Source organism: Arachis hypogaea, chromosome 3 (genome assembly GCF_003086295.3).
Source record: "Arachis hypogaea cultivar Tifrunner chromosome 3, arahy.Tifrunner.gnm2.J5K5, whole genome shotgun sequence".
In the NCBI taxonomy this organism is placed as follows: Eukaryota; Viridiplantae; Streptophyta; class Magnoliopsida; order Fabales; family Fabaceae; genus Arachis; species Arachis hypogaea.
The window spans coordinates 8,858,712-8,930,800 of record NC_092038.1 but is presented as its reverse complement, the minus strand read 5'-3'; the positions used below and the strand labels follow the sequence as shown (position 1 = coordinate 8,930,800).

At 34.7% G+C, this 72,089-nt stretch overlaps 5 protein-coding genes across 6 annotated transcripts; 3 read left to right on the top strand and 2 right to left on the bottom strand.

The window, feature by feature from the left end:
* Positions 1 to 27,722: 27,722 nt before the first annotated feature.
* LOC112789318 (probable calcium-binding protein CML18) lies at positions 27,723 to 28,679 on the bottom strand. Its single transcript, XM_025831163.3, has one exon. The coding sequence runs from the start codon at positions 28,495 to 28,497 to the stop codon at positions 28,063 to 28,065; it is 435 nt and encodes a 144-aa protein (XP_025686948.1). The 5' UTR covers positions 28,498 to 28,679; the 3' UTR covers positions 27,723 to 28,062.
* A 6,601-nt stretch (positions 28,680 to 35,280) lies between these two features.
* LOC112789316 (heat stress transcription factor A-1b) lies at positions 35,281 to 38,753 on the top strand. 2 transcript variants are annotated; one of them, XM_025831158.3, is made up of 3 exons: positions 35,281 to 35,747; positions 36,586 to 37,887; positions 38,434 to 38,753. In XM_025831158.3, exons 1-2 carry the CDS (start codon positions 35,538 to 35,540, stop codon positions 37,855 to 37,857), a joined length of 1,482 nt encoding a protein of 493 aa, XP_025686943.1. In that variant the 5' UTR covers positions 35,281 to 35,537; the 3' UTR covers positions 37,858 to 37,887; positions 38,434 to 38,753. The 2 variants fall into 2 exon arrangements, with proteins under 2 accessions (XP_025686943.1, XP_025686944.1); XM_025831159.2 differs by having other exon boundaries at positions 35,290 to 35,747; positions 37,974 to 38,747.
* An 835-nt stretch (positions 38,754 to 39,588) lies between these two features.
* On the top strand, positions 39,589 to 41,720 carry LOC112789317 (binding partner of ACD11 1). Its single transcript, XM_025831161.2, has 5 exons — positions 39,589 to 39,931; positions 40,117 to 40,220; positions 40,327 to 40,399; positions 40,672 to 40,758; positions 40,847 to 41,720. The coding sequence occupies exons 1-5, from the start codon at positions 39,926 to 39,928 to the stop codon at positions 41,480 to 41,482; spliced, it is 906 nt and encodes a 301-aa protein (XP_025686946.1). The 5' UTR covers positions 39,589 to 39,925; the 3' UTR covers positions 41,483 to 41,720.
* Positions 41,721 to 42,032: 312 nt separating this feature from the next.
* Positions 42,033 to 43,998, bottom strand: LOC112789315 (mitochondrial import inner membrane translocase subunit TIM22-4). Its single transcript, XM_025831157.3, has 5 exons — positions 43,832 to 43,998; positions 43,537 to 43,713; positions 43,082 to 43,266; positions 42,918 to 42,990; positions 42,033 to 42,344 (listed from the first exon to the last, which is right to left on the bottom strand). The coding sequence occupies exons 2-5, from the start codon at positions 43,697 to 43,699 to the stop codon at positions 42,259 to 42,261; spliced, it is 507 nt and encodes a 168-aa protein (XP_025686942.1). The 5' UTR covers positions 43,700 to 43,713; positions 43,832 to 43,998; the 3' UTR covers positions 42,033 to 42,258.
* A 1,350-nt stretch (positions 43,999 to 45,348) lies between these two features.
* LOC112789314 (TOM1-like protein 1) lies at positions 45,349 to 48,090 on the top strand. Its single transcript, XM_025831156.3, has 4 exons — positions 45,349 to 45,762; positions 45,850 to 46,390; positions 46,510 to 46,767; positions 47,581 to 48,090. The coding sequence occupies exons 2-4, from the start codon at positions 45,863 to 45,865 to the stop codon at positions 47,995 to 47,997; spliced, it is 1,203 nt and encodes a 400-aa protein (XP_025686941.1). The 5' UTR covers positions 45,349 to 45,762; positions 45,850 to 45,862; the 3' UTR covers positions 47,998 to 48,090.
* Positions 48,091 to 72,089: the final 23,999 nt, after the last annotated feature.

The window sequence follows — 72,089 nt, the reverse complement described above, 5'->3', positions numbered from 1 at the left end:
TGATTGCTACACTATACTCCTGCTGGTGGTTGGGAGGTTTGAAGGAATTGGAAAGGGAAGTATTAGTTAGACTGAAGAATCTTTAGTCAGATGCCCTTTATGGTTTAGCTTGTTTATAAGCTTTGATATTATCTGGAGGAAGTTCTAGGATTGCCTTTGGCTTTCCTCCATTATTATGTATTATATATGTGGAAGCTGTTACCATGCTGGGGACCTCTGGTTCTCACCCATGCGGATTTTGTGGTTTTCAGATGCAGGACGTACGGTTTCCCGCTGAGGCATGCTGGAGACTTCTAGAATTGCGAAGATTCCTTGTTCTTGGGGACTATGTTTTGGTTTATATGTTTTGCTTAGATACTTTTATCTCCATTAAATAATACAAACTGTGATGACTCCTCTTATGGGAGATTTTGGAGAATAGGTTTTATGTATTTGTGTCCCTTTGGGTTTCCTTTGGGGTTTCCTTATTTTATCATATGTATATATTGCTATGCTCGGACCGGTTATCTTCGCAGCCGGATCTTGAGTCTTGATATTCCTATTTTTGACACTTCTTTGTATATATATAATTCTCGCGTTGGTTTATCCTTATTCGTTACGTTGTCGATCGGAGTGTTGTGCTTTAGAGTTGCGATGGTTTTTGTTTACCCATTTTTCTACAAAGGCTCCTAGTTATAATCAATCATTCATACTACTATATGTACTAAATTTTTATTTTAGAGGTCGTAATACCTTGCCATCTCTGAATTATGACTTAAGCATAAGACTCTGTATGGTAGGGTGTTACATTATGGTATCAGAGCAGTTCATTCCTGTAGAGCCTGAGGGATGGACTGATTATGCTTCTGTGCATTCTCTGTGTGTGTGTGTGTGTTATGTGCTATTAGTATATCTGCTTGATATAATTGGCATAAACGTTCATGAGCATGCATTTGGGACTTTGAAGCACTAGACTTCCGATATTGAGACTGATCAACTTAATATCGATTGTTTGGTGTGTATAGGAACCAGATGGCGCCTCGTGGACGCGGTAGAGGTAGTGTGAGAGGTCGTACGAATGCTCGTGCGCCGAAGAATAACTCGAAAAAATCGGTAGACCTTATGGCGGCATTGGGGAACATGGCTGCGGCTATGTGGGCCACTGCAGAGGCTCTTGGACAACAGATGAGCAACTATGGCAACGACGGAAATGGAGCTCAGGGACCAATAGAGATCAGAACTTCCATTGTGTTGGTGAACAAGTGTGGAGTTGCTGAAGAGTATGTGAAGAAGGCAGCTGCTGAGAGAGGGAGTCACAAGGGATCATTCCCACGGAACCGAGAGAAGAGCTTTGCACCTAGAGGTCCGCCTTTCAAGCGGGGAGGCTCTTTTAGGAGGCCCAACAACAACAACTCCCAAGGAAAAAGGTTTGGGAAGCAGCCACAGAATGAGCAAGCTTGCGCTAGGTGTGGAAGTCACCATCCGGGAGTCCCGCGCATGGCCGGATGGGGTTTGTGCTACTTCTGTGGTAAGGCGGGACATAAGGTCCCAAACTGCCCGGAGAAGAAAAAACAAGGTGCAGGGAAAACACAGCAGACTGGTCGGGTGTTCACCACTTCAGCTATAGGAGCTGAGGGATCTGAGACACTTATTCGAGGTAACTGTGAAATGGCTGGACAAACTTTAAATGCTTTATTTGATTCGGGAGCATCACATTCATTCATTGCATTTAAGAAAGCCCATGAGTTAGGATTGAAGATTGTAACTTTAGGATATGATCTAAGAGTGTACAATGCTACCCATGAAGCCATGGTAACTAGGCTAGGATGCCCGGAAGTTTCCTTTAGGTTCAAGCAGCGTGATTTTGTTCATAATTTAATCTGCTTACCGATGATTGGTCTTGATCTTATCTTGGGATTGGACTGGTTATCTAAGAACCATGTTCTGCTAGATTGTTCTACAAAGTTGGTGTACTTTATGCCGGGAGATACGGAAGGGCCGGTCGTGGTGAATAATTATTACTTGAATTCGATGATGGTGAACTGTTCCGGAACCGAATGTCAGGGTATCCTGTTGTTAACCGCGGGTGTTTCGGGTGATGATCAAAGGTTGGAACAGATTCCAGTTGTGTGTGAGTTTCCGGAAGTATTTCCTGATGATATTGATGAGTTTCCACCTAACCGAGAGGTTGAGTTTGCTATTGAATTGGTGCCCGGGGCGGGAACAATCTCAAGTGCTCCTTATAGGATGTCACCGTTAGAGATGAACGAGCTAAAGTCTCAGTTAGAGGATTTGTTGGGAAAGGATTTTATACGACCAAGTGTCTCTCCGTGGAGTGCTCCAGTATTACTGGTAAAGAAGAAGGATGGGAGTATGCGACTCTGTGTGGATTACAGGCAACTGAACAAGGTTACAATAAAGAATAAGTACCCATTGCCGAGAATTGATGATCTCATGGATCAGTTACAAGGAGCTGGAGTTTTCTCCAAGATCGATTTGCGATCCGGTTATCACCAGATAAGGGTGAGGGGTGAGGATATCCCTAAGACCGCTTTTAGGACTCGTTATGGTCATTACGAGTACACTGTAATGTCTTTTGGGTTGACGAATGCTCCTGCAGTGTTTATGGATTACATGAATAGAGTTTTCCGTCCGTTTTTGGATAAATTCGTTGTTGTCTTCATTGATGACATACTGATTTATTCCAAGACTGAAGAAGAGCATGCGGAACACTTGAGGACCGTGTTACAGATTCTAAAAGAGAAGAAACTCTATGCAAAACTATCGAAGTGTGAGTTTTGGAAGAGTGAGGTGAATTTTTTGGGCCATGTGGTGAGTAAGAAGGGAATAGCCGTAGATCCAACTAAGGTGGAGGCTGTGATGGATTGGAAGCAACCAACCACCGTAACAGAGATAAGGAGTTTTCTGGGTTTAGCTGGCTATTACCGAAGGTTTATCAAGGGCTTCTCACAGATAGCTTTGCCAATGACAAAGTTAACCCGCAAAGACACTCCGTTTATTTGGACTCCTGAGTGCGAGGAGAGCTTTCAGACATTGAAGAAAAAGTTGACCACTGCACCTGTGTTAGTGTTACCTGAGCCGAATGAGCCATTTGAGGTGTATTGTGATGCCTCATTGAAGGGTCTAGGGTGCGTGCTGATGCAGCATCAAAATGTGGTGGCGTATGCCTCACGACAGTTGAGACCTCATGAAGTTAGTTACCCTACGCACGATTTGGAACTCGCTGCAGTTGTGTTTGCCTTGAAGGTGTGGAGGCATTACCTCTATGGGGTTAAGTTCCAAGTTTTCTCTGATCATAAGAGCTTGAAGTACCTCTTTGATCAGAAAGAGCTTAATATGAGACAGAGAAGGTGGATGGAATTGTTGAAGGACTACGACTTTGAGTTGCATTACCATCCGGGAAAGGCGAACGTAGTGGCGGATGCGTTAAGTCGGAAGTCGTTATATGCGGCTTGGATGATGCTTCAAGAGGAGAAGTTGCTCAAGGGATTTGAGAGTCTAAAAATTGGTACTCGAGAAGTATCCGGAATTTTGTGTTTGAGCCGATTAGAGATCTCAAGTGATTTTAAGTCCGAACTCCTAAAGGCTCATCAAAATGATGAAGCGTTATGGAAGGTGTTACCGGCTATTGAGCAAGGAAAACAATGGAGAGTGTCGGGAGAAAAAGATGGGTTATGGAGATTCAAGGGTAGGATCATTGTGCCGGATGTGGGCACTTTGAGGCAAGATATTTTAAAGGAGGAACACAAAAGCGGATTCTCCATTCACCCGGGAAGTACTAAGATGTACCATGATTTAAAGGCAATGTTCTGGTGGCCGGGTATGAAGAATGATGTGGCGGAATATGTTTCAAAGTGCTTAACTTGTCAAAAGGTAAAGATTGAACATCAAAGACCTTCCGGGATGTTGCAACCTTTAGAGATTCCACAATGAAAGTGGGAAAGTATTGCAATGGACTTTGTGTCGGGATTGCCAAGGACTAGGGCTGGTTTTGATGCTATTTGGGTGATTGTGGACCGACTGACGAAGTCAGCTCACTTTTTACCCATTCGTATGACTTACACCCTTGAGGAGCTAGCACGGTTATACATAAAGAAGATTGTGAGACTTCATGGTGTACCTGCTACTATAATCTCTGATAGAGATCCTCGTTTCACTTCAAGGTTTTGGGGTGCATTTCAGAAAGCTTTTGGAACCCGATTAAGCTTGAGCACGGCTTATCATCCTCAAACAGATGGTCAATCTGAGAGGACGATCCAAACACTAGAGGGTATGTTGAGAGCTTGTGTTTTGGACCAACCGGCGAGTTGGGATCAGTATATGCCATTAGTGGAGTTTGCATACAATAATAGTTATCATGCGAGCATCGGAATGGCTCCGTATGAGGCCTTGTATGGGAGAAAATGTCAATCTCCGCTATGTTGGTATGAAGCTGGAGAGAAAAGCTTGTTAGGGCCGGAAATGATAGCTGAGACTACTGAACAAGTCAAGAAAATCCGTGATAGGATGCTTACGGCGCAGAGTCGTCAAAAGAGTTACGCCGATCAGAGGCGAAAGCCCTTAGAGTTTGAGGAAGGAGACCATGTTCTCCTTAAGGTTACTCCGACTACGGGAGTAGGTAGGGCAATTAAGGCAAAGAAGTTGAATCCTCGATACATTGGTCCATTTCAAATCCTGGAGAGGATTGGACCGGTGGCGTATCGGATGGCTCTACCACCTCATCTTTCGAACCTGCACGACGTGTTTCACGTGTCGCAGCTTCGGAAGTACACTCCTGATGCTAGCCATGTGTTGGAACCTGAGTCGGTTCAGTTGAGGGAAGATTTGACGCTTCCAGTGGCTCCAGTCAGAATTGATGATACTAATATCAAACGGTTGCGTGGAAAAGAGGTTTCATTAGTCAAAGTGGCATGGAGTCGAGGCGGTGTTGAGGAACACACTTGGGAACTTGAGTCGGAGATGCGAACGGACTATCCGCATTTATTCTCAGGTAATTGCATTTGAATTTTGTGGGCAAAATTCCCAATTAGGTGGGTAGAATGTAAAACCCGGTTAATTAACGGCTAATTAACCCATAAATGAGAATTTATTCTAGAAAGCCCAAAATGTGATTTTTGTGGCTAAATATGATAGAGGAGATTGAGACGAGAATTTCGATACCAATTTTATAGAAATCGGACCAAGATTGGACCAAACGGGCCAAACTGGGCCAACCGGACCCAAAGTGGGCCCTTGGCCCAACTAAACTAAACCAAAACCCTAGTTTTCAGCACTCTCTCTCCTCACAACACACTCAAACACGCTGAAATGGTGGAGAGGAAGGGAAGAACTCTCTCTCAACTTCTTTCTCTCACTTGATCTTCAAACCACCATAACTTTTGATCTAGAGCTCCGATTGCCGCTCCGTTTGCGGTCACGCGTTCACCGCGGAGAGCTCTACAAAACCCATACAATCAATCTTGAGGTAAGCCACAAGTTTCTGTTCGAAATTCCAGCCCTTATTTTCGAGTTTCATGGGTGAAATGTTGAGATTTTGGGTTCTTTGATGTTATAGGACCCAACTCTCTTGAAGGAGAAGGTTAATCTTGTCTCCTTGGACCTTGGGTGTGGTAAGATTCTCAACCCTAGTGTATTTTGTTGTTTTATGATGTTTGGGTTTTGAGATGTTGTGTATGGGTATGATGGTTGTGGCTTAGGTTGTGTATGTGTGGATATTGGAGCTTGATTGGTGATTTTGAAAAGCTTGGAAAGGGTTTGGTGGTGAAAAATCTGTTCTTGGAGGTTTTGAGGCCTTGAGAGCTTGTGGATAAGTGGTTTGGAAGTGCTCCGGTGGAGCTTGGGAAAATCGGCTAAGGTATGGTTTCGGTTTCCCGTATCTAATATGTAATGTGGTAGGAAATACTTAGGCTAGAGGCCCTAAGATAGGCATTGAATGGTTGATGTTGTTGAATTATTGATATATATGATGTGGTCATATATGTAATGATGATTAATGATGCCTTGGTGGTATGAGGTATGAGAAATATGCATGTTGTGATATATGCTTGATGATTAGTTATGGTTGAATTGTGGGTTGAACCATGTTTATGGTGAGTATGATGTTGATTGTGTACAATGATGATCTATTGGAATTGGTGTTGTTGAGAATTGGCATGAGTAAGAGTATATGATATGTCAATATGTTTGAGTTTGAGCCACTTGGGTGAAGTGGGTAAAATGATGAGATAGTGATTCTGTAATTTGTGGTAAAGTGTCAATGTGTGAGTTGAGGAGGCTTGATGTTGAATTTGATATATTTTGATTGATTTCAAAGAAAAGGGATGAAATTGGCATGTTTTGATTGATTTTGAAAAGAGTTCAAAATGGCTTGTTTTGAAAATGGCATATTGTGGTTTTGTATGAAAATATGGTTTTTGGGCATACTTTGGTGGGACATAACTTGGACTACGGATCTTTGTTTTGTGTCAAACCTGTTTAGAAATGAAATTGGATCCGGGAAGTCCATGCCGTTCGAAGAACGGGTGAAAAACGATTTAAAATGAGGAAGTTATGTCCGTTGGAAGATTGGGGTTTAAATCTGTGAATTCTGCAGCTTTTAACTTAGAAAATTTTTAGCAGAATAACCCCTTGCGCGTAGGCGCACTTGGCGCGTATGCGCCGATCTTCCAGAGAGCGCCATCCACGCGTGCGCGTGATGTACGCGGGCGCGCCGATTGTGCTGCACCCAATGCCCAGCCATTTTCCAGAGAGTTATGCCATAACTGTGCCAGTGTTGTGCCTGGGGCACGAGAACACCCACGCGTACGCGTGGTTGACGCGTACGCGCCGATTGGCAAATTTTTAATCCACGCGTTAGCGTGCATGACGCTTGCGCGTCGATGAGTTTTTGAGGCCATCCACGCGTGCGCGTGGAGTGCGCGTACGCGTGGACCTGTTTTCATCCCAAAGTTGATTTTTGAGTTTTAAAAGTCAAATCTCATACTTCTAAGCCTCCGATCTCACCACTTATATCTTAAATCATTATGATATGTCTAGCTATGAGAAGAAAGGCTAGTGAATGTGGTAACTTGCGAGTGAAGCAAGGGAAAATGAATGATCAATGAGGATCATTGATGATTATGTGAGATGTGGAGGATGGTGGTGGAAGTGCTTGTATGCCATTGGCCGAAGGGCCGTAATTGTTTATGAATATTGGCTGGTTCTGGATTGAACCGTGAGCCGGAATAGCTGTGTATGCTATGAATATTGGCTGGTTATGGATTTAACCGTGAGCCGGATGGCTGATATGGATGTTGATCCATGGATGAGAATTCATGCATGTTTATGCTGAATTATTGATAATTGTGATTTGCACTTCCACTATCGGAGATACGAGTTTCCCTGGGTAGTAGCAGTGGCTAGCCACCACGTGCTCCAGGTTGAGACTCGAAGCTCTTTTGACCCTATGTCATAAGTGTGGCCGGGCACTGTGAAAGACCCGGATGAGCTCGCCCCCGTAAATATTCACCAGTGAAGGTGATGGATATAGATCATGATTATGATCAAGTTTATGACGAGTATAACTCGAGTTGGGGATGCGTGACAGAGGGACAGTCCAATGGTTAGCTACCAGGACTTGTCGGGTTGGCTCTATAACCGACAGATGATATCATCAGCCACTAGGGACAGGCATTCATCATATGCATACTATATGAATTGTTTGAGATTGCCTATTTGACTGCACATTACTTGCTAATTGTCTAAATGCTTTACTTGTTCCTATTTGTGTATTCCTTGTTTGATATAACTGTGATTGCTACACTATACTCCTGCTGGTGGTTGGGAGGTTTGAAGGAATTGGAAAGGGAAGTATTAGTTAGACTGAAGAATCTTTAGTCAGATGCCCTTTATGGTTTAGCTTGTTTATAAGCTTTGATATTATCTGGAGGAAGTTCTAGGATTGCCTTTGGCTTTCCTCCATTATTATGTATTATATATGTGGAAGCTGTTACCATGCTGGGGACCTCTGGTTCTCACCCATGCGGATTTTGTGGTTTTCAGATGCAGGACGTACGGTTTCCCGCTGAGGCATGCTGGAGACTTCTAGAATTGCGAAGATTCCTTGTTCTTGGGGACTATGTTTTGGTTTATATGTTTTGCTTAGATACTTTTATCTCCATTAAATAATACAAACTGTGATGACTCCTCTTATGGGAGATTTTGGAGAATAGGTTTTATGTATTTGTGTCCCTTTGGGTTTCCTTTGGGGTTTCCTTATTTTATCATATGTATATATTGCTATGCTTGGACCGGTTATCTTCGCAGCCGGATCTTGAGTTTTGATATTCCTATTTTTGACACTCCTTTGTATATATATAATTCTCGCGTTGGTTTATCCTTATTCGTTACGTTGTCGATCGGAGTGTTGTGCTTTAGAGTTGCGATGGTTTTTGTTTACCCCTTTTTCTACAAAGGCTCCTAGTTATAATCAATCATTCATACTACTATATGTACTAAATTTTTATTTTAGAGGTCGTAATACCTTGCCATCTCTGAATTATGACTTAAGCATAAGACTCTGTATGGTAGGGTGTTACATTATGGTATCAGAGCAGTTCGTTCCTGTAGAGCCTGAGGGATGGACTGATTATGCTTCTGTGCATTCTCTGTGTGTGTGTGTGTTATGTGCTATTAGTATATCTGCTTGATATAATTGGCATAAACGTTCATGAGCATGCATTTGGGACTTTGAAGCACTAGACTTCCGATATTGAGACTGATCAACTTAATATCGATTGTTTGGTGTGTATAGGAACCAGATGGCGCCTCGTGGACGCGGTAGAGGTAGTGTGAGAGGTCGTACGAATGCTCGTGCGCCGGAGAATAACTCGAAAAAACCGGTAGACCTTATGGCGGCATTGGGGAATTTATTGATGAATTTCTCGCTCAAAGCAATTAGTTATTGAATATTTATAATTTATATTGAAGGTCATATGACATGAATAAGATAAATTGAGAAAATAAATATGTATAAAATCGCAACATATATTGATTAATATATATTGTAAAAGTACAAAAGTTTAAAGTAGAAAGATATACCTTAAAAGTTGATAATTGTAGAGAAGAGAAGACAACATATGAATGTCATACATACCAAATATGAATTACTTAAATTTATTTGTTAATATTATAACTTTATTTCGCAAAATCTACATTAACTTATTAATAAAGCAATAAAATAATTAGTCATTTAATAATATAATAAATCTTGTTTAGCTATAAAGTATATTCTCTGTGCAAAAATAGCAAATTTGTATGTTTATAACTATTTTTTTCTTAACTTTCTGCATTAAACAAATAAAATCTAATAGCATAAAGTGAATAGTATAATAGTTATATACAATTGATTTTTGATGGAATCTAATTTTAAGATTTGAACTCCTCATTATTGTTATTTAATTGTATAAATGAAATCATCAAGTAATAATAAGATAATATATGATGAATAAAATATATAATTTTATTTGTGTAAGTAGAAAACTTTGAAAAAATTAGCAAAATTGATAGGCGAGTTTGTACTCGAATTGACTGAAAATCGAGTTTCTTTTTTTCTTAAATTGATTGAAAGTAAAATTTGTTCTCGAATTGGTTAAAACCCGAGTTTGTTCTCGGATCGGTTGAAAGCCGAGTTTGTTCTTGGATTGATTCATTGATCGATTATGATGTGTGAAATATTATGATACATAAAAGTGAAATAATTCGAATGTATACAGTACATACTTTATAAAAAGTTATGATAGATTAAAATTTGATAAAAGGTATTAAATAAAATCTTAAACAAGATTGTTGAAATTGGTTAAAAAATTTAAATATAAATCATGTTTTATGAACCTGGGGGAGTAGGAATTATTTTACTTGTCCCCACAGACGGCGCCAATTGTTCTTGCTGAGGTTGGCCGGTGTATAGCTCGTCCGTCGATGAATGTCTTCAAGATTCTCATCGAGAAGAGTTATACGTCAGCAAGGAGAGAACAAGGGGGTGGGTACCTGTAAAAGATATTCTGATGTATAGAATGTTAAATATGAAATAGAACTTATCATCTGTGTCCCTATAATAATTCTATCAATATAGAATGTAAGACATGAAATAGAACTTATCATGTGTTCTTGAGATTAGATATAAAATATTTCTTTTATATGCATAGAATTGATTAATGATATTCATCTTATGACCATTTGGTCATTAAGATGAAAATGATGATCATTAAGTCGTTAATGAAGGTGTCGGTTACAAGCAAAGAATGAATGATAATTAAAGTCGAGTTATGACTTATAATGCATAATAAAGACCAAATTATAAGGTGACGGATCAAATACTAACTATTGTCAATTTTGATGAGATATAATATAACTACGGGATTATCATATAGCACTACAATGTCCCCAAAGAGATGTGTAACAGTTGGACAGTAACAGATAGACTTGTAATTCGTTCTTTGAAATATTTAACTAATTAGGTAGTAAAAAAAGTAATGTCCATTTGGATCTTTTTTTTATACTCAAAGTGGCTAAATTCCTAAACAAAACAAAAACTAGCTAGCAATCAATCTAAACAATCTTATCCCTATACAATCAGCAAGAAGATGAGGCATTAGAATAGGCGGATGATGCATAAAACCAAAGAGACTAGCATCCTTTTCATGGCCAAGTTTGGCAAAGGCATTATCATAGTAGTTTGCCACTCTAAAAATATGTCTAATTTGAATTCTTCTCAATCATGTTAGCAATTCCTTAATTGGACGAACTAGAGAAGCTTTCAAATAAGACCCATGGCACAGGTAGGGTCTAATTCAATAATCAAGTTAGGGAATCTCCACCACGAGCTTAGTTCCCGCATAGAAGCCCCGCAACTCCTCCATAATAATCGTGCACGTTCCAATATTAATATAAAACCTAGAGATGAAGTTGCCCTCTGGGTCATGAATGATGCCGCTTCACACTTCCTTATCTCATGGCTGAATCATCACCCATCAACATTTACCTTAATCCTATTCTTCTAGAAGTCTCCATCCTATCAGCTCTTCTAGTAATTCTAAGAACTTTATTACTATGTGTTGGTCAAAAAATATTTCGATCGGAGTGAATTAGATCGAAATGCTGAAAAGTGCACGTGCAGGTATAAGTTGAGAGTTACTCGACACAAGCTCGATTTCGGACACATCATTAAATCGAGTGGGCATAGTTGAATGGATATTCGAAGGAAAAACTGAATGGACGCTCAAAATAAATGAATCGAACGGTTACATAAGTAGAGAAGTTGAGGGCTTTCACCACGTGAGGAATTAATGGGTAACGTTTCATTGGCAAAAGAGTGGGAACGGTTACCAGGGAGTGCGCACGCAAGACAACATTGTGTAATTAATGATCAGTTACAAAAAGAAATCTATAAATATTAGAAAGTTTTAGAAAATAAGGGTTGGAACTTTAACTCAGAAAACACTCAAGCACACTCACATCCCCTGCGAATTCCTAAGTCTGCGATCGATTTTTTTTCTGTAGGGTTCCTTCCATGTTTTATCTTTTCAGTTTATCTTTCTGTAAACTTTACTTTTCAAGTAAATTTATCTTTCAAGCATTTTTTAATTTCAATTTTCAATTTATATTTCAGCATCTTTAAGTTTCATGCCAAATCCCTTTTACTCTGTTGAAGGCATTTTATTGCTTTTCTTAAATTTCAATGCAATCTTTCCAATTTTTAGTCAATTTACTTTTCGAAAACTTTCCTTTTAATTTATTTTGTTTCTTTACAAATCATAATTCATTTTCTATTTCGATAGTCGTCTAATTCGAGGTGCTTTGATGCACTTTTAGAAAACTAGTACCTACACAGAAGTGTAGGTTTCGCTCCCAGGTCATTAGATATCGAACCATCATCGATTTGCTAAAATTCGAAAAAATAAATTGGCACGCCCAGTGGAACAGTTTTAAAATTGAAGTGTGTCAAAAAGTTTTTATATCATTTGGTGTATGCGATTGAGAAGTGGAAAAATCATTCACATGGCTGATGAAGTGTCAATATTTTGATCTTTTTAAATTCAATTTGGTCGATATTTCTTCAAAATAACTAATCCTTTAATTTTGGAAATATGATTTTCATTAATTCTTAATCAATTTTTCATCTCACAATTATTAGTGTAATATTGATGAGAAGAGTAAATATCACTTTGGTGTTGTAATGAATAGTTGGTATGATTATATTTAAAAATTTAAAAATAGTTGGTATCATATAACTTAATTGATGTAAAAAAGGAATTTGTGTAAGTTATAAGATAATGTTTTTTTTCAAAGGTAGAATTTCATTTTATGAAAATTAAGATTTGGGTGTATGGTAGATCATATACAAGATTAAAAAGAAAATTTTCAGCAAAGAAATATCTAGATCAGAAAACAACATTGAAAGAAAAAAGAAAGAGTAAAATTAATAATTCTTCTTCAGACATCTCTAATCATCTTTAAATTTCTCAATCAAGCAAACACGCTTGAAACTCTGATTCACTTTTTCTGGTTCATTTAAGAACACAAGCCTTGTCAAAAGCTTCACCTTCCATATCTTCCACATCAGGTTTGCTACTTCTCTCAATTTCTGCTTCGTTTCAGCTTCTCAGTTAATGCCATCCACAATTGCCAAATTAAACTTTTTGGTCCGTTTGGCTTGCAAGGCTCCAATTTCGAATCTGAGCCAAGTAGACCATGATTGACCACAACTAATCATTTAATATTGGACATTTTCTTTCATCACGTTACATCTTCGATAGGTTGGAGGGTATTCTAATTCTTGCAGAGTTGTTGATTTACCGACAACCTCTTGTGCATTACTTTTTAGAGGAAGACTCTTATTTTTTGTTGCACTTTTACGTCCCAAATAGAAGTCCAAAGCTTCGTCTGTCGGCAGTAGAGAGGGTGGAAGAACTGGTGCGCCAGTAAATAGCCTGAAACCACATTATAGCGACCTCTTTTTCCCTTGGCCAGGTAATCGAATAATCTCTTTCTCCAATTTCAATTTGTAAAATATTATGTGCAATATCTATACTGAATTGTTCTATTATTGGTTGCCACTTCTATTGTTTGTTTTCATTTAGGAGTTGATTAATCCAATTAGTTGCGAACAAGAAGGAATTAACATCTTAGTAGATAATGCTTATTGATTTTTGATTCAAGAGTCCTCTATTATCCTCATTGAATGCACATTCTTGATTCTCCATTTGATTCCTTTTTCCGAAACCTTCCTCCCCTCCAATAAACTCCCCCAATCCCATAAGGGGTTATTTTCAATTTCTGCTTGTAAGAAGTCGAGTATAAAAAATATTTACTTTTATAGACTCGATGAATTAACGAGTTAGATTTTGTCTGTAATCACTATCCTTATTTACCTAACATTGCTAAAGTGAAGATTCTGATATCTTTGAAGTTTAGCCCTCCTTGATACTTTGGTTTACAAATGACACTCCATTTAACCCAATACATATTCTTCTCCGCTTTTATTTATCCCCACCCGAATTACATTATCATCTGGTGAATCTCTTCTAAGAGTATCTTCAAAAGTTTAAAGCAACTAAGTGTGTAAATAGAAATAGTTGTCGCTACCGCTTTAATGAATACCTTCCTATCACTCATCGATAATAAAGCTCGTTTTCCTTTGTTGGAGCTTGTTAGAAACCTTATCTTTTACATAATTAAAAGAGATTCCCTTGAATTTCTTAATCACTTCGGGTAGCCCAAGGTATCTGTGCTGATTACTGACATGAGAAACCTGTAAAATTGAAGCTAGGTGCATGCTGTCTAGATTTCATAGGAATGTTGTAGTTAAAAAACACATAAAATTTGTTTAGATTGACCACTTAACCACTAATTAGTAAATATGTGTGTATCACATTCATTAAATTGTGGCACGCATCCTCCGAGGCTCTATTAAATAGGATAGAATCATCTACAAAGAAAAGATGACTGATAGTAGGACATCTGCAATTTAGTCTCAAACTCACAATTGTGTCTCTGTTCTCTTCTGTGGAGCAAATAGGACAGACTCTCTGCACAAACAAAAATAAATAGGAAAAGAGAAGAACGTCTTGGCGCAATCCTCTACATAGCTTAAAAATATCATGAGGTTGTCCATTCACAGTAACAGAATACGAGACCGTGATCACACACTCCTTTAATCAGTCCACCCACTTCTGACAGAAACTCAGCTTCTTTAAAATAGCCTATATAAAATTTCATTCCACCATATCATACGTTTTATTCATATCTAACTTCAAAACAAATTTTTCTTCATCAGATCTCTTGTTCTTGAGGAAATGCATAAACTCATGTGCGATAAGAATATTATCACTTATGAGTCTTCTTTGAATAAATGTATTTTGATTAGTACTTATGACAGTCTTATTACGTTTTGCTGTGAATTAAGATTTTTGACAGAATTTTATAAAAGATGTTGTTGAAGTTGATTAGTCTTACTTTCTTAATGCTATTATTGTTAGATATTTTTGGAATTCGGCAAATATTAGTATTTAAGATTATGTTGAGTAATTTATTAATGATAAATTATATTAAGTTCTCCTGAGGTTAAACAATATTATACACGATTTTTTTTAAATTCATAAAATCATATATTAAAAGTTTGTTTAGATGTTATTAAGTTGTTAAAAAAAATTAAAAACTCATATAAACAAATCCTAACATTAAAGCATATAATATTCATGAGGGGTTATTTTCAATTTCTCCAAAACCTTCCTCTTCTCCAATAAACTCCTCCAATTCCATGTGGGGTTATTTTCAATTTCTGTATGTAAGAAGTCAGAGTATCAAAAATATTTATTCTTACAGATTCAATGAATTAATGAGTTAGATTTTATCCGTAGTTGCCATCCTTCCTTATCTAACATTACTAAATTGAAGGCTCTGATATCTTTAAAGTTTAGCCTTCCTTGATACTTTGGTTTACAAATGGCACTCCATGTAACTCAATACATGTTCTTCTCCACTTTTTTTTGTCCCCACCAAAATTGCATTATCATATGGTGAATCTTCTCCTAGAGTATCTCCGAAAGTTTGAAGCAACTAAGTGTGTAAATAGAAATAGTTGTCGCTACCGCTTTAATGAATACCTTCCTATCACTCATCGATAATAAAGCTCGTTTTCCTTTGTTGGAGCTTGTTAGAAACCTTATCTTTTACATAATTAAAAGAGATTCCCTTGAATTTCTTAATCACTTCGGGTAGCCCAAGGTATCTGTGCTGATTACTGACATGAGAAACCTGTAAAATTGAAGCTAGGTGCATGCTGTCTAGATTTCATAGGAATGTTGTAGCTAAAAACACATAAAATTTGACTAGATTGACCACTTGATAACTAATTAGTGAAAATGTATGTATCACATTCATTAAATTGTAGCACACATCCTCCGAGAATCTATTAAATAGATAGAATCATATGCAAAGAAAAGATGACTAATAGTAGAACATCTGCGAGTTAGCCTCAAACTCACAACTTTGTGTCTCTGTTCTCTTCTGTGGAGCAAATAGGATAAACCCTTTGCACAAACAAAAAATAAATAGGAAAAGAGAGGATCGTCTTGGCACAATCCTCTACATAGCTTAAAGAAATTATGAGGTTGTCCATTCACAATAACAGAATACGAGATCGTGCTCACACACTCTTTTAACCAGTCCACTCACTACTTCTGGCAGAAACCCATCTTCTTTAAAATAGCCTATATAAAATTTCATTCTACCATATCACACGTTTTATTCATATCTAACATAAAAGCAAATTCTTGTTCACCAAATCTCTGGTTCTTGAGGAAATGCATAAACTGAAGTGCGATAAGAATATTATCACTTATAAATCTCCTTTTAATGAATGTATTTTGATTAGCACTTATGACAGTCTTCTTACGCTCTATAACCTGTGAACTAGAAGTTTTGACACAATTTTATAGAAGTCACTAATGAAGTTGATTAGTCTTATTTTTTTTTAATGCTATTATTGTTAGACATTTTTGGAATTAAGCAAATATTAGTATATAAGATTATGTTGAGTATTTTATGAATTATAAATTATATTAAGTTTTCCTGAGATTAAACAATATTATACATGATTTGTTTTAAAATTCATAAAATCACATATTAAAAGTTTGTTTAGATGTTATTAAGTTGTTAAAAAAATTAAAAACTCATATAAACAAATCCTAACATTAAAGCATATAACATTCATGAGGAGTTATTTTCAATTTCTCCAAAACCTTCCTCTTCTCCAATAAACTCCACCAATTCCATGTGGGGTTATTTTCAATTTCTGTATGTAAGAAGTCAGAGTATCAAAAATATTTATTCTTACAGATTCAATGAATTAATGAGTTAGATTTTATCCGTAGTTGCCATCGTTCCTTATCTAACATTACTAAATTGAAGTCTCTGATATTTTTAAAGTTTAGCCTTCCTTGATACTTTGGTTTACAAATGGCACTCCATTTAACTCAATACATGTTCTTCTCCACTTTTTTTTGTCCCCACCAAAATTGCATTTTCATCTGGTGAATCTCCTCCCAGAGTATCTCCGAAAGTTTGAAGCAACTAAGTGTGTAAATAGAAATAGTTGTCGCTACCGCTTTAATGAATACCTTCCTATCACTCATCGATAATAAAGCTCGTTTTCCTTTGTTGGAGCTTGTTAGAAACCTTATCTTTTACATAATTAAAAGAGATTCCCTTGGATTTCTTAATCACTTCGGGTAGCCCAAGGTATCTGTTCTGATTACCGACATGAGAAACCTGTAAAATTGAAGCTAGGTGCATGCTGTCTAGATTTCATAGGAATGTTGTAGCTAAAAAACACATAAAATTTGACTAGATTGGCCACTTGACCACTAATTAGTTAAAATATATGTATCAGATTCATTAAATTATGGCACAACATCCTCCGAGACTCTGTTAAATATGATAGAATCATCTGCAAAGAAAAGATGACTAATAGTAAGACATCTGCGAGTTAGTCTCAAACTCACAACTTGGTGTCTCTATTTTTCTCTGTGGAGCAAATAAGACAGATCCTTTGCACAAACAAAAAATAAATAGGAAAAGAGAGGATCGTATTGGCGCAATCCTCTACATAGCTTAAAGAAATCATGAGGTTGTCCATTCACAGTAACAGAATACGAGATCGTGCTCACACACTCTTTTAACCAGTCCACTCACTACTTCTGACAGAAACCCATCTTCTTTAAAATAGCATAGATAAAATTTCATTCTACCATATCATAGGTTTTATTCATATCTAACATCAAATCAAATTTTTGTTCACCAAATCTCTTGTTCTTGAGGAAATGCATAAACTCATGTGCGATAAGAATATTGTCACTTATAAATCTCCTTTTATTGAATGCATTTTGATTAGAACTTATGACAGTCTTATTATGCTATGTAACCTGTGAACTAGAATTTTTGACATAATTTTATAGAAGTCGACGTTGAAGTTGATTAGTCTTATTTTTTTAATGCTATTATTGTTAGACATTTTTTGGAATTAAGCAAATATTAGTATATAAGATTATGTTGTGTATTTTATCAATGATAAATTATATTATGTTTTCCTGAGATTAAACAATATTATTCACGATTTTTTTAATTCATAAAATCATATATTAAAAGTTTGTTTAGATGTTATTAAGTTGTTAAAAAAATTAAAAACTCATATAAACAAATCCTAACATTAAAGCATATAACATTCATGAGGGGTTATTTTCAATTTCTCCAAAACCTTTCTCATCTCCAATAAACTCCTCCAATTCCATGAGGGGTTATTTTCAATTTCAATTTGTAAGAAGTCAGAGTATCGAAAATATTTATTCTTACAGATTCAATGAATTAATATGTTAGATTTTGTCCGTAGTTGCCATCCTTCCTTATCTAACATTACTAAGTTGAAGGCTCTGATACCTTTAAAGTTTAACCTTCCTTGATGCTTTGGTTTACGAATGGCACTCCATATAACTCAATACATGTTCTTCTCCCTTTTTTTTGTCCCCACCAGAATTGCATTATCATCTAGTGAATCTCCTCCAAGAGTATCTTTGAAAGTTTGAAGCAACTAAGTGTGTAAATAGAAATAGTTGTCGCTACCGCTTTAATGAATCCCTCCCTACCACTCATCGATAATAAAGCTCATTTTCCATTGTTGGAACTTGATAGAAACCTTATCTTTGACATAATTAAAAGACATTCTCTTGGATTTGTTAATCACTTCAGGCAGCCCAAGGTATCTGTCCTAATTACCGACATGAGAAACCTGTAAAATTGAAGCTAGGTGCATGCTGTCTAGATTTCATAGGAATGTTGTAGCTAAAAAACACATAAAATTTGACTAGATTGGCCACTTGACCACTAATTAGTTAAAATATATGTATCAGATTCATTAAATTATGGCACAACATCCTCCGAGACTCTGTTAAATATGATAGAATCATCTGCAAAGAAAAGATGACTAATAGTAAGACATCTGCGAGTTAGTCTCAAACTCACAACTTGGTGTCTCTATTTTTCTCTGTGGAGCAAATAAGACAGATCCTTTGCACAAACAAAACATAAATAGGAAAAGAGAGGATCATCTTGGCGCAATCCATTACATAGCTTCAAGAAATCATGAGGTTGTCCACTCACAATAACAGAATACGAGATCGTGCTCACACACTCTTTTAACCAGTCCACCCACTACTTCCGACAGAAACCCATCTTCTTTAAAATAGCCTATATAAAATTTCATTCTACCATATCATACGTTTTATTCATATCTAACATCAAAGCAAATTCTTGTTCACGAAATCTCTTGTTCTTGAGGAAATGCATAAACTCCTGTGCGATAAGAATATTATCACTTATAAATCTCTTTTTAATGAATGTATTTTGATTAGCACTTATGACAGTCTTATTACAAATTGTAACCTGTGAACTAGAATTTTTGACACAGTTTTATAAAAAACGCTGTTGAAGTTGATTAGTCTTACTTTTTTAATGCTATTATTGTTAGACATTTTTGGAATTAAGCAAATATTAGTATATAAGATTAAGTTGAGTATTTTATCAATGATAAATTATATTAAGTTTTCCTTAGGTTAAAAATTATTATACACTATTTTTTTAAATTTATAAAATCATATATTAAAAGTTTGTCTAGATATTATTAAATTGTTAAAAAATATAAAAAACTCATATAAACAAATCCTAACATTAAAGCATATAACATTCATGAGGGGTTATTTTCAATTTCTCCAAAACCTTCCTCCTATTTAATAAATTCCTCCAATTCCATGAGGGGTTATTTTCAATTTCTGTATGTAAGAATTCAGAGTATCAAAAATATTTATTCTTACAGATTCAATGAATTAATGAGTTAGATTTTGTCCGTAGTTGCCATCCTTACTTATCTAACATTACTAAATCGAAGGCTCTGATACTTTTAAAGTTTAGCCTTCCTTGATGCTTTGGTTTACAAATGGCACTCCATGTAACTCAATACATATTCTTCTCCGCTTTTTTTGTCCCCACCAGAATTGCATTATCATTTGGTGAATCTCGTCCAAGAGTATCTCCGAAAGTTTAATGCACCTAAGTGTGTAAATAGAAATAATTGTCGCTACCGTTTTAACGAATACCTCCCTACCACTCATCGATAATAAAGTTCGTTTTCCATTGTTGGAGCTTGTTGGAAACTTTATCTTTGACATAATTAATAGAGATTCTCTTGGATTTGTTAATCACTTCGGGTAGCCCAAGGTATTTGTCCTAATTACTGACATGAGAAACCTGTAACATTGAGGCTAGGTGCGTGCTGTCTAGATTTCATCGGAATGTTGTAGCTAAAAAACACATAAAATTTGGCTACATTGACCACTTAACCACTAATTAGTGAAAATATATGTATCACATTCATTAAATTGTGGCACACATCCTCCGAGACTCTATTAAATAAGATAAAATCATCTGCAAAGAAAAAATGACTAATAGTAGAATATCTGCGAGTTAGTCTCAAATCACAACTTTGTGTCTCTGTTCTCCTCTGTGGAGCAAATAGGATAGTTCATTTGCACAAACAAAAAATAAATTGGAAAAGAGTGGATCGTCTTGGCGCAATCCTCTACGTAACTTAAAGAAATCATGAGGTTGTCCATTCACAGTAATAGAATACAAGATCCTGCTCACACACTCTTTTAACTAGTCCACTCACTACTTCTGACAAAAAGCCATCTTCTTCAAAAAAGGCTATATAAAATTTCATTCTACCATATCACACGTTTTATTCAGATACAACAGCAAAGCAAATTCTTGTTCACCAAATCTCTTGTTCTTTAGGAAATGCATAAACTCATGTGCGATAAGAATATTATCACTTATAAATCTATTTTTAATGAATGAATTTTGATTAGCACTTATGACAGTCTTATTACGCTCTTTAACAAGTGAACTAGAATTTTTGACATACTTTTATAGAAGTCGATGTTAAAGTTGATTAGTCTTATTTTTTTAATTCTATTATTGTTAGATATTTTTTGTTTTTGGAATTAAGAAAATATTAATATATAAGATTATGTTGAGTATTTTATCAACGATAAATTATATTAAGTTTTCTTGAGATTAAACAATATTATACACGATTTTTTTTAAATTCCTGAAATAATATATTAAAAGTTTGTTTAAATGTTATTAAGTTGTAAAAAAAATTAAAAACTCATATAAACAAATTCTATCATGAAAGCGTATAACATTCATGAGGGGTTATTTCTAATTTTTCCAAAACCTTCCTCTTCTCCAATAAACTCCTCCAATTCGATGGGGTTATTTTCAATTTCTGTATGTGAGAAGTCAGAGTATCAAAAATATTTATTCTTACAGATTCAATGAATTAATAAGTTAGATTTTGTCCGTAGTCGTCATCCTTCCTTATCTAACATTACTAAATTGAAGGCTCAGATACCTTTAAAGTTTAGCCTTCCTTGATGCTTTGGTTTACAAATTGCGCTCCATGTAACTCAATACATGTTCTTCTCCGCTTTTTTTGTCCCCACTAGAATTGCATTATCATCTGGTAAATATCCTCCAAGAGTATCTCCGAAAGTTTGATACAGCTAAGTGTGTAAATAGAAATAGTTGTCGCTACCGTTTTAATGAATACCTCCCTACCACTCATCGATAATAAAGCTCATTTTCCATTGTTGGAACTTGTTAGAAACCTTATCTTTGACATAATTAAAAGTGATTCTCTTGGATCTGTTAATCTCTTCGGGTAGCCCAAGGTATCTGTCCTGATTACTGACGTGAGAAACCTGTAAAATTGAAGTTAGGTGCGTGCTGTCTAGATTTCATAGGAATGTTGTAGCAAAAAAATACATAAAATTTGGCTATATTGACCACTTGACCACTAATTAGTGAAAATGTATGTATCACATTCATTAAATTGTGGCACACATCCTCCGAGACTCTATTAAATAGGATAGAATCATCTGCAAAGAAAAGATGACTAATAGTAGGACATCTGCAAGTTAGTCTCAAACTCACAACTTTGTGTCTCTATTCTCCTCTGTGGAGCAAATAGGATAGACCCTTTGCACAAACAAAATATAAATAGGAAAAGAGAGGATCGTCTTGGCACAATCCTCTACATAGCTTAAGGAAATCATGAGGTTGTCCATTCACAGTAATAGAATACGAGATCGTGCTCACACACTCTTTTAACCACTCTACTCACTACTTCTAACAGAAACTCATCTTCTTTAAAATAGCCTATATAAAATTTCATTCTACCATATCATACGTTTTATTCATATCTAACATCAAAGCAAATTCTTGTTTACCAAATCTCTTGTTCTTGAGGAAATGCATAAACTCTTGTGCGATAAGAATATTATCACATATAAATCTCTTTTTAATGAATGTACTTTGATTAGCACTTATGACAGTCTTATTACGCTCTATAACCAGTGAAATAGAATTTTTTACATAATTTTATAGAAGACGATGTTGAAGTTGATTAGTCTTATTTTTTTAATGCTATTATTGTTAGACATTTTTGGAATTAAGAAATATTAGTATATAAGATTATGTTGAGTATTTTATCAATGATAAATTATATTAAGTTTTTCTGAGATTAAACAATATTTTACACGATTTTTTTTAAATTCATAAAATATTATATTAAAAGTTTGTTTAGATGTTATTAAGTTGTTAAAAAAATTAATAACTCATAAAAAAATCCTAACATTAAAGCATATAACATTCACGAGGGGTTATTTTCAATTTATCCAAAACATTCCTCTCCTCCAATAAACTCCTCCAATTCGATGGGGGTTATTTTCAATTTCTGTATGTAAGAAGTCAGAGCATCAAAAATATTTATTCTTAAATATTCAATGAATTAATGAGTTAGATTTTGTCCGTAGTCGCCATCCTTCCTTATCTAACATTACTAAATTGAAGGCTCTGATATCTTTAAAGTTTAGCCTTCCTTGATGCTTTGGTTTACAAATGGCACTCCATGTATCTCAATACATGTTCTTCTCCACTTTTTTGTCCCCACCAGAATTGTATTATCATCTGGTGAATCTCCTCCAAGAGTATCTCCAAAAGTTTGATGCAGCTAAGTGTGTAAATAGAAATAGTTGTCGCTATCGTTTTAATGAATACCTCCCTACCACTCATCGATAATAAAGCTCGTTTTCCATTGTTGGAGCTTGTTGGAAACCTTATCTTTGACATAATTAAAAGTGATTCTCTTGGATCTGTTAATCTCTTCAGGTAGCCCAAGGTATCTGTCCTGATTACTGACGTGAGAAACCTGTAAAATTGAAGCTAGGTGCGTGCTGTCTAGATTTCATTGGAATGTTGTAGCAAAAAAATACATAAAATTTGGCTATATTGACCACTTGACCACTAATTAGTGAAAATGTATGTATCACATTCATTAAATTGTGGCACACATCCTCCGAGAATCTATTAAATAGGATAGAATCATCTGCAAAGAAAAGATGACTAATAGTAGGACATCTGCAAGTTACTCTCAAACTCACAACTTTGTGTCTCTATTCTCCTCTGTGGAGCAAATAGGATAGACCCTTTGCACAAACAAAATATAAATAGGAAAAGAGAGGATCGCCTTGGCACAATCCTCTACATAGCTTAAGAAAATCATGAGGTTGTCCATTCACAGTAATAGAATACGAGACCGTGCTCACACACTCTTTTAACCACTCTACTCACTACTTCTAACAGAAACTCATCTTCTTTAAAATAGCCTATATAAAATTTTATTCTACCATATCATACGTTTTATTCATATCTAACATTAAAGCAAATTCTTGTTTACCAAATCTCTTGTTCTTGAGGAAATGCATAAACTCCTGTGCGATAAGAATATTATCACATATAAATCTCTTTTTAATTAATGTACTTTGATTAGCACTTATGACAGTCTTATTACGCTTTGGAACCTGTAAACTAGAATATTTGACACAATTTTATAGAAGACGATGTTGAAGTTGATTAGTCTTATTTTTTTAATGCTATTATTGTTAGACATTTTTGGAATTAAGCAAATATTAGTATATATGATTAAGTTGAGTATTTTATCAATGATTAATTATATTTAGTTTTCCTGATGTTAAACAATATTATACACGATTTTTTTTAAATTCATAAAATCATATATTAAAAGTTTGTTTAGATGTTATTAAGTTGTTAAAAAAAATTAAAGACTCATTTAAACAAATCATAACATTAAAGCATATAACATTCATGAGGGGTTATTTTCAATTTCTCCAAAACCTTCCTCTTCTCCAATAAACTCCTCCAATTTGATGGGGGGTTATTTTCAATTTTTGTATGTAAGAAGTCAGAATATCAAAAATATTTATTCTTACATATTCACTGAATTAATGAGTTAGATTTTGTCCGTAGTCGCCATCCTTCCTTATCTAACATTACTAAATTGAAGGCTATGATATCTTTAAAGTTTAGCCTTCCTTGATGCTTTGGTTTACAAATGGCACTCCATGTAACTCAATACATGTTCTTCTCCACTTTTTTTTATCCCCACCAGATTTGCATTATCATCTTGTGAATCTCCACCAAGAGTATCTCCGAAAGTTTGAAGCAACTATGTGTGTAAAGAGAAATAATTGTTGCTACCGCTTTAATGAATACCTCCCTACCAATCATCGATAATAAAGCTCGTTTTCCATTGTTGGAGCTTGTTAGAAACCTTATCTTTGACATAATTAAAAGAGATTCTCTTGGATCTGTTAATCACTTCGGGTAGGTCATGGTATCTGCCTTGATTAACGACATGAGAAACCTGTAAAATTGATGCTAGCTGCGTACTGTCTAGATTTCATAGGAATGTTGTAGCTAAAAAACACATAAAATTTGGCTAGATTGACCACTTGCCAATAATTAGTGAAAATGTATGTATCACATTCATTAAATTGTGGCACACATCCTCCGAGACTCTATTAAATAGGATATAATTATCTGCAAAGAAAAGATGACTAATAGTAGGACATCTGCGAGTTAGTTTCAAACTCACAACTTTGTTCTCCTCTCTGGAGCAAATAGGATAGACCATTTGCACAATCAAAAAATAAATAGGAAAAGAGAGGATCGTCTTGACGCAATCCTCTACATAGCTTAATTAAATCATGAGGTTGTCCATTCACAGTAACAGAATACGAGATCGTGCTCACACACTCTTTTAACCAGTCTACTCACTACTTCTGACAGAAACCCATCTTCTTTAAAATAACCTATATAAAATTTCATTCTACCATATCATACGTTTTATTCATATCTAACATCAAAGCAAATTCTTGTTCACCAAATCTCTTGTTCTTGAGGAAATGCATAAACTCAAGTGCGATAAGAATATTATCACTTATAAATCTCCTTTTAATGAATATATTCTGATTAGCACTTATAACAGTCTTATTACACTCTATAACCAGTGAACTAGAATTTTTGACACAATTTTATAGAAGTCGCTGTTGAAGTTGATTAGTCTTATTTTTTTAATGCTATTATTGTTAGACATTTTTGGAAGTAAGCAAATATTAGTTTATAAGATTATATTGAGTATTTTATCAATGATAAATTATATTAAGGTTTCTGAGATTAAACAATATTATATACGATTTTTTTTAAATTCATAAAACCATATATTAAAGGTTTGTTTAGATGTTATTAAGTTGTTAAAAAAAAATTAAAAACCCATAAACAAATCCTAACATTAAAGTATATAACATTCATGAGGGGTTATTTTCAATTTCTCCAAAACATTCCTCTTCTCTAATAAATTCCTCCAATTCGATGGGGGGGGGGGTTATTTTCAATTTCTGTATGTAAGAAGTCAAAGTATCAAAAATATTTATTCTTACAAATTCAATGAATTAATGAGTTGGATTTTGTCCGTAGTTGTCATCCTTCCTTATCTAACATGACTAAATTGAAAGCTTTGATACCTTTAAAGTTTAGCCTTCCTTGATGCTTTGGTTTACAAATAGCACTCCACGTAACTCAATACATGTTCTTCTCCGCTCTTTTTTTGTCCCCACTAGAATTGCATTATCATCTGGTGAATCTCTTCCAAGAGTATCTCCGAAAGTTTGATGCAGCTAAGTGTGTAAATAGAAATAGTTGTCGCTACCGTTTTAATGAATACCTCCCTACCACTCATCGATAATAAAGCTCGTTTTCCATTGTCGGAGCTTGTTGGAAACCTTATCTTTGACATAATTAAAAGAGATTCTCTTGGATTTTTTAATCACATCGGGTAGCCTAAGGTATCTGTCCTGATTACTTACATGAGAAACCTATAAAATTGAAGCTATGTGCGTGCTGTCTAGATTTTATAGGAATGTTGTGGCTAAAAAATACATAAAATTTGGCTAAATTGACTACTTGACCACTAATTAGTGAAAATGTATGTATCACATTTATTAAATTGTGGGACACATTCTCCGAGACTCTATTAAATAGGATATAATCATATGCAAAAAAAAAGATGATTAATAGTAGGACATCTACGAGTTAGTCTCAAACTCACAACTTTGTATCTCTGTTATCCTCTATGTAGCAAATATGATAGATCATTTGCACAATCAAAAAATAAATAGGAAAAGAGAGGATTGTCTTGGGGCAATCCTCTACATAGCTTAAAGAAATCATGAGGTTGTCCATTCACAGTAACAAAATACGAGATCGTGCTCACACATTCTTTTAACCAGTCCACTCACTACTTCTGACAGAAACCCATCTTCTTTATAATAGCCTATATAAAATTTCATTCTATCATATCATACATTTTATTCATATCTAACAACAAAGCAAATTCTTGTTCTCCAAATCTTTTATTCTTTAGGAAATGGATAAACTCATGTGCGATAAGAATATTATCATTTATAAATCTTCTTTTAATGAATGTATTTTGATTAGCACTTATGAGTTATGATAGTCTTATTACGCTCTGTAACCTGTGAGCTAGAATTTTTTACACAATTTTATAGAAGACGCTGTTGAAGTTGATTAGTCTTGTTTTTCTAATGCTATTATTGTTAGACATTTTTGTAATTAAGCAAATATTAGTATATAAGATTATGTTGAGTATTTTATCAATGATAAGTTATATTAAGTTTTCCTGAGGTTAAACAATATTATATACGATTTTTTTTAAATTCATAAAATTAGGTTTTTTTACCTAAATGCGCATGTAAAATACTTTAATTCCTAAAATGCGTACGGTTTGAAATTTTTCTGAAAATACGCACTGCCAACTCGTAAGGATCACAGACGTAATGGAAATAAGAGACATATCATGGAGAGTGTCCGCGAAATAGGTTCTGGTGACTGACACAAACCATTTTAATTGTATCAGCCACGAAATTAATCACCTCAGCCATGGCACACACAAAATGGATCACCTCAGCCATGGCACACACGAAATGCTTCATTTCACCTATGGCACACACAAAATGGCCCATATCACATATGACAGTCACGAATTGGGCAAGTCATGGGAAGCACACACGAAATAGCACTCCTTACGTGTGGCAGACACGAAATGGGTAGGCGGTCAGTAAAGGCAGCAACTCCCAGTATTACAGTTCCCGTACGAGCATGCATTGGGTTGATTGGGAGGCAATTTATTGTACTCTTGTGAGTGAAGCAATATAAAAGGGGATGAAGGGAAGGGACCAATTCGAAGGTTAAAAAACAGGAGAGAAGTAGTGGGGTGTAGGGGATAGTTGTATTTGTTGGTGTGGTGAAAAAAATTTTTGTGCTGGAGGAATATTTTTTTAATTCATAAAAATGAGTGGAAGTGAAATTAATGTGAAAGAAAACGTTAATAGGTTGGATGAATTTCACAACTCATCTCCGCAGTGTCCCCATTTTGCGCCTAGTATTCCTGAGTTATTCCTTCCATTTCATTGCTGTCACCAAAGAAATGGGCTAGCCATTTCGTGGGAGCTGAACCTGATATGGTTTGCCCATTTCGTGGGTACCTGAAGTGAAATGATGTTAAAATTTATTTTGCGGACGTAGATCAAGAAATGAAAGTGTGCATTTTTTAAAAAATTTAAACCATGCGCATTTTGAAAATTAAAGTATTTTACATGCGCATTTAGATAAAAAAAAAACCTATAAAATTATATATTAAAGGTTTGTTTAGATGTATGTTGTTAAAAAAAATTGAAAAGTCATATAAACAAATCCTAACATTAAAGTATATAACATTCAACTTTTTTAGGTCGTGGATAAAACATGCTATTAAGTGTTAACTTTCCTTGTAAATACATCATTTGGAGATTAAAATAAATAAATAAAAGTAGCTTTCTACGTAAAATCTTAAAAAACTATTAAAAATAAAAACAAGAAACACACATCAAAGACACTCTAAGATCCTCTACTACCACTAAAATATTGCATATCAGTCATTCATTCGAAGACTGATTTCCTTTTTTCTGTTGAAATTCAAAAGGCCTAGGCGCCCTAACGTGTCATCATCATCTTAAACTCCGCGAAACTCACGTTGCCATCGCCATCGGTATCGATGTTCTTTATCATGGCGGCGCACTCCTCCAAGGAGTGCTTCTCCCCAAGCCTCGTCATCATCGCCTGAAGCTCACTTGCCGATATCAGTCCGTTCCCATCGAGGTCGTACATATCAAACGCCTCGCGGATCTCTGCCTCCTCATCGTCGCGGCCGATGCGGCGGCGGAAGAACTCAGTGAATTCATGGAGGTCAATGTAGCCGTCCTTGTCCTTGTCGATGTCGTCCATCACGCGACAGATCTCACCCGGCGTGGTGGCGCAGCCGAGTTCAACCAACACTTCGCTGATCTCCGCCGCAGATAGCTTGCCGTCACCGTTCTTGTCGAATTTGCTAAAAATCTGGGCGACTTCGCCGTCGCTACTGTTTGCCATGGCGGAGAGATGAATCTGGGAGAAGGAGTCGGTGAGTGGAAATCGAGTATAATAGGGTTTTTGATTTTTTTTTGGCCCCCTTTTTATCGGATTCGAAGAATCAAATAATGATTTTCTCTTTGGAGTGGTGCCTGCACATAAAGGAAAATAGATAATTATCGGATCTTGTAAATTAATATATTATAAAATTAAATTAGAAATTTAGAATACATCAAAAAGGAAAATATAGATTCTTTTGGATTTTGATATAAATTCACATGCTATTATCTTTAAGTAAAATTAATAGTTATAAATTATTAAATAAAAATTTAATCAAATATATTAAATATTTAACCATTCTAAATGAAGTTTTACCTTATATCCTATCCATTATACAATTTAAAATAAAGATTCTTTAACTTGGATTAGATTCTAAACAAAGATTCTTTAACTTCAATGGATTAGATTCTGTTATATATTATTAATTTGTTTTAATTTACATTAAATTTTTGTCTTTGTATTTTGATTAATTAATTTTTAAAATTATAATTAATGATTTATTTGATTTAATTAAAATAAATATCAAATTATTTAATATTTTATTTGAATATATTAACAAAAACTAATCAATTATATTAATTATTGAAATAAATAATTTGATTTTGTTTAATTTACATTATTTTCTTATCTTATATTTTTTTACCAATAATTTTTTAAAATATTATAATTATTAGATATTATTTATTTATTTAATTTATTTTATTAAATTAAATAATTATAATTAATTTATTATTATATTAATTTTTTAATTATTATTTACTAATTTTTTATTTTTTATTAATCTTAAATATTTTGTCATTTTGTGTAAGTTTGTAAGTATGACTTTGTAAAACTATCTAACCATATGTATTATTTGCGTATGCGTGAAATTCTAAGGTGCCAACAAAAATTCCTATACATATCATTTATGGAATTATTAGTCACGGTACTACGACCATTTTTATAGATATACATTGATATATTTTACAATGTAAACACTAATTATATATATTTTAGTTTATTTTTAATATATCTTATATTTTAATATGTATTTTATCTTAATAATTTTTATATATATCTAGTATAGTTGTAATTTTTTTATCTTATTAAAAATAAAAAATTTAATTAATAATTAATTTTAATTGATCAAAAAATTCACTCATTTATTTAATTAAATAAATATATAAAAAATTTAAATTTTATTATATATATATACAATAATAATTTATTAATCAATCATAAATGTTTAAATAAAATAAATTTTGATCTATAATAAATTAATAATACTTATATTGCTGGATTAAAAAATATTATCAAAAAAATAATAAGATATTTGAAAATTTCTCTACCACAAATAAATATTTATGAGTACACATGTAGATAGTAATTCTCTTACTTTGTATACTATTCTTTATTCTTTATATATGATGTTAATAAATTTAGGTAATTATTTTTGTCTCCTGGATTAGGTATCAAAATTTATAAATATATTATATGAATTAACATACATAATATTTGTGGGACATTGGCAAGCATATTTGGCTTGTTCAACTCTAATTATTCAAATTAAATTTTTATGATGATATTAAATATTTACTTATTAATGAGTATATTTTTAACACAAACTAAATAAAGTTAATTCATTAACTAAAATAAGGATGTACTCCAAAATTATATGAAATTTTAGTACTTGGTTATTAAAGAAAGAATGGAAGTTAGCATATAGAATTTTAATGTTTTGTAATTAAGAAAAAAAAACACTAAAATTATGTTAATAATCATATTAACAATATTAATAATACTGTTACTAATAATAACAAAAACAATAATATATAGTAACAAGAATTATTATTATTATTATAACATTATTATTATTATTATTATTATTATTATTATTATTATTAGATGTCTAAAGCTATTCTTATTTCTGGAGTAACAGGCTTTATTATTATTATTATTATTATTATTATTATTATTATTATTATGCATGTCAATGTAACTCGGCATGCTCTAACGTGTTGCTCGGAATTTTGCTTTTAAATGAGACCAATAACACACCTAACGTTTGAACGTCAGATTAATTAAATTAGAAATCTTCATCTTTACTGTGAGCTTAGTTTCTGCTTAAAAGTTCCACAAACTCTGCCCTAGTAATCATGCAGGTCCCAGTGTTCATAGAAATTCAAATATGAAATTGTCCTCTGACCTACAAATGATGCCCGCATGCTAGCTCACTCTCCGGCTGATTTACTGAGTATTGACTTGAGCCATCAACGTTATTGACTTTAATCTTTTTTACTGGAAGTGTTCACTACGTATCAACTCTTCTCTGGTAAGTTTGAGAGTCGAGTGATAATTATCTGCTAATTTATTAGTCAACTAAGCTCTTTAATTATTTCAAATGTTATTATTTATGATATAATGACACAGATATTGTTATCTATGATACACGGCACACACAACACTATATCATGACAATACATGAATTCCGTGTATATATATATATATATATATTATAATGATGTCAAAATATAAATTAAATTTTTAATTATTTTATTTTAATTATATAAAATATTTTTAAAAAATATTTTAATAAATAATAATATAAATTAATAGAAAGACTGCACAGTGACACATAATAAGATTTAGAGTTCAGTGTTTTTTATTATTTATTAAAACAGATAAGTGTCAAGTCTGAAATTATGCACTCCAAGACTGCTGGGTTGAAGTTTAAAAGGCGGCGTCAAATGAGTCACTATCTTTTTGAACTCCACAAAGTTCCTGTAGGCATCGCCATTCGTCCACGTCCTTTATCATGGCTGCGCACTCCTCCAAGGAGTACAGTGTTTCTGTCCAAGCCTCGTCAGCATTTTGTTTTGAAGCTCAGTCGCCAAAATCAGTTCGTCCCTATCCATGCCCTTTCCATCATTGCTATTTGTCATGGCATAGAGATGAATCTAGGACTGATTGATGGAGAACTAGTGGATAATTGAACAATGCTCTGATTTTCCCTAGGAATAATATGGTATTTGTAAGCCAAAGAAGGACGTACGATATGTTGGGAAGTGGAGCTTGCACAAAAATAAAAATAAATATTTATTATTGGATCTTGTAAAAATAAAAATTTAAAATTTTTATTATATAAAAATTTACCAGCTAAAATTAAATAATTAAAAATGATTAAATAATAATTGATTTAAATATATTAAATTATTTAATAATGTTTAATTATTAATTTAATGAGTTTTTATCTTATATCTTTTTCACTGTATAATCCAACACAAAAATTCTATAATTTCGTTAGATTGGATTCTAAATAAATAGTATTTTTTATTTTTTATTATCTATTATTAAAAATTTAAAATTGAGTTTCTTTAAAAAAAAATAGCTGATGTGGCATGTTTTTAAAAATATTTTTAATTAATTTAATTTAATTTAATTGAGATAAATATTAAATTATGTGATATTATGTTTAATCACATTAACTATAACTAATCAATTATATTAATTATGTGATAAATATTTTTTATGCACAAGGGAAGAAGATCAAAACTTTGACTACTATTGAAGGATCCCGAGACTTCGAGATAAAAGAGGCTCTAAAGCAGATGAAAAATGGTAAGGTAGTAGGACCTGATAATATCCCGATTGAGGTTTGGAAGAGTTTTGGAGAAAAAGGCATTGTTAACCAAGCTTTTTAATGAGATTTTAAGGTTAAAGAAATGCCTGATGAGTGGAGAAAGAGCACATTGGTACCTATCTAATAAGGGGGATATACAAAGTTACGGAAATTATAGATGGATCAAACTTATGAGTCATACCATGAAGTTATGGAAAATGGTGATAGAACGGAGGTTGAGAAAAGAGACACAAGTAACAGAACCAATTTGGATTTATGCCAAGCAAATCTACCACTGAAGCAATATACCTATTAAGAAGGATGATGGAGAGGTATCATAATAATAAAATGGATCTACATATGGTGTTTATTGATTTGAAAAAAGCGTATGATAGAGTACCAAGGGAGGTCTTATGGAAGGTTTTAGAAAAGAGAAGAGTAAGGATCGCATATATTCATGCAATTAAAGACATGTATGATGGGGTCACAACTAGTGTGAAGACTCAAGGTGGTGTGACAGAGAAATTTTCTATTGGTATAGGATTACACCAGGGATCATTCTTAAGTCTATATCTTTTCACATTAGTCCTGGAAGTACTCACATATCACATCCAAGAGCCTGTGCCATGGTGCATGCTTTTTGCCGATGATATCGTCCTTATAGGAGAGTCAATGGAAGACCTAAATAAGAAGTTGGAGTTATGGAGAGAAGCTTTAGAAGTGTATGGTCTGCGCATAAGTCGTAGTAAGACGGAATATATGGAATGTAAGTTCAGTCTGAGAAGGGAAAACCCTAATATAGAGGTGAAGATTGGAGAAAATATCATACGAAAAGTTAAAAGTTTTAAGTATCTTGGGTGCATTATACAGGATAATAGAGAGATTAAACAGGATGTAAATCATAGGATCCAAGCAGATTGGTCAAAATGGCGGAGTGCATCTGGTTTTATAAGCGACAAAAAAACGCCTTTAAAACTTAAAGGTAAATTCTATCGCACCGCTATAAGACCGGCTATGCTTTATGGTACGGTGTGTTGGGCGGCTAAAGGGGAGCACGAACATAAGTTGAGTGTGACAGAGATGAAGATGTTGAGATGGATGAGTGGTCATACGGGATTGGATAAAATAAGAAACGAAGATATAAGGGAGAGAGTTGGAGTAGCACCCATTGTGGAAAAAATGGTTGAATCGCGTCTCAGGTGGTTTGGACATGTAAAAATAAGACCGATAGAATATCCAGTCAGGAAGGTGGATGAGATGAAAGATGGACAAGGGGCGAAAGGCAGAGGAAGACCTAAGAAGACCATCCATGAGGTGGTCAAATGAGATCTACATGTAAACGGTCTCTCTGTAGACATGATACATGACAGAGCACAATGGTGTTGTTTGATTCATATAGCTGACCCCACTTAGTGGGAGAAGACTTTGTTGTTGTTAGGGGTGTACATGGCCCGGCCCGACCCCGAACACTTTAGGAGTTAATTTAGTGTGATTTCATCGGGTCTAGGGTCGGGTAAGGGTCTCAAAGATAGACCCGATCATTATTTCAGGTCGGGTCCGGTCCATAGCTCGGGTTACCCGAACTCGGTCCGATGGCCAGTTATCGTACACAATTAATATTTTATGTTGGATGATGGCTATTTTTATGTGGAATTTAAATATTGTAAACCTTAATATTTTGTGTTATTAGTCATTTATAAAATTATAAGTTAATGTTTTATGTTTAAAATGCATAAGACTTTACACTAATGCATAATATTGTGTTATTTGCATTGATTTAAATATTTGGTGTTAGACAATATTAGTATTGATTATGGTTATGCTTTAATTTTAGAGAATGGTTGGTTCTTGTTATATTTTTTAAGTGAATTTTACTATGTGAATTGTGAAATAAAGGTTGGAGATTAGGTGATTTTTACATGCTAAAGACCCGGTTTTCACATGGTTTTTACCCGATTTTCACCCGGCCCGAATGTGCGCAGGTTTTATCGGGTCTAGGATCGGGTTAGGGTCCAAACATTAGACCCGGTCTATATTTCGGACCGGGTCTGGGTTAAGGCAAATCCGATGTGGCCCGGCCCATATACACCCCTAGTTGTTATTGTTATTGCATGTATAAATGGTAAATATAAATTATATTTTATTTTTTAATAATTTTTTTATTATTTATCTTAAAATAAAAATATTGTAAATTATTTTGGAACAATAAACTTGTTATCATTTGTGGACAATTGTAGAATTTGAAAAAATTATAATTATTGGATGGTTACTTTATTTAGTTTAATATATTATTTTTTTAGGTTAAAATATTATCTTAGTTTTTAATATTTGGGTTAAATCTTAATTTAATCTCTAACATTTTAAATGTCTTATTTTAATTTTAAAAAGTGTCAAACCTCTTATATCAACATAAAATTTTTTTAAATGAATTTAATATTATTCTACTATTAAATTTAACATGAACAATTAATATATTTAAAAGTTAATAATATTTGACTTTTATACTAGGTAAAATTGATTCACTAATAATTATTAATATAAATTTTTTTTATTATGGAGTATTAATGATTGATGAATAGAGTTTCAATTTTTTTTATAAAAAAATTGAAAGGAATAATTTTTACAAAAAATTTTTGATTATATTTCTTGAATATAAAAAAATATATAATTTAATAATAATATTTTTAAAATTATTTATTTTTATAACTATTTATATAAATTGAATGATAAAATAATGTTAAACTCATTTAAAATTTTTTAGAATAAATATAAAATATTTAGAACTAAATTAAGATTGGTTCTAAACGTCAATAACCGAAATAATATATTTTTTAATGATCTTTTACGAGAGAAAAAGAAATATTATAATAATAATTTTATTTTTTTAGATAAAATTTTTATCTGATGGAAAAAATTGTTAAAAATTGATTTATATATTAATTTTTTTAAGAATTGAAATGCCTATTTTTAAAATTTTTAAAGACTAATCTAAATAATTATTCTAAAAAAAATAAATTAAAAACTTATTTATCTATTAAAGTAAAACTTTAAAAATTAATATATGTACTAATTTTTCTTAAAAAATTAAAATGTCCACTTCTAAAATTCTTATTTGATAATTACTCAAAAAAAAAAAAAAAAGAAACGGTGAACAAGTTGCAAATAGAGCAAAAGCATCAAAATCGAAACCGAAATCGAAATCCCTAGCAAAACCCTTTTCTCTCCCCGCTTCACTCTCTTGTCTTTTCCCTTTCCCTCTTTCATTTCTTCCTATATCTCTTGTCTCCTTCTTCATCTTCTCTCTCTCTCTCTCTCTCTCTCTCTCTCTCTTTCTCTTTCTCTTTATATACCTATATTTATAGACACACATCATCTATTAATTCCTTTGATCTTGTTTTTGGCTATGGCTTCGGCGAACGTGAACGGTGTGGCGCCGTTTCTGAGCAAGACGTACGACATGGTGGATGACTCGTCCACTGACTCGGTTGTTTCGTGGAGCGATAACAGCAACAGCTTCGTCGTCTGGAACGTTCCCGAATTCGCAAGCCGAATCTTGCCCAAATACTTCAAGCACAACAATTTCTCCAGCTTCGTCAGGCAGCTTAACACATACGTAAATTCAATTTCAGAAACCCTCAATTTCTTAAGCTATCTGTTTTTTAGGGTTTCGTTTGCGTCGTAGATTTCGCTTGTGATTACCGTAAGATCTGTGTGGTGCAGCTGTTATTACTGTGTAGGATCAAAAGGTTTTGATGAACTTGTGTTGTTATGAGTCAATGATTTTTTTTCTTTCTTTATATGGTTTGCAGCTCAGTTTGAATCTTTCTCTTTTTGTGCATGCTTGGCTTTACTAGATTTGGATATTTGTTTATTGTCTTTTTTGTTTTTAACGTTGTCTGGGGTTTGCATCTTAGGTTAAGCTTAGCTGAATTTTGTTTTCTCTCCCTTATATTTGGAGTAAAACATGTTAATCACGAAATGATAGTGATAATTGCAATAGGATGTAATTAGCAGCTCAAGAGCAAAGAGAATTAACAGCAGGAGGCATTTGGTTCGGAGCAAATGTTTCCAGGATCACTGACCTGTGAATACTGTTAACGTTCCCATTCTTGCTTTCGAGATTGGAATTTGGAATTTACAGTCATGGGAATGGAATGTCTCCGTGTTTTGGTCAAAAAAATAAAGTCCCATATGATAGGAGGTGGGTAGCTTTTCTTTCCTCTTTTATTTTTTATGGTATCGAATAATCTTCATCACTTAGCCCTTAGTTCCATGATAGTTGCTGCCATTGCCACGATGATGATGGTGTCTCTGCCATTTCTTCTCACTTTTATGCATTTGTTAGCACTGTATGTTTAACTTCGATCATGCATGCTGAATGTTTTTATGTAGCATGCACATCTCTTTTTCCTACTCTTTGTTTAGTCTTTTTCTTTCTGATTGACAAGCAGGGCTTTAGAAAAGTTGACCCTGACCGCTGGGAATTTGCAAATGAAGGATTTTTAAAGGGACAAAAGCAACTTTTAAAGAGTATTAGTAGGCGGAAAACTTCTCATGTAAATGGCAGTACTCAGCAACCATCTCAGGTGCAGAACACACCTGTTGGTGGGGCTTGTGTTGAAGTTGGGAAGTTTGGGATTGAGGAAGAGATTGAAAGACTGAAAAGGGATAAGAATGTTCTTATGCAGGAACTTGTTAGGTTAAGACAGCAGCAGCAAACAACTGATAACCAGTTGCAAACTGTTGGGCAACGAGTTCAGGTAATGGAGCAGCGACAACAACAGATGATGTCATTCCTGGCAAAAGCCATGCATAGTCCTGGCTTCTTGGCTCAATTTGTACAACAGAATGAAAGTAATAGACACATCACTGGAGTAAATAAAAAGAGGAGGCTCCACAGGCAGGATGAAGATAGTTTAGCCAACAAGCATCTCCATAATTCTCTTGATGGTCGTGTTGTCAAGTATCAGCCTTCTATAAATGAGGCAGCAAAATCATTGTTATGCCAGATTTTGCAAATGAACAACTCTACGAGGATGGACTCATCAATTAAGAGCCCGGATGCATTCCTTATTGACGATGTTCCTACTGCCATTCCTTTAGATAGCAGTAGTTCATCCACTCGAGTATCTGGTGTTACCCTTTCCGAGGTTCCACATCCACAAACTTCTGGACAGTCATATGTGCCTATAGAACCACAATTTCCCGTCAGTCGAATGACCAGTAGCAGATCTGAGGTTCAATCTTCACCAGCAGTGTTTCCTGACTGTGTCAAAGCAGCTGAATTTCCAGAATTAAATGCTCAGAAATGCCAAGACAGTGTTTTAGATTTTGGTAAAGTCCAAGGGATTGGAACTGAAAGCAGCTTCATGAATCCTGATCTCAGTTTTGTGGGGTCTGACACTGCCAATATGGAGGATCTAGAAATGATCTCGACTGTTTTGGATGGAACAGAGTCTATTGAAGCTAATGCTTTTTCACCTGATGCAGATGGAGTTTCTAAGCTTCCTGGAATTGGTGATGAATTCTGGGAACTGTTTTTAAGGCCAAGTCCTCTCACTGGAGATACAGATGAAGTGAAGTGTAACTCTTTGGGATGTGATTTTACTGGTGACCAGGAATTGTCATCAGAAAAGGAGATTCAACAGGAAAATGCTGCTGATAAAAAACAGCATATGGACCATCTTACCCAACAGATGGGTCTTCTTGCTTCAAAGTCTTAAACTCTGTATATATGTTTCTTGCAACTGAAGGTAAACTTTTAAGCTTACGTTATCAAAACAAGCATGCTGATTTGCCTTGAAAATAGTCTAAAGTTTTGTTGTCACTCTGGTGGCAGTTGTAGCGATGGAGATATACATGCTGATTAGGACTGTCCATAATAACATCTGACTCTGTTTGTAAATATATATTTATGAAGAGAACTTACTTGTATAGATGTACTTTCGTGTTATGTTAAGAAGATGAGGAAGGAAGTGAGGGGGAGTGAGCTTGCTTGATCTCTTTTTTTTTTGTTTTGATGTATAAATGGTATGTTTTGCACTTTTTAAGTCATTTGATCCATATAGCCGTCTCCAAGTATGGAGTGATAAGGCTTAGTTATTTTATAAACTGTATACTTTCTTCCTCATTTCTTAATACTATTCACATAGTCACATGCGTTGATTTTTTACATTGTTATATTTCTAGGGTCTTCTTGAGTCCCCCAGAAGAAAGATTAGTTAGGGACGAGAGAATTTAAAGTCAGCTAGAGTCTCTAAATTTTATTTTCCAATACTCTCTGTTCATGATTCCTGCAGTGGTTGAGGTCCTTTGCTTGCTGGGCAGATAAAGCCATTCTCCTACAAAGACAACTGACAGATATATCTTCAAACTACTTTGTCCACCCCCCCCTCTCCCCCTCTTTTCTTTTTCTCCTTTCTCCAAAATACGTATGTCTGCCATTGTTAGAGTTTTGTTTGTCAATTTGGGCCAATATCCTAATAAAAAAGGTTGCAAACTTTGAATATCGTTACATGTATTTCGAATTTGGCAGTTGTGTGTGTTCTTTCAAGCACATGATGCTTATCACTATCAGTACAATCAACTGTATAATTATACTTTATTAGTTTTACCCTAATCTCTCATCTTTCTCCATTTCTCATATCATGTGTTAATAATGTTTTAGGTGGGGGTGTTTCTGTATGACTGCATAACTGAGTTGGTCCATAGCATTAAATTGGTAAAACTTGTTAATCTAAGGTTTTGGCTATAGCCAAAGGCTCAAAGCCAAACACATAATTCAATTCAGAACTATGCGACTTCATTGGCAGCGTTTGCTGTGGTTGAAGGATCTTAATAGTGTTGGTCCAGAACAACCTCCATGTACTGTCGAACTTGACTTCCAAACAAGTTTTTATGTTGAGGGGTTCAGCAGTTCAGGTTACAGGGGACAAAGGAGTTACTTTTATTAGGATCTATGCGAATCTGCTTGTTCTACCACATGAATATTTTGGTCGACATTTTGTCATATATTTTCATATTACATGAAGTTCGTTTGATGAAAAACCAATATCCTAAAAAATGGTGATTGCTGTTACTCGTGAGATTTTCAGATCAAAATAATACTTAGTTTCAAGATATTTTTTTGAAGTTTAATTTTGATGCATTAGCAGATGTCTAATTATATATATATATTATTAGCAGATGTCTAATTTTCTATATGGACTAAATCAAAGATAAAAAGACTCATTAACAAGTTAGCTCAAAACAGAGACCAGATACAAATGAAGGTGGACACAATTGGTTATGTTTTGACTCATAACTCGTAATTCGTACAAATGTGTGTTCAAATTTATTGATGGGGGTACGTGTAATTCTTTTAGAAAATCCAAACAAGAAATTGCATGTTCCCTCAATCCCCCGAAAGCTTATCATGTTATTTATATAGGAGTGGGGCCCTCCACGTGTGATTAGTAGGTTTGTGTTGAAGAAAGAGGAGAGTTGAACGGTGCAGCTGTAAGATTGGTAAGAGCATCTTTTATGAAGCGCATGTTAACATTGCCACGTATCTATGAATCTCAATCAACACCCATTGCTTCTTCTCCAAATGCTAAAATAACTTACCATTCAATATTCGATCATCAAATAAAACCAATAAGAATTTTTACCATCACTTCCCTTAATAATGACCATAGCCATTAGCAATTCCTATAACCAAATTTCCAAAACTTCATCATCATCATCATCTTTCGTGAAGATTGATTCATCTCTTGCATAGGCACAAGCTTCAAATAATAATCAATAAGCTCTATGGCGGTTAGTTTCTAAGTTGCATATATGGTTTTATTGTTTTAATATCTTCATTACTTTCTTTCACGATTCTCTTCATAATATTTTTCCTTTCTGGCATGGAAATTATGTTATCAAATTCAATAGATAATTTTCCTCAAAATTGAAAATGATTGGTTCTTCAAAATATGAATTGCATTGTTTGCTAACAGACAAGAACGGTTAAAGTGAGCAACATCTCTTCAGGCGCAACAGAGCAAGATTTGAAGGAATTTCTGACATATCCTGGAAAAATAGAACATATAGAAATGAAGAGGTTTGTTTATATCAGATTGGTTCTGCTCTCTGTATTTTCTATTGTTTGGTTTCTTTTCTTTTTTTTTTCCCTTTGTATATATAACAATTGCTTTAAAATTTTTCAGTGAGAATAATTCAAAAGTTGCATATGTTACCTTCAATAGTTCAGATGGAGCAGAAACTGCAGTTCTTCTATCGGTAGATTCATTTCTTAGTGCCTACTCTCCCATCTTGTTATTAAGTCTTTGTTTGATTCAACATGTGTCTTTAATCCATTATGGTGATCATATAATTAACATCTTTTTATTGAGACTTAGAGTAATATTGGCATCGCTAAACTAATTGTGTTATAATCAAATTATTAAACCTCCTATAACTTGTACCAGAATTGCTACTATTTAGCAATGGAATGTTCTCTAAAAAACGGTTATAATCTCTTCTATCATGCTGAGTCTATCTTGTATCTGTAGGGAGCTGTGTTGGTTGGACAAGCTATAACCATAGTTTTGGCTACAGATTATGTTGCACCTGCCTCGGCTGCATCTACAATCCCAACCGTATTATCTGCTTCCTCGATTTCTTAGGCAATTAATATGATTATATTTGTCAACCATGTTTACAAATTCATAGTTTTACTCTGATCAGGCAACAGGAGCCACAAATGCAGATGCTGTGACTTCTGAGTCTGGTTTGTTAACAGCGGAGGATGTCGTGAGTAGCATGCTGGCCAAGGGCTACATTTTGGGCCAAGACGTATTAAACCGCGCAAAGTCATTTGATGAGAGGCACCAGCTTACTTCTACTGCCTCGTCGAAAGTTGCTACATTGGACCAGAAGGTTGGTATCAGTGAAAAAATCACTGCTGGTTCGATGCTGGTGAATGATAAGGTCAAGGAAATGGATGAGAGGTATCAAGTATCCGAGAAGGCTAAGTCTGCCATGTCAGCGGCAGAGCAGTCGCTGAGCACTGCCGGATCAACTCTCATGAAGAACCGTTATGTGTTAACCGGGGCAACATGGGTGACTGGTGCATATAGCAAGGTTGCTAAGGCTGCTGAGGAAGTGGGACAGAAAACTATGGAGAAGGTTTTAGCACAAGAAAATCAAGAAAACAGTACAGAAGTCAATAAAGATGTTCACAACAGCACAACCACCACCATGCCTGAACCTCAACATGTTGCCAACACAGCTGTTCAACCTCCTAGAAATGAACCACCACAACAGGCTTCAACAACCAATCACCCTTCTAACCCTTCCACAACTCAAGGCTTGAACCCCTAAATTGTAGATATTTCAGTGTATACATTGTGGAATTGGGGTTATACTATATAGTACTAACACATTAAAGGATTTAATGATGTAACTTGAATGGTATGGGTAGCCTTTAACATGTAAGAGTAATAATAGTAACAGTAACAGTAACACAGGAATAATTCCTGGGTTTGCATTTTGATTAGTCAAATGTATGCTTAGTGTTGTTGCATGTCTGAATAAAGCTTTATAGCTCTTCTTTAAACAACATTGATCTCTTGCCATTGGTGGTGACTTCAAGTGTTTTACTATGCAAGTAGATATTAAGGTGTGAATAATCAGGTAAATGGTTAGTTAGGAGAATGTTAACTATGCTGTAAATGGATTAAAATAGGTAGATAGTTAATTAAATGTTAAAAGTCTTAAATTCGAAAGAGTTGAGTAAAAAGCAAGACCATAAGAGTGTTGATATAGGTCCCAAACGATGTTGAAAAATTTATGGGGTACAATTCTTCCTTAATGATAAGAATATATGAGAATCAAAATACACCTTACACCTAAATAGGGTACATGAATGCACTAGGCTAAAGGAACTATTTGAATTGCTTAATACCAAATTGTTTTGTTACATCTAGTTTGGAATTGGAGGAATGCATCCACCAATTGATAGTGTATACAAATAAGCAATAATCAATGTAAAATAAAATATTACAATTTTGTGTGCGCCCTTTAGCAAATGGGCAAAAGATAAAATCCATGCTATGCCTAATGAATGCAAAATTGGGTGACTTCAATTCAATAGGTAGCTACTCATGTCTGTCTAAGAACTTCTCTATAACGACTGAGAATGCCGCAAAGCCAGCACAACCAGCACATGCTGCTTTTGGACCACCTACAATCACAAAGCAACACCAAAACATTCTAAAACAAAGGCAGAGAATAGATTTGAACTAAGCAAGAAACATTTAAATCTTAACTGAAAACAGTGTATTCATGCCACATTTAGGATCAGAGTAATTATAATACTTCAGATCATCCTAGAAATTTCCAACCCATTTTATCCTCCAACCAAACATACTCTAGTATTAAATTTTTAAGGTAATTGGCACATTCGCAACTACAGCTTATGTCAGAGGCAGAGCAAAGCTTGAAATCAATACCTTTCTAAGTTTATCAATCTCCCAAACAGAAGCATAAGACATAGGGCTTCAACTCAATGGCTAGCCACAATTTTGTTCAATGGTTATCTAAAGGTTTAGAACCTTAAGAATGCAAAATCCTTAGGCTTCAGTTGCCCCTTCTCATGTATAAACACATTCTTCCAAGCACCAAAAGAGTCAAGAAACTAAATATTCTAAATTCTTAAGGTGAAGTATAAAAAGCAAACTGGAACTTCAAGGCATCCAAGCCTGTCTTGTTTACATATCTAGTGCGGCTTCAATGGCATAAATGAATGTAAGGTTACCTTTTGCTGATATTGAACCTCCAGTAACACACCCAGCAACAACAGTATTTGTCATGTCATGTTTCGCTCGTGCCTGCAAAAGAATATCAAAGAGACAAGGCGTAAGAAGGAACCCGACATGCTCAAAATATGTTCCTCTTCATCTCCATTGACCATTATACTACCTTCTCAACAACACACTCTGCAGCTGAGAATATAAAACCCATAACAGCAAACGCTTTGGCCGAACCCCAGCTCCTACGCCCCATCTGCTTTGCTTGATATATAAACTCCTGCCTGCCAGTCATCTCTTCGTGAGGCCTGTCTAATGCTCCAAGAAGCAATCCCATGAAGAAGCCAAGTCCACCTCCTAAAAAAAGCATCATCATATAAATCCCAATAAAAACAAATTAAAAAAAAATCACAATGCCTCAACATCTTCCAAACCCTATCATAACCCTGAAGAATATCAAAATCACATATTTAACATTGACAATTGCACTTCAACTCCTTTATTATCTTGTCATGGCATGACTCTGCATTGTTTGATTAAACTCCCAAAATAAAGGCAATAAATTTATACTAATATGAATGTAAAGCTAAAATTTATATTGGAAAAAGCGTATGATTACGATTATACCCATGACTCCACTAACAACACTGCGCACAGCACAGTTATTCCAAATATCTTGGCCGCGAATTTCTTCAGCTGTGGGCAACCTCAGAGGTTGAATCGTAGGCTTCTCAGCTTCATTCAGATTCGAAGCAACACTCTCAGTTCCTTTTCCTGACTCATCAGCCATTTCTACACACACTCCTTCAATTGATCCAAGGGTTCACAGAAAAACACTTCATAATCAACAGTAAGAAAAAAAACTGCAAAATAATACTTTCGAAATCTTTATATACAGAAGCTATAACTAAAGGAGATTTGCCTGTGGTCTGATGAGCGGTGATCGACGGCGGCGGCGAAGCTGAATTCAGACGGAGGAGAAGGGTCTGCGGTGGCTGCAGCTATGCTGCGTTACTAGTTTTTGTGCGAATGCTTCCTCTACTCCTTGGTGTTTTCGGATTTGGGCCATTTTTGGTTTAATTTGGGCCTATACCATAGTTTCTTGGCCCAGTCTAAATAAGCATATGACAAAAAAGGGGGCGAATAAACTTGTAACCTCTTCAAGACCAAAAAAAAAAAAAAAACTTGTAACCTCTTAACATAATTTTTGCAGAACTCATCACCTTATAAATTATCATCCAGTTAATAATAAAATTGTCTCCTTAAAATTCACCCATGAATAATTTTAGGCACTAAAACATTTAACGCTTCAATGTAATTCTTACATACATGTATGCCTTCATATCTTATAAGATTTTAAAATTTGTAGTGTACGTAGTAGTATCAGTGCATCATAACTGATATATCATTGTTAAAACTTAAATGTGATATGATATGTTAAAAGAGAAAAGCTCTAGAGCACCAATTTAATTTATATTAGCCCGTAATTTTAGTCAACAGTTCAATATTAAATGTTTTGTAGTGTGTCTCTTCCGTTTGTCAGGATTATAGTAAGGACAATGCCGACTTCCCTGCTGCAGGAGCAGGAGCCAACTCCAAAGAATACCAAACTCATATAAAATATGACTTTAATATTAATAAACTATTAATATATTTTATACGTATATTTAATTATATAATAATAAAAATAATTATTTTTAATATTAATTATATAAATGATAGAACGAATATAACTATATAATTATATAAAATATTTTATATTATCAATCTATTAAAATTAAACTCATAAAATATAAACCATAATAATTTTTGTTGCCAATTATCATAATGCCACTATCTGTTGGGCACTAGCTTATATTGGAGGTGAGAGATAATAGGCTGCATTTGTTTATTGATCCGAAAGATATTGAGATAAAAAAAATGAAAATATAAAATTACATTTAAAAAATAAGATATAAAAATAGTATAAATTAGTCTAAATATGCACATTTTAGTTAAAATAGAAAATAAATGAATGAATAAAAAATATATGAAAATCAATTTAAATTCAAGGATTTATTTGAGTATTTTTCCTTCTTAAAAAATGCAAAAAGAAATTTCAGTTAAAAAGATTTATTTTTGTATATTCTAATACATTTGAGTAATTTTCTTATAAATATAAGTAGAACTATTGGAAAAAAGTTATAAAATTCTTCCTTTTATGTTGAAATGCTGCAATTGTCATCTTTTTAAAATTATTATTATTCAAATATAAAGTAGTTTTGCATCTAGTTTCTAGACATAAAATAACTTCAACATGTAATTTTCTAAAAATATCATTTTGTAAAATATCATCCAAACTTGTCACTCTCCATAATTTAGTTGTTCAATATAATAATATATTTTTATTTTTTAGACATAAATTGCTGAATATATACACGTCATTTTTTCTCCTTGATTCCGGGACAAAGTTTTGAGACTTTGGATGAAAGCTGAAGAATTCTTTTCTTTCTCCCCACTTTATCATCATTATTCTAACTTCCTTATACAATTTTTTCTTTTCCCCCAAAACAATTTTTATTAAGTTTGAAAGTTTGATCATTATTTCATTAATTACATGCCATTTCATTTCTCTGAACTCTCCTTTGTCATTTTCCCAAAGAGATATAGATGGTGGTTGAACAAAAAAGTGTTTGTTTTATTTTATGTAACGTACAAAAAGGTTTGATAGAAGTGGGAATTAAAAATGTGACCGAGTCCCCAAGGAACGTAACATCACAATCCAACACTTCTTCAACTCACTCTCTTAGTCTCTTTAATTTCCTTGTTCCATTCTTCTTTCTCCAAATTACAAGTTAAGAAAATTAAGCTAAGGTATGATCTTATTTTCTTTCCCATCATAAACTAATACTTTGATTTTAACTATAATTTTGGTTGAGATATCCCTTTTTTTTTTAATAGATAAGTTAAGAAGATGAGTGAGAACTTGATGGAAAAAGTGAACGCATTAGGAGAGCGTCTCAAGATTGGTGGAGTGGAAGTAGGTAGAAAGATGAGTGCCGGAATGAGTTCTATGAGCTTCAAAGTGAAGGAATTTTTCCATGGTCAAAACCATGCGGACAGGCTCGTCGAGGAGGCTACATCAGAGTCCCTCGACGAGCCTGACTGGTCTATGAACCTTCAAATCTATGACTTGATCAATGATCATGAAAGCATCAACACAGGCGAAGTGGTTCGGGCGATCAAGAGGAGGATCATGATGAGGAATAATCCGAGGATTCAGTACCTTGCATTGGTCCTTCTTGAAGCATTGCTTAAGAATTGTGACAATAAGGGATTCATGGAAGTGGCATCTGAGAGAGTTCTTGATGAGATGGTTAAACTAATTGATGATCCTTTAACAGTTTCTAGTAACCGCAACAAGGCTTTGATTGATCATATGAGGCTGGGAGAATCAACCACTCAGCTTCGTTATTTGCCTGTTTTTGAAGAAACTTATAAGGTGCTATATATATATATATATATATATATATATATATATATATATATATATATATATATATATATATCTTCAATTTTTTCTTTTAGAAGGTGGTTTGATAATTACTCTTGTTTGAGCAGAGTTTGAAATCAAGGGGTGTTGGATTTCCTGTTAGAGACAATGAAAGCTTGGCTCCAATTTTCACTCCTCCTCCTCGTCGTTCATCCTCTGCTGCTGATTCTGATGATATCATTTTACCACATCCCATTCGCTATGATATTCCCATGCGAAGCTTCACCTCTCAACCAACCACAAAGGAAGCTTTTCATGTTGCAAGAAACACCATTGAGCTTCTCTATACTATCTTATCTTCTTCACCACACCAACAACTTTTACGGGTATCATTTCTTTTCAGTGTTTCATGACTGGTGTGTCATTTATACAATTTACATTAATAACTATTATAGACTGAATTTTAAACTCAAGTATGATAATAACAGATAAATTTTGTGTTTGTGTCGGAGTTTATCACAAATTCTAAACCTTAAATCTTAATAATGATATAATATATTGGTGACCAATATTAATTTCCTAATCATTTGGCTGATTATTTTAGGGTAAGTTTTTAATTTGTGTTAAATTTATTATAGATAAGTGCTATATGTTTCGAAGACAAATAAGTCTTCGACTAATTAAAAATATAAAAACATCATTTATTTTTTAAAATATAAGACATTTAAATCTCTTCGGGGGATCAATTTATTGTTATATATTTTAGACGAAAGAACTTAAATATTCTATATTTTTAAAATGTTAGGTTTTTGTATTTTCAATTAGTTAGAGACTTATGTCTTTGAATTAAAATATTTGGGACTTATTTATCTTTTTCTTGAGTTATATTTTAGAAAAAATAATGTTAATTGCTAACCGCTATTATATTTTTTTAGGCCTTCCTGAAAATTTCAAATCCAAAACAAATTAGTAAGAAAAATAAAAGTCCACTAGTCAGGAAAAATAAGTCTATTGACTTATGACTTTCACAAAAATACAACAGTTCAATCATTAATATAAAATAAATACAAAGTTCATTGCATAATCCCATTTGAATAAAAACCGTTAGTTAAATATAGGTTCACATGGTTTTTCCTTTACTCATTAGTGAACCATCTGAATTGAAAAATTCAGTTATTTAACAGAACTTGTTTGTACAGGATGAACTGACAACCTCATTAGTACAACAGTGTCAAAGGTCTCGATGTGATGTGCAAAGAATAGCTGAGACTTCTGGGGACAATGAAGCACTTCTTTTTGAGGCATTGAATGTGAATGATGAGATTCAAAAGGTTCTAACTAAGTACCAAGAATTCAACAAGCCTACAGCTCCTCCTGCTCTGCCTACATTTACTCCACTCCAACCGGTCGAGGCAGAGGAATCGCCCGGCCGGAACACAACTGAAGATGATGATGATGATGATGCCTTGATTAGGAAGCCAAGTGATTCAAGGGTTGGATTGAGCCATGATGACATGATGCATGATCTTGATGAGATGATTTTTGGCAAAAAAGGTGTTGGAGATGATCCTACCAACCACCACCAATCATCAAAACATGATCTCATCTCCTTCTAATTATTTATGCTTTTGCAACAAACGACACATAACCTTAATTACTGGTTACTTCTATAATATATTAGATCATGGTTTTGAACCTTGTTCTTCAAACCTCGTTGATTTATTTAAATTGCGCCCTATAAATACATATAAAGTTGAAAAATTATAAATTAAATTTAAATGCAAGGCATCACTTCTATTATAATATATAAAAATAAAAATACAATAATAATATATAGTTTTTTTTATAAATCTTTATACATCAATGCTAAATCTATTTTATAGTAACTAGTAAGATAGAGAATAGCATTGGAAATCATATTTTTTAACTTATATATTAAATTAATTATAGAATGGAACATGCAATATTAGAACTATTACTATAACACACTGTCATATATGGTCATACAAAAAGTTAATTAAGGCAGCTCAGTCCACAAGTATGTCGCTTTAACGCGGAGGCTGGAAAAAGACCACACTCAAAGGTGTAATGTACACTGATAATTATATCAGTGCTGTTTCCATAATTTAAACCTGTAATCTTGAGATCACACGGAGACAACTCAACCATTGCTCTAAGCTTCCTCTTCTTGTACAAAAAGTTAATAGTCATAACATAATTTAAATAGAAAAATATCATAATCATTTAGAAGATTTTGATCATGATGATAACATTTAAATATACGAGTTATAATGATAAGTGTTAAGGCTAAATTTGATTCAAACTGAACAACCCTGCTTCTGAATTCTATAGTTTCTAATCTTCAATCATGAGCTTACATCCATCCTTCATTTCCAAATTTCGTAGCGCAAGAGATAATACTCGGTTTGGTCCTTGAACTTGTACTTGTCTCAGGGCAGTCAAAGACCACAGTTCATCTGGGAGATTGTCCAATTTTCTACATCTTCTGATAATCAGACTTTGAAGGCATGGCATTGCACCATTTGATGGTTTCAGTGGCTAAGAGAAGGGGGGGTTGAATCTTAGCCCCTTTTTCGCTTGCTAACACTTGCTGGACTTTGAAGAAACTTTTCTGTTTTTAGCTCGTCCCTAGCCACGAGACATTTTCATTTTGTCTCGTCACTTGACACGAGACATTTTTTATTTTTCATCTAATCAGTAAAAACAGAATTGAAGTAGGAAGAGAGAAAGAAGATTACACCCAGATATATCCTGGTTCAGCTGCTAAGTGCAATGCAGCCTACATCCAGTCTCCATCACAACAATGATGGAATTTCACTATAATCATCCAGATTACAACTTGTAAAGTGCTAACCCAACTTACAAGGGGATTCCCACAGAATCACGAAACACAACACAGATGTACAAAGGAACTCTAAGACATCTATGGCTTTTTCTTTTAATTTTGCACTCTCTGCCTTTTTCCGCTCTATGGCTTTTTCTTACAAATCTCACTGTTTGCCTTTTTCCATGAGACTCAAGACATGACAAAATTAAACAGAAAAATATTAAACAGAAAACATTGAAGGAGAAGAAGAACTGCTAGCTTAGGTAGCTCTGAGAACTTTGTGACTTGCACTCTCAAATCTTACTCCTTGAATCAAACCATGACTGTTCACTCCTTTTATAGAGAAGTGAAGCCTTCATGGTTGAAACCCAAACCCGAGCTCAGCTTCTTTTCCTTCACAACAAAACCGGTTCGGCCACAAAGAGAGAAGAGGTAACTCATGTAAAAACCAACATGCAAATACCTCTAGTCCTTCCTTGGTCATCACTCTTCATCAATCCGAGCACTCCATCCTTGGCTTCCTCTCCAAGATGGATTTCTGGCCCTTGATGCTTCATGATGATGATGACTTCATCTGCTTCAATCTCTGCCTTCAACCATCGCTTCGCCACTCTAGCTACTCCCTGTGGTGGTTGAGCAGAATCAAGACAAGCCACGCCTCCAAGATCTTCCTTGCTGGCCGAATCTTCATCCTTCTTTTTGAGTAAGAAGGATCCGAGATTACTTCACCAAATCTTACCAGATTAGGTGATAATCTCAGCCACAGCTCATTTTTATTTTAGTATGTTCTTGCCATCATTAGCTTGATGGTCTTGTAGCTTGTTCTTCCCTTGCTTCGGTAGCTCCATTTTGCTTTCATGGAAGCCATTGTTTCCTGTGTAATAACCGAAGAGAGAAGGAAAGAGATGAGAGAGAAGAGAGAATGTGAAGAAAAAGTAATTCAAAGTGATTAAACAAATTAATTAAAGATAGCTTGTTTTTTCTTCCCTGGGTGGCGTGTAAAGTTAATGCCATCAATCATGTGAATGATCCTCTCTCTCATATTTTCCATGCACTTATCAAATTTATTCTAATAAATTTGAAATCCATCATGATGAGTAAAGGAGTTCCTTTGGAAGCTATGGAACTATGCTTTACATGCTTAGTGGATTCGGATCATGCATAGGGAACTCTCATCAAATGTGAAGTTGGGCTTAGTTGCAACAATTATTAATTTTTGGCCCAATAATAATTCAGCTCTACTTTGTTGGTTATAATCTTTGAAATCAAAGCTTAACAAAATTCACACTTGGGCTTTGCAACATTTCTTTTGTTTTTGTTCGGCCCAAATTATAATTCAGCTTCATAGCATGAGAAGCATGTAGCAAGGCTAGTTGGGCTTAATCCAGAATTTCATTTTCGGCCCAAATAAAATCTGCACCACAAAATTATTAATTAAGCAAATATGAGTTGAGATCAAATTAATAATTTTGTAATTAAATATTTAATAATGTTTGTTCATCATCAAAATTAAATAAGAGTTTTCCAAACTCATCAATCTCCCCCTTGATGACAAACATTATTAAAATTGAAATGGAAAGAAATTTAAAGATTGAGTACGAGTACTCCCTTTGAAGATTGAATTTCTCCCCCTTTCAAATTATCACATGGCTCCCCCTTGATGTATGCTATTTTATCAGAGGAGGCACTAAACATGTGATATTTAAATCAAGCTACATGTAACTATGTTAATCAACATATTAATTTGAAATGTTGAATGCTTGATTTATGAGCAGAGATTGGTGATAAACAAAACTCATTTGTTATCAATAAATTGATTATCTGCTCAATATACACATCAACTAAGCTCAAACAGTGTTGTTCAAAAAAATTCAATTATTTTCCAGTCAAAGTATCAGAGCTATATCATTCAAGTAAGGAAAATGTTTTTGAATCTCATATGAACAAAATATGGCAGCTGTTAGATATCACAGTTTAAAGGAACTACCAAAAATATGTTTTCTGATCAATATATTTACCAAGATGAATAAGAATATTCCAAATAAAAACATGTTCATCAAGATAAATCAACAATAAGGCATTCAATAAATCAAACATCATTATAAACCAAATGCCAAATGTTTGTTTTCAGCAAACAGTAACAATGCATTATCAACATGCATTCCTAACAGGGGTGATCATGAACTTTCATCAATTGAAGGTTTCATCCCCTGTTTTCATTATCCTCCCCCTGTTTCATTAGTTCCAAATTTCAATTTTGGAGACTAGTTTTCCTCCCCCTTTTGTCATCAAGGGGCACCTGCACAAGATATGAATAATACCACAAATTATCCATAACAACAAAATAACAAGAGTGTATCAAAGTATCACAGAGCAGAGAGTTTCAAGTTACGCTCATACAAAAGAAAAAAAAACAGATTGAGGCTAATAGAGCCAATATCAGAAAAAGGAAAAACAGTCATTAATCATCAGACAAATTGTAATCAGAGTCTGCAACATCTTCTTCACTTCCAGCGCCCAGATCCTTTTCCAAGTTTTCCAGCATCATACCCACTCGCTCTTTACATCTCCCCCAAGCACGTTCATTTTCATAGGCTAGCTTTCGAGAAGCCCTATGGAATTGAATCATGAGCGTGGACATGTTAGAGAATTCGGTGAGGATTTCCCTTGTTGACTCGGTTGCTTTGGAGGATTCAAACTGGCTTTCAAGGTCACTGTCCATTGGCATTGATTTCTTACTCTTTGTTCCTTTTACAGCACCACCGCCTTTAATCATAGAAATTTTGTTCTCCACAGTCTCATTTGTTAAATCTACCTTATAGTACTCAAAAATACACGTGAGAAACATTCCATAAGGTAAATTAGCCTTTTTGGTACTTCTAACACAATCCCACATATGTCTGATCATGAGATAAGCAAATGAAATAGGGGAAGAAGTAACAAGGGCAAGAATGATTAAGGAATCAGATACAGTTACCCTATTGTGAGAACCACTTTGTGGAGTTAAAATGTGGGTTGTGATGCGGTGCAGCAATGAGTTGGTTGGTCCAAGAGCTTTGTGAGTAGGAACAGTGCCATCTAATCCAGACATGTTTACACAGATTTGAGAGAGAACTTGCTTGTAAGTAATCCCAACATGATCATCCCATTTGTCACTTATGTATACCCTCGGTCCCTCGTCCGTGTAACCAAGGGCAGCACTGATGGTTTCAGTGTTCAGAGCCATATGCACACGTTTCACATAAGAGTGAAGAGTACCATCAATCAGTCTGAGATTCGCATAAAATTGCCGAACCAATTTTGGATACACCATTTTGTGAGTGTGTAGCAGTGGAGACCATTTGATGTTATCAAACAAGGGTTGCAAAATAATTCCTTTGGCTGACAGTTGATCAAGATTCACCAAGTAGGAGGGACATATATGCCTCTTTTCCAGAACTTCTTGATGGAATTCATAAAATGCACATGTCAGGAATCTGGATGGATCATAGTGAGAATGTGGCTTGTGAAACTTGTTCTTGAATTCCAGTGACTCAAGATTTGCCGGTTCCCTAGTTTCATGCAACACGAAACCTTTGGGCTTCTGAGAGCTTCTGCCTGAAGTGTGTGGTGTAGCCTTCTTTGGTGATCGCGGCGGTGGAGAAGGAACGGGTGAGGTTTGAGACGATTCTTCTTCAACACTGGGCTCCTTGTTTTTGCCACGGCCAGAACTCTTGTGAGCAATCTTCTTTCTCATGGTGGGTGTAGGTTTGACTGATTGAGAAGGAGAGGAAGAGGATGTTGAGTGAATGTGAATATGAGTGTGTGTTTGTGGAGTGAACGGTTTTTGAGAGAGATTGATCCTTTCACTTTTTCTTGATGCAGTTTTCTTTTTCATTATGGGGAGAGAGATAATGGGAGAGGAAGAAGAAAGGTTGGCCGAAGGTGGAAAGTGGAGGGAGGTTAAGGAAGCAATGAATGTTGATTGGAGAGAGATGATGGGGGTGGTTAATGGTCATTATGCACGGTTATTAACCAAAGCGGTTTCCCAAGAAATTTGAAAGGAGTGTTCCTTAAATCAAGGGATTAGTTGAAAAGGAAGGATTTGATTTGACATTATCCCTCTTTCAACTAGATATGATAGGACAACTTTGAGATTTGGTTTTCAAAAAAAGAATAATTTAACAAAGTAGTCAGAGATGGATCAAAGGGATTTTGTGGGGCCCATTGAAATTTGTTTCTGCGTAGTCTCCCCCTTAAGCATAGCTCTCCTATCATGCATTTATTTTTATCTCGTCCATTCCTGCGAGATAAAATTGAACAGAGTCAGAAATTCATAGTTTTTCAACTTGATTTAAATCAATCATTCCCAAGCTTTTCCTTAACAAACAGAATCTATCTTCACAGAGGGGTTTTGTAAAAATATCAGCAAGTTGTTCTTCAGATTTTACAAATTGAATATCAATAGTACCCTTTTGCACATGTTCTCTAATAAAATGATATTTAATTTCAATGTGCTTTGTTCTTGAGTGCAGAATAGGATTCTTGGAAATATTTATTGCACTCATGTTATCACAAAATAAGGGTATGCTATTGATTTTTAATTTGTAATCTTCCAATTGAGTTTTTAACCAAATTAATTGTGAACAACAAGCAGATGCGGATATATATTCAGCTTCAGCTGTGGATAGAGCCACTGTGGCTTGTTTCTTGCTTGACCACATGTTGAGTGAGCTTCCAAGGAAGCAACACATGCCCGAGGTGCTTCTTCTATCCACTCGATCTCCCGCATAATCTGCATCACAAAACCATACTGCACAAAAATCATCAGACTTTGGATACCACAAGCCATAATCACATGTTCCCTTAATATACCTAATGATGTGCTTAACAGCCGTTAAATGGGATTCTTTTGGGTGAGATTGAAATCTTGAACATACACCCACACTTTGAACAATATCTGGTCTAGAGGAGGTAAGATACATTAGTGAACCGATCATTCCCCTATACCGTGTCTCATCCACATCTAGGCCATCATCATCTTTTTCAAGTTTATTGTTTGGATGCATTGGAGTTCCCATTGGTTTGGAATTTTCTAAGCCAAATTTCTTTATTAATTCTTTTGCATACTTGCCTTGGTGAATAAAAGTACCACTAGGAGTTTGTTTAATTTGGAGGCCAAGAAAGAAGGTAAGCTCTCCCATTAAACTCATCTCAAACTCACTAGTCATGAGTTTTCCAAACTCTTCACACAAGGTCTCGTTGGCTGATCCAAACACAATATCATCCACATAAACTTGAACAAGAAGGATGTCATCATTAGAAACTTTAATGAACAAAGTAGTGTCGGTGGTTCCCCTTTGAAAATGATTTTCTAACAAGAAGGCACTAAGCCTTTCATACCAAGCTCTAGGAGCTTGTCTAAGGCCATAAAGAGCCTTTGAAAGTTTAAAAACATGATTAGGAAAATCTTTATGTTCAAAACCGGGGGGTTGAGCCACATACACTTCTTTATCAATAAAGCCATTAAGGAAAGCACATTTAACATCCATTTGAAACATTTTGAAACCCTTATGGGCAGCATAGGCAAGAAGCAACCTAATTGCTTCTATTCTAGCTACCGGAGCAAAAGACTCATCAAAATCAATTCCCTCTTCTTGATCGTAACCTTGGGCCACTAATCTAGCCTTATTACGAACAACTTGTCCATCCTCACCAAGTTTATTTTTAAATACCCACTTAGTACCCGTTACCTTCTTACCATCCGGATGAGGTACTAATGTCCAAACCTCATTCTTGTCAAATTGAGCAAGTTCCTCTTGCATGGCCTTGACCCATGATGGATCTTCAAGAGCTTGTTTGACATTGTTAGGCTCCATTTGTGACAAGAGAGCAAAATTGCTAGGTTCGGTTTGCCTTTTGGTGGAGGATCTTGTGGTTATACCTTGAGAAGGATCACCAATGATGAAGTCATGAGGATAACCCCTCATGGATTTCCATTCTCTAGGCTTCCGGACAGGTGTTGAGCTTTGATGATCTTCTGGTGGTCTCACTGTTTCAGTTGCTCGTGCCTGCTCAGGAGACAAAATGGAAGTTTCTCCTTCGATCTGACGAGACAAAACTGGGCTGACAGGTTCTTTATTTTGCACAGATTTGGGATTTTCTTTACTTGTTCCATCTTCTTCATAATCTGATTCATTATCCTTTACAGTACTGGGAATTAAGTTAGAATCACAAAAAGTAACATGTATGGATTCCTCTATGGTTCTATGTTCTTTGAGATAAACTCTATAGGCCTTGCTTGTGGTGGAATATCCAACAAACATTCCTTCATAGGATTTTGGATCAAATTTTCCAAGGTTTTCCTTATTGTTAAGTACAAAGCATTTGCATCCAAAAGCATGAAAGTACTTAAGATTTGGAGGGGTTCCTTTCCATAGCTCATAAGGAGTTTTCTTTAACCCTTTTTCTAATGATTGTTCTATTCAAAATATAACATGCTGTGTTCACAGCTTCAGCCCATAAAAATTTAGGAATTTAATTCTCACATAGCATGGCCCTAGTCATTTCTTGAAGGCTTCGATTCCTTCTTTCAACCACCCCATTTTGTTGGGGGGTTCTAGGGCATGAAAAATTATGAGAAATCCCTAAGTCATCACAGAATTTTTCAAAGTCTTGATTTTTAAATTCTCTTCCGTGATCACTTCTTAAATGGGCAATTTTCAAATCCTTTTCATTTTGAATTTTCTTACAAAGGGTGGAGAAGGCATAAAATGCATCATTCTTATGAGCAAGGAAAAGTACCCAACCAAATCTAGAGTAATCATCTACCACCACAAGACCATAGTGTTTACCTCCTAAACTTTGAGTTCTAGTAGGACCAAAAAGATCAATATGTAACATTTCTAATGGCCTTTTGGTTGAGATTCCATCTTTTGATTTAAAAGAGGATTTTACTTGTTTGCCCAATTGGCAAGCATCACAAGTAAGATCCTTATCAAACTTGATGTTTGGAATTCCTCTAACCAAATTCCTTTTGACTAGCTTAGAAATTTGGTACATGCTAGCATGACCCAACTTTCTATGCCAAAGCCATTTTTCAGATTCAAGAGAGGCGAAGCATGTTACATTTTGTTCCTTTAAATCCTTAAGAGTTAATCCATACACATTATTGCATCTTTTAGCTTCAAATAGAATATCCCCAGTTTTCTCACAAACTACTAAGCAAACAAGCTTCTTAAAAATAACTTCAAAGCCCAAATCACACAATTGACTAACACTAAGCAAGTTATGTTTCAAGCCATGTACAAGAAGGACATCATTTATACAAGATGAGAAATTTTTACCCACTTTCCCAACAGCCACTATTTTTCCTTTTGCATCATCACCGAATGTGACAAATCCTCCATCATATTCATCAAGCTTTATGAAGAAGGTTGTCTTCCCGGTCATATGCCTAGAGCATCCACTATCCATGTACCACATATTTTCTTTCTTCTTGGATGCTAGGCATACCTACAAAATGAACTCAAGTGACCTTAGGTATCCAAATTTTCTTGGATCCTTTCACGTTAAACCATCTCTTATGTCCCAAATCATTGTAATCAAAAACAACTTTGTAAACTTTGTCACCAATCATTCTTTCACCAAAGAAACATTGAACTGGAAAATGACCATTTCGGTTACATAGTCTACAAAATCTTGGAGTTGCAGTTTTGTTAAAGTGAGTTGGGTCTTGATATTTTACATCATTTGAGGATGAAGCAATGTTTTCAAAATGTGATTTTTCAGATTTATAAAATCCCAACCCAGCTTTATCATAAAGAGGTCTTTGACTAGCCAAGATTTGGTTCAAATTTTCAGAACTTTGGGTGAACTTAGCTAAGTCTTCTTTAAGTCTTTTAACCTCTTTGAGCAACTCTTCATTTTGCTTAAAACAGTTCACATATGCAAGAACAGAATGGTCACTTTCACAGCTTCTAACTTGGGCTTTTAACTGCTTATTTTCTTCCACAAGATCACAAGCAGTTTCGGCCTCTCTTAGTTTTTCTTTGAGGAAATCATTTTCAGCTTTAAGAATGAAATTTTGTTGTTCAAGATCTTGATTCTCAGTTAGAAAACATCTTATTTTTTCAGAAAGGTGATCTATCATAAGATGAAGGTCTTCAGTGTTAGAGTTTTGAAAGGATACCTGCTCTACCTCATTTGCCATGAGACAAGGTTGTGACTTAGTCTCAGATTCTTCATCATCATCATCTGAGTCATTTTCCAAGTCTTCCCATGAAGCCATCAGTCCCTTTTTCTTTTCCTTTTTTGGCTTTTCTTCCCTTTTTAACTTGGGACAATCAGATTTGAAATGCCCCTTTTCCTTGCAATTGTAACAGATTACTTTGCTAAGGTCCTTCTTCATCTTCCTTGAGCTGCTACCTTTGCCTCTGAGTTTCACCATTTTCCTGAATTTTTTTGCAAACAACACAAACTCATTTTCAGAAGAATTATCACTGGATTCATCATCCAGAGGGTTAGTCACAGAAGAAAAAGCAATTCCTTTCTTTTTTGAGTCTTTTTTTCAAATAACTGTTTTCAAAAGCTAGAAGATTTCCTCTCAAATCATCAAGTGTCATGGAATCAAGATTACTGCTCTCAGAAATAATTAAAGCTTTTGTTTCCCACTCTTTAGTGAGACATCTCAGCACTCTTCTCACAAGCACAGAATTAGAATGTGTAATTCCCAGAACATCTAAGCCAACAATGATAGTGTTGAACCGTTCGAACAGCTCATCAATGGACTCTCCTTCCTTCATTGTAAACATTTCATATTCTCTGTTCAACATATCTGTCCGAGTCTTCTTTACAATAGTGGTTCCTTCATGAGTGATTTGTAGCTTGTCCCAGATTTCCTTTGCCGTTGTGCAACGTGATACCCGTCGGTACTCCTCAAAGCTGATAGCACAGTTGAGTAGATTTACTGCCTTGGCATTTAATTCTACCTTCTTCCTATCTTCCTCGGTCCATCTTGCTTCTGGTTTGAGAGAGACTACCCCTTCAGCACTTGTGGTAGTTGGAAATTGAGGCCCTTCAAGAATAATCTTCCAAAGTCTGTAATCTACAGCTTGTACAAATATCTTCATCCTCTCCTTCCAATAGGTATAATTTTTCCCATTGAAAAGAGGAGGTCTGTTGCTTGATTGTCCTTCGGTCAGATTATAGGACACCACATTTGCGCCACTGTTTTCCGCCATGAGGATCTTTACTCCAAGCTACAAAGCTTGATCTCTTTGAGACCAAGCTCTGATACCAATTGATGGTTTCAGTGGCTAAGAGAAGGGGGGTTGAATCTTAGCCCCTTTTTCGCTTGCTAACACTTGCTGGACTTTGAAGAAACTTTTCTGTTTTTAGCTCGTCCCTAGCCACGAGACATTTTCATTTTGTCTCGTCACTTGACACGAGACATTTTTTATTTTTCATCTAATCAGTAAAAACAGAATTGAAGTAGGAAGAGAGAAAGAAGATTACACCCAGATATATCCTGGTTCAGCTGCTAAGTGCAATGCAGCCTACATCCAGTCTCCATCACAACAATGATGGAATTTCACTATAATCATCCAGATTACAACTTGTAAAGTGCTAACCCAACTTACAAGGGGATTCCCACAGAATCACGAAACACAACACAGATGTACAAAGGAACTCTAAGACATCTATGGCTTTTTCTTTTAATTTTGCACTCTCTGCCTTTTTCCGCTCTATGGCTTTTTCTTACAAATCTCACTGTTTGCCTTTTTCCATGAGACTCAAGACATGACAAAATTAAACAGAAAAATATTAAACAGAAAACATTGAAGGAGAAGAAGAACTGCTAGCTTAGGCAGCTCTGAGAACTCTGTGACTTGCACTCTCAAATCTTACTCCTTGAATCAAACCATGACTGTTCACTCCTTTTATAGAGAAGTGAAGCCTTCATGGTTGAAACCCAAACCCGAGCTCAGCTTCTTTTCCTTCACAACAAAACCGGTTCGGCCACAAAGAGAGAAGAGGTAACTCATGTAAAAACCAACATGCAAATACCTCTAGTCCTTCCTTGGTCATCACTCTTCATCAATCCGAGCACTCCATCCTTGGCTTCCTCTCCAAGATGGATTTCTGGCCCTTGATGCTTCATGATGATGATGACTTCATCTGCTTCAATCTCTGCCTTCAACCATCGCTTCGCCACTCTAGCTACTCCCTGTGGTGGTTGAGCAGAATCAAGACAAGCCACGCCTCCAAGATCTTCCTTGCTGGCCGAATCTTCATCCTTCTTTTTGAGTAAGAAGGATCCGAGATTACTTCACCAAATCTTACCAGATTAGGTGATAATCTCAGCCACAGCTCATTTTTATTTTAGTATATTTTCTTGCCATCATTAGCTTGATGGTCTTGTAGCTTGTTCTTCCCTTGCTTCGGTAGCTCCATTTTGCTTTCATGGAAGCCATTGTTTCCTGTGTAATAACCGAAGAGAGAAGGAAAGAGATGAGAGAGAAGAGAGAATGTGAAGAAAAAGTAATTCAAAGTGATTAAACAAATTAATTAAAGATAGCTTGCTTTTTCTTCCCTGGGTGGCGTGTAAAGTTAATGCCATCAATCATGTCAATGATCCTCTCTCTCATATTTCCCATGCACTTATCAAATTTATTCTAATAAATTTGAAATCCATCATGATGAGTAAAGGAGTTCCGTTGGAAGCTATGGAACTATGCTTTACATGCTTAGTGGATTCGGATCATGCATAAGGAACTCTCATCAAATGTGAAGTTGGGCTTAGTTGCAACAATTATTAATTTTTGGCTCAATAATAATTCAGCTCTACTTTGTTGGTTATAATCTTTGAAATCAAAGCTTAACAAAATTCACACTTGGGCTTTGCAACATTTCTTTTGTTTTTGTTCGGCCCAAATTATAATTCAGCTTCATAGCATGAGAAGCATGTAGCAAGGCTAGTTGGGCTTAATCCAGAATTTCATTTTCGGCCCAAATAAAATCTGCACCACAAAATTATTAATTAAGCAAATATGAGTTGAGATCAAATTAATAATTTTGTAATTAAATATTTAATAATGTTTGTTCGTCATCAAAATTAAATAAGAGTTTTCCAAACTCATCACCATTGCCTAATTTCCAGTTATGAACTTGGAGCCCCAGCATAAAAAAGTCCTGGAGCCGTTTGAAGCTACTTGCACTGCAATTAGTCTCAAAGGAATCATGAAATTCAAGTTCTCCATGCAAGCTCAAACGTTGGAGTCTAGTAAGATTAGCAATGGCATTTATCCCATCATCATTCATGAAGCTAATGCCCGTCAATGTTAAGTTTGTAAATCATGGAGGAAACTCTATATCATACATTGCAAGGTCCAAAGCTCCTATAACTTAGCTTTCAATGTGCTCAGATTTGAGAACTGCTGCAGGGTCTGTAACAATTCAATTGGCTTGCAACCGATGTGCCATTCCATGTGCTTGAAGTTTGAGGACTCTGAAACCTTATATTGCTTCAATTCAATGAAAAGTTTTAACTTGTTCAGATGACTACTTAATCGTTGTAAGCTTGACAACAATTCATGCACATTATCTTTGTGGATCGAGGAGATGTGCAAACCCAACTTTTGTAGCTTGGGAAACCTTCCTTTCTCTAACAAGCATGCAATCTGTCTATTGAATGTAATGTAATAGATGGTTTGAAGATTCCACATAACTTCATCTTCTGCTTTTGAACCATGGTGGCCACGGAGGATCATGATTCCATTAGTATTCAAATGCCTAAGTTGTTTCAGGCTCCGTAGTCCACTGGGCAAATATATTGAAAGCCACAACACAGAACCTAAATAGTAATTGTGATTGTATATTTCCAAAGTTTGTAAACATTGAAGTGCGGATATAGAATCCGGAACCTTGAAGGAATCACTTTCTGGGCGTATTCTTAAATACCTTAAATGGATAAACAAGCCCAAGTTGGAAGGGACTTTGCTGCTTTAATTTTCCCCTTGTTTGCAAGTAACCCTGCCAAAACAACAATGGAGAGTGGCAAACCGCCACAACTTTTGATCATTTGTTTTCCGATATTCTCTATATCAGAAGGACACTCTTCTCCTCGAAACACTTTCTTGGAGAAGAGTTCCCAACTTTCATCATCGCCCAGGAATTGAAGGTAATAAGGAGGATATGGACTGGTATGGGATGCCACCTCTTTCAAACGACTAGTGATGAGTATTTTACTACCATTGTTGTCGTTTGGAAAAGCATCTTGTACCTCATCCCAGTCTTGAGTCTTCCAGAGGTCATCAAGTTCAACCAGATACCGTTTCGTGCTCAAGAAATTCTGCACCTTTAGCTTTAGCTTGTCGATATCCAAGCTAGAGAGGTTATCTGGTTTCTCTCTTTCCTTTCTTTTGCTTCCCATTATTGTTCTAAGCGTTAGGCATCAAACACTTGACGAGGCCAAGCAAAAGCTCCTTAACTCCTTAAAAATTTGATTTGGCTTCATTGATTTGACTTAGTCTTTAATTTTTGCTTTTCCTTTCTTTTTTTTCTTTGATGCTTAATAAAAAAATGAAGCACTTTCAGTTCTAAATTAACTTATTTGCTTGTGAAGTTCTGCAACGTTGGGCATAGTTCAACTAGTTCTTTTGTCCAAATCCCAATAGCAATAGGTCTTTTTCAATTGTCTTTGTTGGACCAAGTTCAACCCAATTTATTTAATACATTAAACTTTATTATAGGTCTGTACAATAAAACACACTTGAAATAACTTTAGACTTCTAATCCAACTATATGCAATGTGTTTATCATCATCAAAAATATGATTATTGTTTTTTAAATTCAACAGATATTTTACGTCAATTTTGGTGAGCTTTCGCTCATATGTGTTTAATACGCTAAAGAGTGGCTATAATTGTTCCTGACAGAATGAGGAGCGATCTATAAAATCTTTATCACGATAAGATTGTAAGTGGACGAAAATTAAAGTGAAATAGAAAAGTGGAGTTGATAATTGTTTTGTATGTTTTGGAAAGTTGCATAGTTGGGTTCTTTGTCTTCTCCTCATTGACTCCGCGTCAACTATGCAAAACGCTAAGGTGTATTATTGTGTTAAGTCTAAATAGGATGCTATTTTCTATGAATTTCTATTGTAGTTGAGGACCTAGCTGAGAGCAATGCAGCAAGTTTGTTATGATTCAGTAGATGATGAGTAGATGTAAGTTGGTCTTGGAGGCTCAAGTCACATCAACTTATGCATTATCAAACACAAACACACCATTCAAGCAAGCTGTTTGTGAACTAAAAAGTATTTCACATGAACTTAGTAGTAACAAGTTTGACACAAATGATATATGTTAAAAATGTTCAAAAAACTTTGGCAGAACATAGTAGCAGTGAATATTGGGAATTTTACATTTCTAAATGCTTGAATATTTATAAATGCTTGAACATAACTCAGTATCAGTGTTAGTGCTGATATTAGTGCTTCATAGGTTGAACATAACTTAGCAGAAAAATGCACAATCATGAAGTTATAAATGGATAAATGAGATTACACATGCTGCAACATTTCTTTGGTTCTTTCATAACAATGCCCTGAAAATCAGTTTTTTCCATCTGTGATTCTGGAGAACCTTGTTTCTTCTATGAGGATACCTCTATCATAGAATATCTTGAGATATATATCAAGCTTGACAAGTACAAACAATTATTTCAACAATCACAATGTCACAATACTAAACCTATTTACTTTTAGTCAATGAAATTAAGACTTTTGTAGTCATGTTATTATTTTAAATAGTGTCACAATCTTGTGTTTGTGTGCGTAATATGGAGAAGATTGACCACTTATAGAAATAAGAATATTATATGGTGAAATTACTAAAATAGAGGTCCCAATTCAAATGAACAACTATCCTAATGGTTGTAGATCTCTGCAACAATTCAGAAACGAAGTTGCCATCATTTGCATTGTGCCATGATGATGACATGATTTTTGGCAAAAGAGGTGTTGGAGATGCTGCCATAAAACATGATCTCATCTCCTTCTGATTATTTATGCTTGCAACAAACAACACATAATCTTATTATTTATGCGAGGCTCCACTCTATTATAATATACAATTAATTAAGAATAAAGTAATGCTACAAGAAGCTAATCTATTTATTTACAAAAATATTATTTATATATTAAAATTAATCACCAATATATTTGTATATAAATATATATATAATTTAATCTATTTTCAATGTGTATTTATATTTTAATATATATTTTATATTAGTGACTGATTTTAATATACACATAACATTATTAATTTTTTTTATAATTTATAAAAGTTTATACAAATTCTCTATACAATAAATGTTAGCTATCTATTTTTAAAATGCTACATAAGCACTTTTAAACACATGGCAATATAGGAGACTAAAACTAAAAAACTCTTACCTATTATTATAATTCAAATATAAATGACTAATTGAATGCAATAAACATATACATTAAAAGTGTTATAATAATAATAATTATAAAAAATCTCAATTACAAAATATAAATATTCAAATTTTACATTTTTTATTTACTTATACATATTGTATAAAATTCGTACTACTTCACTATTTGATCTTATAAAGTATGTTGCATAATACTTACTTTATATTTTAATTTCATATTAATAATTACTAAAAATTCCTCCAAACAAGTTTAAATTTAGCACATCATCTCTTAACTAAGTACATTCAAATATATTATAATTGATGGTTATCAGTGGCTAAGAGAAGGGGGTTGAATCTTAGCCCCTTTTTTGCTTAGTAACACTTGTTGCCTTTTGAACTAGCTTCACGAGATATTTCTTGTTTTTGTCTCGTGCCTAGTCAAGGGACTTTTTCTTTTTATCTTGTAACCAGTCAAGAGATATTTTTCAATTTTGTCTCTTTCGAACAGAATCAAAAATGGAGTAGAAAAGAGAGAGAGAATCACACCAAGAAATATCTTGGTTCAGTTGCCAAGTGCAATGCAGTCTACATCCAGTCTCCATCACAACAATGATGGAATTTCACTATAATCATCTTGATTACAAACACCAATTCTCCCTAGGAACTACCCTTTCTATCCGAGACAAGTCCAGAATCTAACCCCAATCTTGAACTTGACTTGGTCACCTACCAAGCTTTCAACTGCTAAGTGCTAACCCAACTTGCAAGGGGATCCGCAGAATTATGAAACACAACACAAATGTACAAAGGACCTCTAAGGACATCTATGGCTTTTTCTTTTAATTTTGTATACTTTGCCTTTTTTCACTCTATGACTTCTTCATACAAATCTCACTGTTTTCCTTTTTCCATGAGACTCAAGACAGACAAAACTAAATAGAAAAATACAACCTGAAAAACATTGAAGGAGAAGAACTTCTGTAGGCTTGGGTAGCTATGAGAACTCTGTGCTTTACACTCTTTTCTCCTTGCTTCAATCACTGGCTGTTCTCTCTTATTTATAGAAGGGGAAGCCTCCAAGGTTGAAACTGTTGAACCTAGCTAATCTTCTTCTTCTTCAAACCAAAAATCGGTTCGGCCAAAGAGAGGAGAGAGGAAACCGAATGCTAAAACCAACATGCAATTACCTCTGTGTCATCCCTTCTCACCAAGCTCCATCAATCCGGGCCTTCCATCTTGACTTGTTCCCCAAGAAGGATTCCTAGCCCTTGATGAGTCTTTGATGCTTGACAGCTCCTACTGCTCTTATCTTCTGCCTCTTCCTCCACGTAGCTACAGTAGCTACCTCCTGTGGTAGTTGATCAAAAGTAAAGATGAGCCATGCTTCCAAGGGATCTTTTTCTCTTACCGAGTTGGATCTCTTCCATTTTTGGGTATGGAGAGTTTGAGATTACTTCACCACATCTTACCTTTAGTGGCAAAGATCTCAGCCACACCATACTGTTGATTTTCTTTTTCTTGATGCCATCATCACAATGGCCTCTTCTTTGCAACTAGCTTCTTCTTCTTTCTTCTGATAGCTTGTTTTTGCTTCCATTTTTCCTGTGAATTGACAACCAAACAGAGAAGAAAGAGAAGAGAGAGAATGCATAAAAGATTTCAAAATGAATTAAGAAAGTGAATAACATTAAATTAAGTTTACACTCCCCATGCCTAGTAGCGTGTAGCTCATTAAGGGCAATCAAATCAATTCTACTTTCTCTTTCATGTTTCCAATGCTATTAATGCAAGTTAATTAAATTTTGAAATCCATCAAAAGAGAGGGTGTTATCCGTGGAAGCATGAAACTTTGCTTTCTTCCAATATTGATTTCGGACCAAGCTTTGGTCTTTGTAGCAAAGATTTTAAATGGACTTGTTTCAACAACATACTATCCCAACTAACCAAGCATTGATTCAGCCATAATAATTAAAACATTTTTGTACCAATGCTAAAGTTTAACTTCACATTGGGCTTGTTATTTTTTTCTTGGCCCAAAACGAAATCTGCAACCAACAAAATTATTAATTAGCAAATATGAATTAAAATTCAAATTAATAATTTTGTAATTAATTATTTTAATAATGTTTGATCATCATCAAATTAATTTGGAGTTTTCCAAACTCATCAATCTCCCCCTTGATGACAAACATTATTAAAAATTGAGATGAAAAGAGTTAGAGTTTAAAGTACTCCCTTTGAAGATTTGAACTCCTCCCCCTTTCCATCTTTTACATAGCTCCCCTTTAATATGTACCATTCTATTAAGGAAGGTTTACCTGTAACATTCTTATCAAGCTTAAAGCCACAATGTATTCAACATATAGGATATTAAAAATGTTGAACTGCTTGATTTATGAGCAGAAGTGAAGTGATAAGCAAGACTGATTTGTTATCATATAAATGATTTTCTGCTCAATAAAAACATAAATTCTGCCTAAGTGCAGAATACATTGCAACCAAAACTCAGCATAAGTTCAAAACAAAAAAAATTGCTATCAAATCCTTTGATCAACTAGACAGAATTTTCCTGTTTGTTTTTAACATATCAGAGCAAAAAAAATTAGATTCCAGCATTCATTCCACATATGGCCAGGATTCAACATACTTTCAAATTAACATGTACAAACAAATCCTGATGATATGGTTTCCTGCCAAACTATTCAATCAAGTAACAATTCAACAATTCACAATAATAGTAGGCAAAATATCAGAGCAGAATAAAACATATCATAGCATATATAATAAACATGACAAATAAAGTTGGAACATATGCACAGGGGTGATCATAAATCAAATTAATTTTAGCCCATGTTTTTCAAATTTTCCCAACTTTTTCTCCCCCTTTTGTCATCAATGGGAAACCTGCAAAACAAATGACAATGGTATACAACAAGCAGAATATTGTTTTTAATCAAAACACAGTGGTCCAGAGTATCCAAGTATCAGTTACAAAATACCAAAAAGAAGCAAACTAACAGAAACCAAGTTTAAACAGCAGCAACTAGCATATTAATCATCAGACAGATTAAACTCAGAGCCGAGAGATTCATCATCCTCATCTGCAGTCGCCATTTCTTTTTCAAGACTCTGAAGCATCAGATTCACTCTTTCTTTGCATTTGGTCCAGGCTTTTTCATTCTCATACGCCTGCTTTCGAGCAGCTTTGTAGGATTGTACCATCAATTTTGACATATTGGAGAATTCAGTGAGAACATCTTTGATGGATTCGGCAACCTTTGCTGGCTCGGTAGGGCGACTTTCTAGATCATTTTCAGAAGATGCAGTTGGCACAGAGCGTTTTCCTTTGTTGCTTTTCATAGGACCCGAGACTCCTCCTCCCTTGATTGTGGAAACTTTATTTTCTACAGTTTCATTAGTTAAATCAACATTAAAATATTTAAAGATGCATGTAAGAAAGATTCCATAAGGAAGATTGGCCTTTTGTCACTACGAACACACTTCCACATGTGTCGCACCATTAAATATGCAAAAGAGATGGGAGAAGAAGTAAGGATTGCAAAAAGTACTAAAGTATCACAGATAGTTACTCTATGGTATGAACCACTCTGAGGCATCACAATATGATTGATGATTCTGTGAAGAAGCGCTCTTACAGGTCCAAGAGCTTTGTGAGTCAGAATCGTGCCATCCAAAGTAGAGAAATTTTCACAAGTTTGATTCAAAGCAATCTGGTATGAGATCCCAACCTGCGAATCCCACTTTCCCGTCATATAGGCAGTTGTTCCTTCATCAACATATCCCAAAACAGCACTGATTGTTTCTCTGTTTAGTGACAAGTGAACCCGCTTGACATATGAGTGGATTGTGCCATCAAGAAACCTCATGTTCGCATAAAACTTGCGAACTAGGGCTGGATACACAGGTTTCTGAATGTTGAACAGAGGGGTCCATTTTAGATTATCAAAGAGAGTGATAAAGTTGATGCCTTTTGTAGCCAGAGACTCTAAGTTCACTATGTGAGAGGCACACAAGTGACGCTTCTTCAGAACTTCATCATGAAACTCATAGGAAGCACATGAGTTGAATTTGTCCGAATCAAAGTGTGAGTGTCCCTTATTGTATTTATTTTTTAAATCAAGTAATTCCAAATTTGGTGGTTCCCTGGTGTTACACAGAGTGTAGCCTTTTGCGCGTTGAGAGCTGCGGCCAGAGGGGTGAGGAGTTGATTTTCTTAGAGTTGAATGAGGTAGGGAAAATTGAGACTCCTCTTCTTCTTCGATCACAGGTTCCTTTTCCTTTCCTTTCTTTCGAGATGACTGCCTTGGATGAATGACCTTCTTTCTCATAGCTTCGGTTGAGTAGGAGGAAGGAGATGAAGATGAGGTAGAATGTATGTGAATGTGAGTATGTGTTTGGGGAGTAGAAGAAAATGGAGGATTTTTGGAGATAGGAGTTCAGCTACTTCTCTTTGGAGCCACCTTCTTTTTCATGTTATGAAAATGAAGAATGGAGAGGGAAGATGAAAGAGTGGCCGAAGAGATTGGAGAGAGGTGGGAGGTTATATTGGCATTTAATGCTGAGTGGAGAGAGAGGGTTAAGTGAGTAATAGGCCATTAAGTGGCGTGGTTATCAACAAGAAAGATTTTTAAAATTAAAATTGAGAGGTTAACTCCTAGAATCAAGGGAAACGGTGGAAGAAAAGATTATGATTTGACAACAATTCCTTCCTACAATATATGATATGACAACTTCCCAAAAGAATTATTATTAAAAATATGAGGAACTCAAAACGGGCCAGAGTCATGGATAGGGTCAAAGAAGATTTGGTTGGGCCCATGATCATTAATAACAGAATCAGTCTCCCCCTGTATCATGGCCAGTTCATCACGTCTTCAAATTTGTCTCTTGCTTTCCTACAAGACAAAATCAACAGATTCATCAAAAAATCACAATTTATCAACAAAATTCAAATCTACCATTCCCAAGCTGTTCCTTAAAGAACAGAATCTGTCCTCACACAAAGGTTTAGTGAAAATGTCAGCAAGTTATTCTTCAGATTTCACGAATTGAATATCAATAGTATCTTTTTGCACATGTTCTCTAATAAAATGATATCTAATTTCAATGTGCTTAGTTCTAGAGTGCAACACAGAATTTTTAGAGATGTTTATTACACTCATATTATCACAAAACAAAGGTATACTATTGATTTTCAATTTATAATCCTCCAACTGAGTTTTCAACCAAATTAATTGTGAACAACAAGCAGAGACAGATATATATTCAGCTTCAGCTGTGGATAGAGCTACTGTGGCTTGTTTCTTACTTGACCACATATTTAGTGAGATTCCAAGGAAGCAACACATTCTGGATGTGCTCCTTCTATCCACCCGATCTCTCACATAATCTGCATCACAAAAACCTACTGCACAAAAGTCATCAGATTTTGGATACCATAAGCCATAATCTGATGTTCCCTTAATATATCTAATGATTCTTTTGATGGATGAAAGATGGGATTCTTTTGGATGAGATTGAAACCTTGAACATACACCCACACTTTGAACAATGCCCGGTCTAGAGGAGGTAAGATACATAAGTGAACTTATCATTCATCTATACCGTATTTCATCCACATCTTTGGCATCATCATCTTTTTCAAGCTTAGTGTTTGGATGCATTGATGTTCCCATAGGTTTAGAATTTTCTAGGCCAAATTTCTTGATTAATTCTTTAGCATACTTTCCTTGGTGAATAAAAGTGCCACTAGGAGTTTGTTTAATTTGGAGACCAATAAAGAATGTTAGTTCTCCCATTAAACTCATTTCAAACTCACTAGTCATGAGTTTTCAAAACTCTTCACACAATAATTCATTGGTCGATCCAAACACTATATCATCCACATAAACTTGAACAAGAAGAATATCATCATTAGATACTTTAATAAATAAAGTAGTATCGGTGGTACCCCTTTGAAAGTGATTTTTCAATAAGAAGGCACTAAGCCTTTCATACCAAGCTCTTGGAGCTTGCCTAAGGCCATAGAGAGCATTTGAAAGTTTGAAAATATGGTTTGGAAATTCTTTATTTTCAAAACCAGAGGGTTGTGCCACAAACACTTCTCTATCTATAAAGCCATTAAGGAAAGCACATTTGACATCCATTTGGAACATTTTAAAATCCTTATGGGCAGCACAGGCAAAAAGCAACCTAATTGCTTCTATTCTTGCTACCAGAGCAAAAGACTCATCAAAATCAATACCCTCTTCTTGATTGTAACCTTGAGCCACTAATCTAGCCTTGTTACGAACAACCTTACCATCCTCACCCAATTTATTTTTGAAAACCCACTTAGTACCAGTTACCTTCTTACCATTCGGATGAGGTACTAGTGTCTAAACCTCATTCTTGTCAAATTGGGTTAGCTCTTCTTGCATGGCTTTGACCCAAGAGGGGTCTTCAAGAGCTTGCTTCACATTGTTAGGCTCCATTTGAGACAAGAAAGCAAAATTGCTTTGTTCGGATTGCTTCTTGGTTGAGGATCTTGTTGTTATACCTTGGGAGGGATCACCAATGATGAAGTCATGAGGATAACCCTTCATGGACTTCCATTCTCTTGGTTTTCGGATTAAGGTTGAGCTTTGATGAGCTTTAGCTGATTGGTCTGTTCTGGAATCTCTGAATGGTTCAGGAGACAAAACTGAAATGTCTCCTCCATCCTGATGAAACAAAACTGGACGGACATGTTCTTCACTTGGGACAGTATTGGGACTTTCTTAAATTGGTTGATGGTTCATTTATGCTTCACTACCTGTATCATCATCTAAAAGGGCACTGGAAATTGAATTAGTATCACAAAAAGATACATGTATGGATTCCTCTATGGTTCTATGTTCCTTGAGGTAAATTCTAAATGCTTTGCTAGTGGTAGAGTATCCAACAAACATTCCTTCAGAGGATTTTGGATCAAATTTACCAAGATTCTCTTTATTGTTAAGTACAAAGCATTTGCATCCAAAAATGTGGAAATACTTAAGATTTGGTGGGGTTCCTTTCCATAGCTCATAAGGAGTTTTCTTTAAACCCTTTCTAATGATGGTCCTATTCAAAATATAACATGCTGTATTTACAGCTTCAGCCCACAAAAATTTTGGAACATCATTTTCACAAAGCATAGCCCTAGTCATCTCTTGAAGGCTTCTATTCCTTCTTTCAACTACCCCATTTTATTGAGGAGTTCTAGGGCAATAAAAGTTATGTGCAATTCCAAAATCATCACAAAATTTTTCAAAATCTTGATTTTCAAATTCTTTTCCATGATCACTTCTCAAGTGGGCAATTTTCAAATCCTTTTCATTTTGAATTTTTTACAAAGGGTTGAAAAAGCATGGAAAGCATCATTCTTATGAGCAAGGAAGAGTGCCCAACCGAATCTAGAGTAATCATCTACCACAACCAAACCATAGTGTTTACCTCCTAAACTTTGAGTTCTTGTGGGACCAAAAAGATCAATGTGTAACATTTCTAATGGCCTCTTGGTAGAAATTCCATTTTTTGGTTTAAAAGATGATTTTACTTGTTTGCCTAATTGACAAGCATCGCAAGTAATATCCTTATCAAATTTAATATTTGGAATTCCTCTTATCAAGTTTTTCTTAACAAGCTTAGAAATTTGGTACATGCTTGCATGACCCAAATTCTTATGCCATAGCCATTTTTCATATTCAAGTGATGTAAAACATGTCACCTTTTGATCTTTTAAATCCTCAAGAGTCAATCTATACACATTGTTACACCTTTTAGCTTCAAACAAAATATCCCCAAATTTTTCACAAATAAATAAACAATCCAATTTCCTAAAAAGAACTTCATATCCAAGATCACATAATTGACTAATGCTTAGTAAATTGTGTTTCAGCCCATCAACAAGTAGAACATCATTTATGAAAGAAGAAAAGCTTTTACCAACATTGTTTATTGCCACTATCTTTCCTTTGCCATTGTCACCGAAAGTGACAAACCCTCCATCATATTCATCAAGCTTAATGAAGAAGGTTGCCTTTCTGGCCATATGCCTAGAGCATCCACTATCCATGTACCACATATTGTCCTTCCGCTTGGATGCTACGCACACCTACAAAATAAGCTCAAGTGACCTTAGGTATCCAAATCTTTTTGGATCCTTTAACGTTAAACCATCTCCTTTGTCCCAAGCCATTGTAATCACAAACAACTTTACAAACTTTGTTTCCAATCATTCTTTCAATAAAAAAACATTGAATAGAAAAATTACCATTCCGATTGCACAATCTACAAAACCTTGGAGTTGCTGTTTTGCTAAAGCTTGTTGGATTTTGAAATATTACATCATTAGAAGATGATGCCATGTTTGCAAAAGAAGGTTTCTTAACAAATTTTTTAGATTTATGA

Coding starts and splice junctions, on each gene's coding strand:
- LOC112789315 (XM_025831157.3), bottom strand. CDS start 43,699: ATGGCTGATGAGTCAGGAAAAGGAACTGAGAGTGTTGCTTCGAATCTG. Junction 43,267..43,536: donor TGTTGTTAGTGGAGTCATGG/GTATAATCGTAA, acceptor TGCTTTTTTTAG/GAGGTGGACTTGGCTTCTTC. Junction 42,345..42,917: donor AGGTTCAATATCAGCAAAAG/GTAACCTTACAT, acceptor TTGTGATTGTAG/GTGGTCCAAAAGCAGCATGT.
- LOC112789316 (XM_025831158.3), top strand. CDS start 35,538: ATGGCTTCGGCGAACGTGAACGGTGTGGCGCCGTTTCTGAGCAAGACG. Junction 35,748..36,585: donor TCAGGCAGCTTAACACATAC/GTAAATTCAATT, acceptor ATTGACAAGCAG/GGCTTTAGAAAAGTTGACCC.
- LOC112789318 (XM_025831163.3), bottom strand. CDS start 28,497: ATGGCAAACAGTAGCGACGGCGAAGTCGCCCAGATTTTTAGCAAATTC.
- LOC112789317 (XM_025831161.2), top strand. Junction 40,400..40,671: donor AAACTGCAGTTCTTCTATCG/GTAGATTCATTT, acceptor TTGTATCTGTAG/GGAGCTGTGTTGGTTGGACA. Junction 40,759..40,846: donor CTGCATCTACAATCCCAACC/GTATTATCTGCT, acceptor TACTCTGATCAG/GCAACAGGAGCCACAAATGC.
- LOC112789314 (XM_025831156.3), top strand. CDS start 45,863: ATGAGTGAGAACTTGATGGAAAAAGTGAACGCATTAGGAGAGCGTCTC. Junction 46,391..46,509: donor TTTTTGAAGAAACTTATAAG/GTGCTATATATA, acceptor TTGTTTGAGCAG/AGTTTGAAATCAAGGGGTGT. Junction 46,768..47,580: donor CACACCAACAACTTTTACGG/GTATCATTTCTT, acceptor TTGTTTGTACAG/GATGAACTGACAACCTCATT.